Source organism: Lynx canadensis, chromosome C1 (assembly GCF_007474595.2).
Source record: "Lynx canadensis isolate LIC74 chromosome C1, mLynCan4.pri.v2, whole genome shotgun sequence".
Taxonomy (NCBI): Eukaryota; Metazoa; Chordata; class Mammalia; order Carnivora; family Felidae; genus Lynx; species Lynx canadensis.
In genome coordinates, this window is record NC_044310.1 from 77069618 (window position 1) to 77141706 (window position 72089).

Consider the following 72089-nt stretch of genomic DNA (forward strand, 5'->3'; position numbering starts at 1 on the left):
CAGGGGAGGGTCAGAAAGAAAGGGAGACACAGAATCTGAAGCAGGCTCCAGACTCTGAGCTGTCAGCACAGAGTCCAACATGGGGCTCGAACCCACAAACCGTGAAATAATGACCTGAGCCGAAGTCAGAGGCTTAACCAACTGAGCCACCCAGGCAACCCTAAAGTTTGGTACTTACAACAAAAAATTATTCTACATCTGAAAAATCACTAGCATTGAACCCCAATTAACATTACTGTATTAAATTATATCTTGATAAACAATCTTGAAAATAATGCACATTTACTCCTTTGAATTTTTTAAAATAAAAGTTGACTAATTAAAATCTTATCCTGGAATTTAAAGACACACAAGGATATTAAAAGTTCTATACAATACTGATATATCATTTTAAGGATTTACTCTCTAGTGTATTTCTTTTCCAGCAAAAGGGCATCAAGACAAAGGCCCTGAACTTGGAATTTCTAGGGATTTTTCAAAACCTTAAATCATCTTCTTTAAGATAACAAGGAATGGGAAGTCAAACCTTTACGACTTCACTGGGGTGAATATTCTTCCCATTAATGGCTAAACTGAAATTGTCAGACGCTTCAGAGTGGTACCAGATGCTACAGTGGTTCAGTGCCTGGAGATGAAACTTGACACATCCCAGGACCTGCTCCTTGACCCCCCAGCCATAGTAGTATTTTACTTAACATTGGAGCCCAGTAAATGGGAAAAAATATAATGAAATAAATAAATAAGACAAAATAAAAACGAAACTCAACTTTCATAAGTTTACATTTAAATTTTAAAAATATGAATTTGTTCCTATGGTTCTCTGAATTTTAGTGACAATGACAAGATTTATTCCAGAGTGTTTGAAATCTATATGTTTTAGGGGAAAAAATACGTTGTTTTCTTTGTATGCTGCAGTTACCTTCAAGTATAACATGATGTTATTTTATCCTATAAATATTTTTTCTTCTTTGTCAGATTTCCAGATATTTCTTACAAAGCTTCCTATTCTTCCTATTTTTAATTTTTAAACTGGGTTACAACTACCTACAGGTACCACAAAGATGGACAGATGAACAGACAGAGAAGACAACAAGATAGATTTTTATACTGAACAGCTTGGCTTCCTTTTTTCTTTCTTTTTTTTTTTTAACCTAATTCTAAGATAATTAAATCTCTTTAAACTATGTCACAAAATAATAAGACAAAAACCAGTATCTTCTTTTTAATAATAGAGCATGCAATTACTTGTACTTTCAAATTGAATTTAAAATTTAACTTAACCTGAGCCATTTATTTGCTAGCTATGTTGAATGAAATGTTTTTAAAAATATAGTTGATATCTACTGGAAAAACTGGGTATCCACATGCAAAAGAATGAAGTTGAACTTGTACCTAAAACTATATACAAAACTTAATTCAAATGGACCAAAGTCCTAAACAGAAGAGCTAAAACTATATATCTCTTAGAAGAAAACAAAGGGCAAAACTTCACAATATTAGATTTGGCAATGATTTCTTGGCTCTGACACCAAAGGGCACAGTCAACAAGAGAAAAAATAGACAAACTGGATTTTGTGAAAATGAAAAAATTTTGTGCACTAAAAGACACTATCAACAGAGTAAAAAGGCAACCCACAGAATAGGAGGAAATATTTGGAAATCATATAGCTGATAAGGGACTAATATCCAGAATATATACAGAACACCTAAAATTCAACAACAGCAAAATCTAGTTTAAAAATGGGCAAAGGACATGAATAGACATTTCTTTAAAGAGGATATACAATTGATCATACTTGATCATACAATTGATATACACTTGAAAAGATGCTCAACTTCACTAATCATTAGAGAAATGTAAACCAAACCACAGTGAGATACAACCTCACACTCATTAGGAAGCTTCTATTTAAAAAAGAAAATTCAGTGCCCAACTCATTGCCTATGACAGTGCTCATTAATGTTTCTTCTCTTTCTCTCATTATACCAATAATTCGAGCATACATCAAATGGGATTGAGAGGAAGTTCTTGGAGGTTTTCCCATAAAACACTGCTATTGGGCTTTCCTAATTTCTGTTCAGGATGCCTGAATGGGAGGAAAGTCCTATAGTTTGGTCACTATAATTATGTCCCCCAATGTCAGGAAATGCCCATTTCCCCACACTATTTTAATGCAGGACTAAGCTTGAATATTATCTACCTACCTCAACTACAACCAAACCCTGAGGAAAGGGGAACAGTTGGAATCATTTATCCCAATTCTCTCTCAACCATCCACCAGGTTCTTAAAAATAAGGATGCCTCTTTCTTAGAGGAGAAGCAGCCAATAAAGAAAGCCGTGCCGCCAGCTGCCAGACTCATGTGACCCCACACCTTATATACAGGGCGTATCTATCCTGAATGTTCATATTCTCTCACCATTGACTCTAGAGTAGCATATTCTCCTGTTTTGGGTGTTTTCTCAAAGAAGAGATATGTCTGGAGGCAAGTGCCATGTTAGTGACTTCTTGGACCAATGACTTTGACTGCTACTAGCTCTCCTCTTCAGGAGGAAGCCCAAAAGGTAGAATCAGTGCTCAATCCATCACCCAGATAAAGCAGGACACACATAGGAAGCGCCTTGTGTGTCCAGGGCTCACGTTGTCCCCTCCCTAACCCCTCCTTCCAAGAGGACCCACTGCTTACTAATCTACCTCCTGTAAAAATAGCTACATAAAAATAAGGTAAATAGTTTTCATTGGCTAATTTGTTCCTACATCCATACATTAGAATCACTGACCTAGTTAATATTGCTTCAACCGCTTTCTCTTGCAAAGGAAACCACACTGGCAATTCTAGAAACAACATTCTTTCAGTCAAGTCAGCAATAACGAGAACATGGTTGCTACTTTTCATTCTTGTACACCTTTTAATTCATAAACAATCGATAGTCTTGCTCTCCTTTCAACATCCCTCAAGGAGATATAAACACAATATAGAAATGACTTGTACACAGCATAAAGCCTTATGAAGAAGTAGACTCAAAAAATTGAAGCTTTTCCAAAAAGAGACGATTTCAGGTCATCTATTTCAAGTTCTCACTCTTGCTGACTCTAAACATTTATTGAATAGGTCATGCAGCTTGTAACCTCTTTCTCTTATAGTTTATTTTCTGTACTCTCCTCAAAGTGATGTTAACATAACTCAAGTTTATATTTCTCTTACCCTGATTTAACACCTTTATTGGGCGCCTGGGTGGCGCAGTCGGTTAAGCGTCCGACTTCAACCAGGTCACGATCTCGCGGTCCGTGAGTTCGAGCCCCGCGTCAGGCTCTGGGCTGATGGCTCGGAGCCTGGAGCCTGTTTCCGATTCTGTGTCTCCCTCTCTCTCTGCCCCTCCCCCGTTCATGCTCTGTCTCTCTCTGTCCCAAAAATAAATAAACGTTGAAAAAAAAATTAAAAAAAAAAACACCTTTATTAGCCCATTTTGAGGGCTAATTATTGCCCATTTTGAGAATAGCATACAAGAATGCTCATGATGAGGTCTGTGTCTACTCTCTGGCTCATCTCTCTCCAATCTTTTTCTATTTGTGTTGGAATAATACTAAATAACTTATAGTTCTGTGAACACATTTGTCTGTTTCAGTTCTTCTTCAATGGCTAAGAGAATGCCTCTTTCTTCCCCTACTACTAGGTGTAGTGGTAAACTCATATTAATTTTTCAAACCTCAGCTTGGACTTCAATTTCCCCAGAAAAAGTTCTCTGATTCAAGTTAATAACTCCCTCTTCTATGCATTTATTCCATTTTATTCATTCATTCATTGGACAAGATTCAGTAACATTTGACCAGTATTTCCTGACTTACTTAATATATGTCAAATATTGTGCTAGGGAATCTCATCACCACTGTTATCCTCCTGGCTAATACTCTCATAGAGTTCACCATGTGCCAGGCACTGTTCTAAACAATACACATTTATTAATTTATTCACCTAAGCACAACCTTGTGAAGTGGATACCATCACCATTGTATAAATGAAGCAACTGAATCCCCAAGAGGTTAAGTAAGTTGCCCATGGTCACCCTGGCAGTCCAGCTTCAGAATGCATGTTCCAGACCAGTCTCGTCCCCATCATAAGAGATAGCAAGTGTAATGACAAAGATCTACATTAACAAGTAATTATAACAAAATGTGACAAAAGAAAGAGTACAAGATGTTATGGAAGAATACACCTAGAGACCTAACCTGTTCAGTTGGTGAGGCTTTCTTGAGAAAGAGGTGCTTAAAGTCATATCATAAAGGATGAATATGAAAACTGTCTCCTTCAGCCCCCAGATAGACTTCATGCCACTTGAGAGAGGAGTCCTCGTCTTACTCATCTCCATATGACAGGATCTATTCTATTGCTAGGCATGAGTATGAGAAAGTGTTTGTTGAATGAATGAATTAATTAAAATGTATGACTACATTAAAAAAAATTTTTAATGTTTATTATTTTTGAGAGAGAGAGAGCAAGCAGGGAAGGGGCAGAGAGAGAGAGGGAGATACAGAATTGGAAGCAGGCTCCAGGCTCTGAGCTGTCAGCACAGAGCCCGATGTGGGGCTCAAACTCACAGACCACGAGATCATGACCTGAGCTGAAGTCAGCCGCTTAACTGACTGAGCCACCCAGGTGCCCCTGTATGACTACAGTTTAATGTAATGTATGATTAATCAATGTATGATTAATTAAAATCTATAAGCTCTACCAGAAACCTTAAATGTTTTCTTAATCTGTGTAACATTTCTGCAAGGCAGTTATTTTTTACCTCCTGCATTACTAGTTGAGAAACTGAACTTCTGTTCATTCATTTGTATATTTCAAAAATCCTTGCTATTCCACTGCAGTTTCAGAATTGAGTCATAGCTCTTTAACTTTTAAATAATTTATACTTTGGGGGCACCTGGGTGGCTCAATCAGTTGAGCATCTGACTATTGATTTCTGCTTAGGTCATGATCCGAGGGTCATGGGCTTGAGCCCCATGTTGGGCTCTGTGCTGAGCGTGGAGCCTGCTTAAGATTCTCTCTCTCTCTCTCTCTCTCTCTCTCTCTCTCTCTCTCTCTCTCCCCCCTCCCTCTCTCTCTCTCTCCCCCTCCCTCCCTCTCTCCCTCTGCCCCTCTCTCCTGAACTCTCCCATGCTCTCTCTCTATATATAAATAAATAAATATACACACACACATAAAATAATTTATGCTCTTATTTTTGAAAAGGCTTCTTCCCATGAAATGCTATGTTTCATGTATATTTTACAATGAATGTGTACAATTTTATTTTATAAGGTAGGGGTTTATTTCATTTACTTATTTTTGTTGTAGTCCATTCAGGCTGCTATAATAAAATACTGCAGATTTGGGGGCTTAAAAAACAAACATTTATTTCTCACATTTCTGGAGGCTGGCAAGCCCAAGATCAAGACCCAGACAGATGAGAACATATTCCAGGTCCACAGATAGCAGCCCTTCTGTAATGTCCTTACCGGGTGGAAGGGACCAGGGAGCTCCTTGGGGTGTCTTTATAAGGACGCCAATCCCAATCGAGTAGTCTGCTCTTAGTACATAATTACCTTGCAAAGGCACCACCTCTTTACACCTATCACAGTAGGGACTAGGTTTCAAAATCAACATGTGAATGGAGGGGGCACAGAAACATTGAATCTATAGCTATTGATTGCCCTAAGAGAAAATTTCTGTTCACATCCAAAAGCTACATATTTGCTTTATCTTTATCCTAGGTTATCTATCTTTGAGGATTTCCTGAGAGAGTGCCTCAGCTTAATAATGGAGGTAAAAAACAAACAAACAAAAAGTGGGGGAGGGGATAAGACTTCCAATAACTTTTCCTGTTACTAGTTGACTGCGTGGAGAGAAAGAAAGATGAACAGAATTCTTTGAACGTTACGCTGGGAACTTATTCTGAGTTGACTATACAACTGACAGGAACTCCCTGCTTTTCCTCGAGTGATAGACTGTAACCGATTCAAATTCCTCAAGACCCAAGGTCTCCACCTGCTGGGTACCTGCTTTTTGCAGATAAGTTGTCTATAATTACTTGGCGTCTAAACACAGATTGCCTGATGCCCAAGTAGTTTCAATCCCACTAATCAGATTGTCCCCGTGAGTTCCCTATAAAGAAAGAAGAACAGTAGGAGGGTAGGACAATCTTTGCCGAAGAACAGACTCCCAATCTCACTGGCAACAAGAGGTCCATGACTTCTCTTGCTCATCGTTAGCTAATAACTTTTCCCAGTAAAGTTTATTCCTTTACCCAAACTGTGTGCCTCCGATACTATAGAATTCATTCTTAGCCACCTTGGAGGGCAGCCCTAAATGATTCCTTATTTGTCAAATAAAAATTTCTGCTTTACTTAGCACTCAGGAGCAAAAGGTTTTGAGAGGGAGCTGTGTTAAAGGGTAGAGGGTGAGAGGAGGTGCGCTGACAGGGGAGAGATTTCTAACACAATAGGATAAACATAAGAGGACTTGGGGCCATATGGTACCCAGGCCCCAGACCAGGTAGACAATAGCTAATTGTCCCCCTAACTTGCTCACTCCTCTAATGGAAAATGAGCAGGTTTGGGGACATAAAGAGGAGAATCATAAAGCCTGACTCATTTACTGTTGCATGAACTTATTGATCAGGTTCAATTTCCAACTCAGCTGTTCAAAAAACTGCTGCAATTATTTATCTGAATCCACTTTCATTTACCTCCAAGACATCATTCTGCTGAGATGGTAGGAAATTCAATATCTGCATTCCCCTCTAATCCTGGCAGGAATTATGCAAAGATTCGGTGGTGGGAGTGGGGAGTCTCATGCAGCACCAAGGCACTGGGGAAACCACCTGTTAGTGATAAGGTACCCACTGTCCAGCCCGCTTGGTCCTTCCCTGCTCCTGTCAACAGGGATGAGCATCTTGCCAGGCCTGGGAAGCAGTCTTCCTCTAACTGCTGAGTCATTTCTCCATTCAAGATTTCCACCTCCCCCTCCAGTGGACAGGACCTACCAACCTGGTCACACACCTCTGAAGGATGCTTATCTCCTCCCCTATTTACTTTTTTTTTTCAATTTTTTAATGTTTTATTTATTTCTGAGACAGAGAGAGACAGAGCATGAGCAGGGGAGGGGCAGAGAGAGAGGGAGACACAGAATCCAAAGCAGGCTCCAGGCTCTGAGCTGTCAGCACAGAGCCCGATGCGGGGCTCGAACTCACAGACCCCGAGATCATGACCTGAGCCGAAGTCGGACGCTCAAGCTCAACCGACTGAGCCACCCAGGCGCCCCAATCCCCTATTTACCTTTTCCCTTCCATGCAGAACATCTAAAATAATAAGATTAAAGCCAGCACAGTGACCTATATTTTCATATGTTAATTCCCTTTTCTACTTCCACTTTCTCTTTCTTACTTCCCTTTCCCATTCCCTATCTCTTACTTTTGAAAATGAAGAAGTCAAAACAGTTATTTTACATAGTCATTGTCTTTTCTCTGACCCAGTTTAGAACCACAGAAGGACCTATGTAATAATAAGCCCTGTTCTGATATCAATTGTCGAAAATCATTGCAGAGCTTTCTCATGCCTTTGAAATAAGACTACCTCCTAGATCCTTAACTGTCTCCTGTGGAAGTGGAGGAAAGAGAAAACAACCTACTGGATAAACAAACTCCCTTCCTCAGAATATGAATTCATCTAAATAGGATAAAAAGACTCAGTACATATATTGTACACTTGAAACTAATATAACACTGTACATTAACTAACTGGAATTAAAGTAAAAGCTTAAGTGGGGGGGGGGTAGGGGAAAAGGGAAAATGGCTAAAGGGCATTGAGGAGGAGGGCACTTGTTCGATGAGCGTTGGGTGTTCTGTGTAAGCGATGAACCACAGGAATCTACCCCCAAAACCAAGAGCACACTTTACTAACACTGTGTGTTAGCCAACTTGACAACAAATCATATTTTAAAAAATAATAAATAAAAATTAGGAATAATTATTATAGAAAAAAATAAAAATAAAAAATAAAAACTTAAAAAACTCAGTACATGTTGATGCTGACTGCAAAAAGCATTAGTAAAACAACTACTCTGTGGCTAGCATGGAATTAAGTGCTATGAAGAATTAAAGAAATCCTTGGAAGACAAGGTCCTTCACAAGATTGCAGTCAAGTTGGAACATGAAACGCACAGAAGAGCAGTGTACCTCAGAGAACATGAAAGTATGTTTAATAAGGAACTAAAGTGTCCAATGCAGTTAATTAGAAAACAAAACAGCATGTGATAAGTTTACTTGTAGATGGTCCATAAAGAGTTAACCATGAGGAAAGGAACAAATCCTCAGCTGGGATATCTGAAGAAATGGAACCTTCACTAACTTTGGAGGATGCATAGGTACAAACAAAAGATAAAAAGAAGACACACACACACACGCACACACACACACAGGCCTGTGGAGTCTGAATAAACATGCTGTGAAGGAAAAATAGTGAAGGCACTGGTCTGACCCTAAAGAAAACTTTGTGTTACATAGTTACCAACATCCCTAAGTAACAACTATTAATTCAACCCACAAGTCAAAAATTACTAAATTTTTATTTAATAATTAAATGTCAAGTATATGCCCATTTATATTATTAAACTGAATTTTATAATCAAAATTCAACAATCAACCCACCTTCAATTTGCTCTTGGAGATATAAATGTAACCATTTAAAACCTAAACTCTAATTGTTCATTAATTCCACAGTTATTTATTGTGTCTCTACTATGTGGACAGCACTGAGGATAGGATATAGGGAAAGGGGGAAAAAAACCTACTGTAAATTAAATGAGCTAACATAGTCAGGCCTACTACGCTAAGCACCTTACATGTTTTATCTCACTTTATCTAACTCAATCCCTCACGCCAAACCAAGCAAGAACTGTGTCCATTTTACATTTTTGGAATAGAAACTGAGTGTCAGAGATACTGAGTAATTCATGCAGTCTACACAGCTAGTATAAAGCTTATAAATAATTTGAGACACAAGATACAGTCATTCAAAGAAGTAGTTACTGCACACTTAGTATAAAAGATACAAAGAAGAAGTTAAAGATTGTACAAGTATATAATTGAGGAGAAATAACTTTGTCAAGGATTATGATAACAGGCTTTACAGATTAATGTGACCAAATCTAAATTAGTGGTTTTCACTCTGTTGCACATTGTAGTCAAATGGGGGAGCTTTAAAAGAATCTGATGTTTGGGGGCACCTGGATGGCTCAGTTAGCTGAATGTCCAACTCTTGATTTCGGATCAGGTCACGATCCCAGGGCCACGTGTGAGGCTCCTCACTGAGTGTGGAGCCTGCTAAAGATTCTCTCTGCCCCTCTCCCCTCCTTGTGTGTTCTCTCTCTAAAAAATAAAATAAAATAAAGTAAAATAAAATAAAATAAAATAAAATAGTAAAGTATAAAGTAAAGCAGGGTAAAATAAAATAAAATAAAATAAAATAAAATAAAATAAAATAGGAGTCTGATGTTTGGATTCCACCCCCAGAAATTCTTTAAAAAAATTTTTTTTTTAATGTGTTTATTTATTTTTGAGACAGAGAGAGACAGAGGATGAGCAGGGGAGGGGCAGAGAGAGAGGGAGACACAGAATCTGAAGCAGGCTCCAGGCTCTGAGCTGTCAGCACAGAGCCTGATGTGGGGCTCGAACTCACAGACTCACAGATCATGACCCGAGATGAAGTCGGATGCCTAACCGACTGAGCCACCCAGATGCCCCTCCACCCCCAGAAATTCTGATGTAATTGATCTGAGGTGTAGTTTGGGCTTCAGAATTTTTAACAGTTTCTCAGGTGATTCTAACGTGCAGGCAAGGTTGAGAATCAGTGTTCTAGAACAGTGCTTCTGGGGCTCCAGAAATCATACAAATAACCGGGAGACCCTATTATACTGAAGATTCTGATTCAGTAGGTCTGTGGTGGGGCCCAGATTCTTCATTTCTTTCTTATACCTGTGTCCTAAAATGGCAGCATGCATAAAATGCTAATGGGACCCAAAGGAGGGGTATTACTGCCTGGGGAGAAAATGGATTAAGCAAAATAACTGATACCTCCCTGGCCTGAGCATGGGTTTTGGACTCAGGATAATACAATCTGTTCACACCAAAACAGATCTCCCCTCCCCCCGCCTCTCCCCCCACCCCTACCGCAAAGTTAACTACCCTCTCGAATGCTCTTATCTAAGAAAACCCAATTTTCATCACCCCATGCCCCATCTGCTAGCTCTATCCTTCTAACTCAACCATATACTTCAATTATATCAATTCTTACACTACAGAGAGAGTTCCAATCCATAGTTCCCAGCACTTTGTATTTTGTCTATGTATCGACCTATCTATATACCAGTATCTATCACCTTCCTATATAACTTTTCCTTCTTGCCTCCCAAAGATTCCATGGTGCATTATTCCAATCACTTCGTTGTAAACACCCTCACTTGCCCCTGTGATATTTATCCTTAGTTAAATCCAACCATTCTTTTCCATGTCTGCATACTCTTGACTGAAGGTTGAGAAAATCATACCAGTATGCCATCTGGACTGTATATATTTTTAAAGTTTATTTATTTTGAGAGAGAGAGAGAGAGAGAGAGAGCGAGCAGATGACAGAGAGAATCCCAGGCAGGCTCCCTGGCACTGTCAGTGCAAAGCCAAACTCAGGGCTCAAGTCCACAAACCGTGAGATCACGACCTGAACCGAAACCAAGAGTCAGACACATAACTGACTGAGCGAGCTACCCAGGTGCCCCCAGACTACTTTAAATTGAAAATGGGCACTCAACCGTGCTGGCAATAGCACAATCTTTCCACAGTTCACCTTCTTACTCTCAGAATATCTCTCTGGTCTTCTCACTCCTCCAACCTCTTATACCCCCTCTTGCCTCATTCTCAGCTGAAGACCTCATCTCATTTTATTAAGAAAATGTATGTGATCTGGTTGGAACTACTTTATCTCCCCACCCACACACAAACCACCTGCATCTGAATTCATCTTATGTTTTTCCCTTGTGTTAAAAGGATGGGAATCTGGGTTGTTCTCAAAGGCCCACTTATGCTTTGGACCCATTCCTTCATTCTCCCCTATAATTTCATTCCTGTAGGTATTCCCCTTTTCTCCAACATCAACAATTTCTTTCTGTACTACATCATTCCCACCATAATATAAGCATTTATCTGCCAGCACAACAACAGTAACAAAAAATTTCCTTTGCTCTACTTAACCCACCAGCCACCATCTTATTTCTCTAATCTTCATCCTCCTTCCCACCAAAAAAAACAACCAAAAAAACAAAACCTTAAGACTTGTCACTGATTGTTCATCTTTTGTTCTTCAACACACTTGTCTTTCTGTCTCACTACACCTTGAAATTATTCTTGCCAGAGATTCTAATGATTGCCATGTTGCCAACTCCACTGGTCATTTCTGTGTCCTCACTACTTCACTTCTGTGCAGTATTTACCATAGTTGATCACTTCCTTTCAATTGTAAAACTTCCTTCTCTTGAATTCTATGACATCACCTTCTTACCTCACAGGCCTCTCCTTCTTGGTCTCTTGCTGGCTCTTCTTTCTTCCTCCTCCGCCTAACTTTGAAATGTTGGAGGTTCTCATAGACCAGTTCTCTCTCTGAAATCTGCTTAGATAATCTCATCTAGCCCCAAGGTTTTAAGGTTCATATATAAACTCATAATTGCCAGTTTTATGTCTCCAACTGAGACTCCATTGCAGACCAATATATCCATCTGTTTACTTGACATTATTACTTGGGTACCTAACAGGCATCTCAGACTTGATTATTGTCAATGCCTACCAACCAAAGACCACTAGGAATAAAACTGTAGTTGAACAAGTTGGGTTTATTGTTTCAGTAAGTGAGAATACCCACCGTGGTGAACCGTGGGTATCTCAGTAAGAGTGTTAGAAGTTTGGAGTTGTTAGGTAATTTAGGGGAGGGTTCAAGGAAGAGGAACTTTATTCTGGATTGGAAGTTGTAGGGAGGCAGGAGTAATTTTATAGTTGGGTATTTTAATAAGGAGTATTATTTACTGGGCTGAGACTATAACTATAATAGGTAAAGAAGCAGCAGTCACTCATATTAGCCAGGATAGGAAAACATTTGCTCATTTTTGTGGTTTGGACAATGTTTTTGTTTTGCCTATGTTCAGATATGATTACAGATATAATTACAAAAATAATTTTTATTTTTGTCTTGATTTATCATGGTCAGAGTGACTTTGTCTGATGTTGATGTTCTGTGAATTTACAGTCACACACCTCGCCAATACACCAAGTTCATTTCTACCTTTGCACTTGCTCTATCCTTTGCCTGGCAGTCTCTCTTTCTTGGCTCCCATCATGGTGCCTCCTTCCTAGTCACTAACACATCCTTCTACTTTCTTTCAGAGCACAGATGAATATCTGAAAGAATGTTGTTCTTCATTTGTTCATTTGTTCCTTACTGAAATTTGTTCCTCCTTACTGGAATTTTACTTCACAAAGAGATGGTGGTTCTCTGTGGTGTTCACCTGTGGAACCTCAGCCTCCAGAAACCTGCCTCGCAGCCACAGGCTCAATAAATACACTGACTGAATCAGTGTTTGAATGTCTCTGGGCTCATTTCTGCGAATAAAGTCTTAAACAACCAACAGTTGCAGGTTTTGTTTGTTTTACTGAAGTAGGGCACTCAACAAAAGGAAGTGAAAAGCAGGGGGTCAACAAAAGGAAGTGAAAAGCAGGGGGTCGGGAAAGTAACCACCTTTTACTCAGAGTGTGCCCGGTTTCTTGTGTGGCCACGGGATGTCAGGATGTGTCAGTACTCCTAGAACCTGAGACTTTTCTATTTCTGAATTATCTTTCCTGGTAATTGGGCTGGATCCTTCACCTCACGGTTCACTATTCTTTAGCAAAGAATCATTCCCGGGCTTTATTTCTGTAACCGCTCTTTTAACCAACCATCGCCTAGGGGAGAAAACCCAACCCTATCGCGCAAGCGCTCAATGGCTGACGCCGCGGCACCGAGGCCTTTACAGTGCGCATGAGCAACTAGAAGCAGCTAGGCGGGAAGTGTTGCGCAGGCGCTTTTGGCAGAGTCGCTAGGTGGGGATCTCTTGGCAGCGGCGACCCAGGCAGCTGGGGAGCCACAGAAGTCGTATTCCCTTAAACTGTGAGTTTCCGACGGTTTGTTCCATGGCGCGGGATTCTGAGGGACTAGAAACGAATTCTGGATCGTGACTTCGGTCTTGTCGCAGCGCAGTAACCCATCCTCCCACCCCTGTTTGGATCCCGCTGACCCACGGCGGGAAAGTCATGCGCCTGCGCACTAAGCATCCCGTTGGGTCTCGGGTCTGAAGGAGGAAGGTCCTTCCCCGCTGAGCTCGCGGCCGGTGCTCCCAGAAGGATCCCATTCATTCCCTCTTTCTCTCCCCTCCGCTGATGGCCAGTATCGGATCAGTTCTCCATCAACTTGCATGGGGCCTTGAGCGAACCTCCTGTCCCTCCTTTTCAGTACTCATTCCTCCTTAATTTCCCTCAGGTCAAACCGCTCTCCCCATAAGGCCTACCGTACCCGCCCCTGCTCCCCTATTCTCCAGGTGGCTTGTGTCCCGTCGCGCTGCCGCCCCAGTTACCGCCACCACCCTTCGCTCCACCGCCGGCCGCCGAGGCGGCTCCCCTGACTAGAACTTTTTCCCCTCGCCCCCCCCCCCCCCGCCTGTGTTGCTGTAAGGTAAAAGGGAAGTAATTGTAATCCTTAGAAATGGCCCACAGTTTTACCCCCTTTGGGGATTTAGACGTACGGTGCGCTTTTAAATATCTGCCCCTGTGGGGACTGGCGTTTTTTTACTGCTTGGTTCAGTGATTGATTTAAACTTCTCATCTTCTCCAGTATTCTAATTTTCACAGCTGCTTTGCTCCCCCGGTGGACATGACCCCTTAGCTGGCATTTTGCATCCCAGTTGTTTTGTGATGGAGGCATCTTTGGGGATTCAGATGGATGAACCAATGGCTTTTACTCCCCAGCGTGACCAGGTTCAGGCGGATGGCTCGTTAAAAAAACATGAGCAGAATTTTAAACTACCAGGTATGTGTTTAATTCCAAGGATGTGCAGGCAACAATTCTGTGATTTCGGTTATTTTTTTTAAAAGGAACTTCCCGAATGGTAAAGTGAGTTGTATGTTTACATGGGAGTGTTTTACGTATCAGTAAAGCTTCCTGAGGTCTAGATTTAGGATTGGATTGCATTTTAGAAGGATTGTAATCCATCCATGTCATTTTACAGAAGTTGCTAGAGTCTAAACATTGGTGGTTATCCAAGAACAGTTTGTTGATACCCAAACTAGAATTTCTTCTCCCAGATCTATGTTCTTATCTGTCTTCATATTGCATTAAACTTGGATTTAGAAGTCGATGATGGAGGAATTTTCACTTGAAGTATTGAAAAGCAGAATTCACTGACAAATAAATAATGAAATATATGTAGCAGTACAAAAGCACTGTATCTCAGTGTACATCTCAGTGTTGTTTGACCTTAACCCAGACCCTGAAGTGAGGAGAGGGTCAAACAATACCTGATCTTATACACTAAAATGTGTGCACCTTCATTCCTGCTCTAGCAGTGCCTGGGACATAATAGGCATTTAATAAATATTTGTTAAATAGAGGAGTTCCAGGTGACCATTTCCTTTTTCCTAAAAGATAGCTAAATCTTCTTTTCCATCTTTGTTTTAAGCATGTTTTGCTTGTCCAGAAGATACTAATTTTGACCTTCTATCCACGAGATCTATTTATCCACTCTAGAAAAATGATATCACATGCTTCTGCTTTCTGACTGAAACTTAAACTCTTCGATTTGGTGTCAAAATGAGTACCCTTTCTAATGTCCCAGTTGTTCCAGTTGCCTGTGCTTAAAAACTCTAGAGTTGTCTTCGACTTAATGATTTATATTCGCTTCTCATAAGAAATTATCCAACTTTATCTTACTTCTTTTTTAATATGTATGGCATTGCTTCTTATTCCTACTTCCACCACAGTAATCTGTTCTCTTACACCATGCTCCTGATTACAATGAAGTTTCTTACCTAAACTGCCTGCTTTCACTTCTTTTCCATCCTCCAGTTCATTTGGTACACTGCTGCTAGAATAATCTTAAAATGCCACTTCATCCAGTTTCATGGTTGCTGTCCCTCTTCCATTTGTCCTGTTCTTCACAATTCAGCTTTCTCCTGTGTCATTGGACCATAATACAATAACAACAGTCATTGTGTTATCCTTCTTGTATCTTTTAGCACTCTGTATATCTTGTCTTTTCATTTATACTGTAAGCTCCTTGAAGGCAGTGTCTCATATAGCTCCTGGTGTATCTTGTGCTTTAGGCAGAGTGTATAAACAGATGAATCCGACATGGCTTTAGCATTATGTTCAGGTGAAAGCTACTATTCTAACATTCTGAAAATTTGGGAAGTAAAGACTAAAGTGAATTGTAGTCTAGATTTCTAAAGTTTTGTGACTTTTTTGTAACAGAACTTTGAACCTTATAAGCAGTACCTTTAATAACTCATAAAACATGCTGAAATTTTATTCATACTTATTTTTAATATGATGCTTAGTAAAAGCTAAGGTTATATAAAAAATAACTTCAGTAAGGAGTAAAGCTAATGATATCCAGGCCCATAACTGTCTCATGAGCTAATATGATTCACTTTCTCTTGATGGAATAACTTTTGAATGGTAGGACCTTTTTGTATATCTTTGTATTCCCAGAACCTAATAGTATCCAGCACAGAGTAGGTGCTTAAAAATACATGAATGAATGGTTTAAGGCAAGGATATAAAGTAAAATACTTAGTGTAATGGACGAATAACATGGCCCTTTGTTTTAGGATATGTCAGCTTTTGTAGCTCTTTTTTTTTTGATAAAAAGTGTATGTGATTATTGATGAAAATTTAAAAAGTGTAGAAAACTCAAATAAGGAAATAACGTCCAAATTTTATACATTATTATACAAATATTGCCCCATTGACCTTTTGTTACAGTCCTTTAGTCATCCTGTGCATAACGAGATACATTTCAAACAAACAAAACTAAATTAGGATCGTAACCAACTTATTTCTAGTCTTTATTTTTTACTTAGCAATATGTAACTTGAACATTTCTTATGTAAATTATCTACAGCTTGGTTTAAGTTGACTGGCTAATGTTTCATTGCATAGTATGCTACAATTTATTTAATTTACCCTTTTTAGTAAACCTTTAGATTGTTTTCCATTTTTTCCTATTAAGAAAAATGCCACAGTGAACAAAATACTGGGCATAATATTGTATCTAATGTTTACTTTCCTCTGTATTGTTGAACTATACTATAAGTTGCGCTTGTGATATGTTATATGGATGCTCTTAGTTCTTGCTACTAAAATGGGTTATAGTATGATTTGTGTGGGACAGATCCAGTTTATGCCTGTTGTCACACTGTAATTGTTATTAGTGTCCCCTTTCACTCAAGAGTGCCTAAGTTTGGGCTAAATTATATGATCTTCCTAGCTTAAGAGATGTAAGTCAGACAGTACACAAAGCTTCAGAATAAGCATCACATATATTCCTAGAGTGGCAGTTTTACTCCACTGTAAGTAATTGAAAACACTTTGTTTATATGATGAATATTAAATATTATGTGCAATTACTTTTCTAGGTGCTGGAATAAATCAGTGCATAAAACAGACAAAAATCAATGCCCTCAATCTACTGGAAAGATAGATGATAAAAGAAATAATATGTTCAAAGGTGGTTAGTATTGTGAAGAAAATATAGAAGGGAAGTGGAGATAGGAAGTGTTGGAGTAGGAGATTGTGATTTTTAAGAAGTGTAATTGGCCAGAGAAGACTTCAGTGTGGTAACATTTGAACTAAGACTTGAAGGTGGTAAAGTGATGAGCTACATAGATATATGGGGGAGAGCATGCCAGGCAGAGGAAACAGCAAGGGAGAAGGCCCTGAGATGGGAGTGTGCCTAGCATTTAGGAATAACAAGGCCTTGTCCAGGTCCTTGTCACTGGAGGCTGGAGGGTGATGGGAGTGATGGCAAAGAGAGGTATGAGGAGAGGAGGTAGTTCCTTCACCTTTATATGAAGCAAGCTGTGAAACTCTTACTAGGTTTGAGCAAAATAGTGACATGGTGACTTAGCTTTCTCAGGATCACTCTGGGTACTATGTTACAAATAGATGGTACAGGCCAGCAATGATGAAAGTTGAGAGCATAGTATTAAAGCCACTTGGATATATTATGTATCAGGAAAAATATTTTTCCTTAAAATTTCAAAATGGAAGCTTAGACCTTCATGTTTAAAGTATAGGCATTTAGGGGTGCCTGGGTGGTTCAGCTGGTTAAGCATCTGACTCTATTTTGGCTCTGACAGCACAGAGACCTGCTTGGGATTCTCTCTCACTCCCTCTCTGCCCCTCTCCCACTGGCACATACTCTCTCAAAATAAATAAACTTTAAAGAAGAAATAAAGTATAGGCATGTAAATGTTTTTGGCTTGTAGACTTTTCAGGATCTTTCCCCTGATGCTCAAAGTGTATATTCATTCTCGTCTCTGCCTTTAGTAGTGTTTTCTGTCATTTAACATTAATGTTCTCTTTTGCTATTTACTCTCATCTCCTTCAGAAATGAGGATTTTGCATTCAGTTTGGTTGTCAGAAAGTTTTACTGTTGTTTGAAAATGTCAGAGTTGTTCTGTAGTGATAGGAAACTAATATAAACATATTTTGAGTTTTGTAAAGATACGTAAGTGCCTAGCAAGTTAGTAGTGGCATGAAAACACCTTGAGCTTGCATAGTCCTTCACGTGGCTTGTGTATTACAGTAGTTCCTTATTACATGTATTTCCTCTCTGGTGATTTCTAATAGTTAACCAGTGTCTCTATTACTGACTGCCAGCTCATGCTAATACAAAGGGAAGTTCCAAAACATAGAACTCAAAGGAAAATTCATCTAATCTAACCCCTTTGATTTTCAGGTTAAGAAAATGAGTATTAATGTGGTTTAATGATAGGAGTTGAATCTGGGCTTTCTTCTATTTCAGCACCCAATAGTACCTTCTGTAATAATGGAAATGTTTCTATGTTGTCACCTATAGCTAATACGACAGGAAATTTTTAATTTTTTTAAATTTTAATTTATAAATTTAAGGGGCACCTGGGTGGCTCAGTCGGATAAGCATCCAGCTTCTGCTCAGGTCATGATCTCACAGTTCCTGAGTTTGAGCCCTGCATTGGACTCTCCATTCTCAGTGCAGAGCCTGCTTCAGATCCTTCCTCCCTCTCTTTCTGTCCCTCCCTGCTTGCGCATGTGCACTGTCTCTCTCAAAGATAAACATTTACTATAATAATAATAAAATCTTTAAAAAATAAATTTAGTTACATGAAACTAGAAGACAGCACAACTCTGTATCATATGACTACAGAGCTTTTAGTATTCTCATATATACACACACACAACAAAACATCCACACAAACACTTCAATACATTTTGTAGTAAAGAGACTACAAATAGGGTTCTTAACATTTCATTGTATATAAATACCATTGATTTAAAAAAAATTTTTTTTAAGTTAGTTTATTTATTTTGAGAGAGAGAGGGCACAAATAGGGGAGAAACAGAGGGAGGGAGAGAATCCCAAGCAGGCTCTGCACTGTCAGTGCAGAGCCTGATGCAGGGCTTGAACTCATGAATCGTGAGATCATGACCTGAACTGAAATCAAGAGTCAGATGCTTAACTGACTGAGCCACCGAGGTGCCCCTAAATACCATTGATTGTTAGATAACCCCACTTTATCTGCTGCTCAGAAATGCTCCAGTTATACTATGACACAGTGCTTTCTTATCACCTAGAATTTTTTATTTTATACTTTTTGAAAGAGTTCTTTTGGATGTAATTAGACAAATAATTGTATATCTCAGGTACATAATTAAAAAGGAAATTAAATATTTAACATCTTTCTTTTCTGAGTCACTTTGAGTATAGTCACACTCATTGACACCCCATTTCCCCCTCATAATGTTCTCTATACGTTAATGATGCAGAATTTCTTTGAAGAGTTCATTTTTTAATTACCATTTGTTAATGCACTCATAAGAGCCCAATTATGTGGAGCTGGCCTACATTTGATTCTGCTTCATCACCTTTACCACTTTTCCCTACAACTGTTTGCTCTTAAAGGGTTAAATGTGAATGCTCTTTTATGATTTCTTAGATTTTCGTCAAGTCACTGATACCTGTTCTGTAAGCATTGATACTGGCTGACAATAATTGTAAGTTGCATCCCAATTTCAGAGTTTTTAAAATTGTGTTTCAGAATCAAGGACATGTAATATAAAATTGAATATATCATTTTTATTACCCTTTCATGGTGCCTTTCCTGTGACACTGGAATTTGAAGCTGGTTGGAATTGACATCCATTAAGAAAGATTATAATTGACTATGGCAAGAATGACTGCTAGAGGCTGGCTTTTCCCCCCTGGCTTTGGTTTTGGTTTCTAGAGTGAAGTAGTGTGGTAGCGTATAGTGAGGTAGCTGCTACTGTCTTGACTTCTTCACTCTTTTGTAACGTCTAAACTTTTGCTTTTTTTCCCTTCAGCTATCTCTGAATGCCCATAATGATAGTAATAATTCATTCACTGAACAAGCATACCAGGCACTCTTCTAACTAGGAGCTGAGTGTGCTGTGGTGAATTATGCACACAGGGAACTGTACTGGTGGAGCTTATGTTCTAGTGGGAAGAGGCAGAGAGCAAACAAATAAACAGGAAGGTTTTATAGTGGACAAGCACTCCAAAGACAATAAACAGGGTAATGAGAGGAATGCTGTTTTAAATAGGATATCAGAGAAGAACTGACCTTTGAGCCAGCCACATGAAATAATAAGGGAAAAAGATTTCAAGTAAAGGGTAAAGCAAAAGTGCTAAAGAAATAATGTTAATAACTACAACCGTAAGAATTACCACTTTTATTTAATATTTGCTATGTGTCAGTCATTGTGTTAAAAACTTATGTGTATTATTTCATTTAATCCTCACAGTATCTCAGTGGCATGGGTACAGTTATTACCCCTTTTCTGTGGATGGGGAGACTAAGGCTCAATGTAATAAGCTGTGTGCTCAAGGAAAGTCGTACCTAGTCTGGTAAATAATGGAGCCAGGATTTTAATTTAGTCCTCTCATCTCCAAAACTGTTACTCATAATTACTGTTCTAGTATTGCCTCGTGTATTGAAACCCATGAAGCTTCTCCAGTTACCCATGAAGTAGATGGGAAAGTAAGTTCTTCCCATTTCCTTAGATGGATTGATACAGTGGAAAGAATACTAGATCTTCTTGGACTAGATCTTGGCTTGTTATTTAGTTTCCAGCTCTTAATGTTCTTCTTCCCCCTCAAATTCATCCTCTACTTGTCATCTTCCTGCTTAAAAGTTTTCCATGGCTTTCAATTGCATTCTTTCCTTCTCCCTTCTTCAGCCACATTGAATTTCATTACCTCCCTCACCGACCTCTCCCCTTGGATAAAATAATCCATGCCTTTTTCTTTTTCCATGCCTTTGTGTACATAGTTCCTTCTTCGTAAAATGCCTTCATCCACTTTTTCTACTTGGTGAGTGCTTCAAAACCCAGCTTAATTGTCACCTGGAGCTTGCTGTGTTCATTCCCCTCCCCTTCCTTATATCTAGTAACATATGCATTCTTGTATTATTATAGTTACTGTCTTGTATTCAGAGCTTTTAACACCTGACTTTTCCACTAGACTAAACTCTTAGAGAACAGGAGTTGCACCAAATTTGTTAATTTTTTTTTAACATTCCCATCGCTGAGCATTTTTAAAAAATTTATTTATTTTGAGAGAAAGAGTGGGGGAGGGGCAGAAAGAGAGGGAGAGAGAGAGAGTCCCAAGCAGGCTCCCCAGTGTCAGCATGGAGGCCAATTCGGGGCTCAATCCCATGAACTGCAAGACCATGACCTGAGCCGAAATTGAGAGTCAGACACCCTACCAACTGGACCACCCAGAGGACCCTGAGCACTTTTTAAAACACAGTGTTTGTTAAAAGGACACATAATTTCACTTTCCTAAATAGGGTTTTCTTATCTGAAAATCAGGATAATTCCTGTTTTGCCAGTATCCCAGTGCTGTTGTGAAGATCTGAAAAGATAATACATGTGAAAGTGGTTTGAAAATGTCTTAAACCGTTATATACATTATTTACATTATTATTATTATTATAACTTAAAAAGTAGCTGATGTTTGTCTTAGATACTGTAATAAAATCCGATAACTCTTAAGTATGTAGTTTTCTTTTATATCCAGTAGTTTATCACATTTGATATCCAGTAGTTATCACATTTGCCTTTCTTATTTTAACCATGTATATTTTTGTAAAGAGTTTATATGTATTTAAAAGTAGCAGTTTATCTTATCTCGTCTCAAGGATAAAGGATACTATTGGTAATTGGGATAGTTGTTTTTTAAAAAATATTTTTAACATTCCTGAGAGCTTTGGTAGAATTTCTCTCTGAGGGCACACTGTGAATACTCAATATATAAAACTTTCCCAAGCTTGTAAGATTTTGTATCTTTGGGGAAGAGAAATAGTTTTCAAGAAGATTACATTGTGTCCTTGTCATGCCATCTAGTGATCACAGCACAAATTGTTTAGTTATTTTTTAAATTAAGCTTCTTTATTGTGTTGTACTCTATGCAGTGACAGTGTATCTGTTAATATAATTCTGAGTAATAGAAATTTGATGTGTGTGATTCTGGGACTTAACAGTTTTATGTTTTTTCAAGAAGTGTGTTACAGCAACTTAACAGGGTTTTAAATATTTTTATCATGATTTTAAAGTTTATTATAGCTATTTTTTAACTTTTTAATTACATTTTAGAATTTATTTCATTGAGGTTTTTTAACTTAAAGTATAAAATATACTTTCATTAATTATAACTATAAATTCTTTTTCCTTGATAGGTGTTAAAAAAGATATTGAGAAGCTTTATGAAGCTGTACCACAGCTTGGTAATCTGTTTAAGATTAAGGACAAAATTGGAGAAGGTAACTTAGAGATCTACTTTAAGTTTTTTTCCCTTATGTTTTGCTTTGTATAATCTTGATTTTCATTACTATTTCCTTTTGAAAAGTATATACTTTTTAAAATAATAAGATCATGGTCATATTACTAATTATGACATCAGGTTTTCTTTTTCCCCTGGAAAGAATGAAAGAATAAATATTTACAGTAAAATGAATAGTCCTATTTTAATCTTTATGCTGTTATACCGTTAAAAGTGTTGATATACTAATGTATTGTTAAGGATAATTATTGAAAATGAAAAATTTAAGATTCATGTGGGGGAATTTGATCAAGGAAAGTCCTCCTTTTTCTTTCTCTGCTGTAGGTAGGTAGAACTGTATGTTGAAACAGAGAAATCTAAGGTGACAAAATGATGGAAATCAAATGGTAACAATATTTATAAGATGGTCAGTATCGACATAAATGTCATTGAGAGACTGGCAGTCCTGTTGATTAAATGAAGGGTGAATTTATCAGATGTGAAGTGAATGAGAAGGTAAAAGATAATAAAAGGTTTTGGTGGCTATGTTAGGAAATGCCTAAATAGTTAAAAACAAAAAAGCTTCCATTTACTTCATTGTTTGCTTTTCACAATGAAAAGTGTCAAACACAAAGAAGCCTAGGTCATTGGGCAAAAAAATTAGAAGGTGAGATGTTTTGGGATGTAAGAAGCAGATCTTTACATCTTTACCTTTTTTGAACACTGACTTAGTGTTCAAAAATTTTGTTCTGGAAAACACTGCTGTCCTCCTAACATTAATAGCTATTCCTGGAGAGGGGGAGGGGAGAAGGGTGTTCTAAGGCTAAATAAGTTTGGAAAATGTAGTATGTGTGGCTCCCTTTTGGTTATTTGTGATGTACTTAAACACACAAAGCACACAAAGCTCTAGCTTTGGAAATTTTTGTAGTAAAGAAATTTATCAATGTGTTTTAACTCAGTTTTCTCAAATTTAACTGACCACCAGCTCTTTTATTTTTTCTATTTAGTTTAATGCTAAATTTAAAAGCCCAGGTGGTTTTGTAGTTTTTTTCCCCCCAAGACTATTAACAAGTCTACTTCTAACAGACCTGTATCCAACTCTAAAGGAAGTAATTTCAAATGAGAATACTATAGAAAAATACTTGCTAGAATGGATCATGACCATGGAAATATTTTATGCTAACCCAGGCAGATTTACTGTAGAGCTTTGGTAAATTAATATATCCCCTAAAGAATTGAAGACAGTTAAGAATTTATTAAAAATTGAAAGTCCTATTTTTAGATGTTTTTGCTCTTCATGTATAATATCTTTAAATATATTAATGATAGATTAGGATAATTTCATGGGCTCCAGTTTTAGGATCTATTTTAACATTGTTTCGTTAACATTTTTAAAAACCAAATATTGAAAAATTGAATACATTGTTTTACAGGCACTTTTAGCTCTGTTTATTTGGCCACAGCACAGTTACAAGTAGGACCTGAAGAGAAAATAGCTCTGAAACATTTAATTCCAACAAGTCATCCTATAAGAATTGCAGCTGAACTTCAGTGCCTAACAGTGGCTGGGTATGCATTATCTTTAACTGAACTGCCTGTATATTTAAGATTTTTAAGCAGATATCTAACAGGGGTGGTTAGATTGTCCATGAATTCAATATATTTTTCAGTCAGGAGTCTGCAGTTTGGTAGCACTTTCCCCCTCTAATGTTGGGATGGTTAATTAAATTTATATTTTTAGAATGGATTATCCTTGAGGCTCAGCTTGACTTCCTGTTCTCTGACCACTTCTTTTCCTAATCTTCCTGCCAAGTCAAACCGTGGTCTAGATATTTTTTAAAATGTAGGGAACTCCTATTTCACATCTCCCCAGCTATTGACAGCCCCATCTCATATTTTATTTTGAACAGCAGAATCATCTGGCATGTCTTTCCCATTGGTCTTTCTCTTCTAGGTCATTCCTATCACCAAACATACATGATCTAGTATTTCTTATCCCCCTGTACTGCCATCCCTCTTCCAGCTGTTTCATCATTTCTTTGCTGCTCTTCCCAGCCAGACCTCTCAAAAATGATCTATACATACTATTTTCACTTCCATACCCTACCTTCACTATTCTCACCGTGTGTCTACTTTTCTCTATACTAAACTGAAACCACTTTATTTATTTTTTTTTTTTTTAATTTTTTTTTTTTTTTCAACGTTTATTTATTTTGGGACAGAGAGAGACAGAGCATGAACGGGGGAGGGGCAGAGAGAGGGAGACACAGAATCGGAAACAGGCTCCAGGCTCTGAGCCATCAGCCCAGAGCCTGACGCGGGGGTCGAACTCCCGGACCGCTAGATCGTGACCTGGCTGAAGTCGGACGCTTAACCGACTGCGCCACCCAGGCGCCCCAAACTGAAACCACTTTAGATAAGAGTCCACTGTGACTTCCATCTTGCCAGTTTCTTTTTCTGTTCACATGAACCCTAGGCAGAGTTTAACATAATTGATTTGAACCAATGTCTTTTGACTTCTATACTGTCACATACTTCTTGTTTTCTTCCTGCTTTATTTGGCCTTTCATTGTCAGTATCTTTTGCCAGTTCTTCCTCTTCTACGTGACATCTAAATGTTGGAGTTTCTTGGTGCCTTATCCTAGGCTCTCTTGCTCTGTACTCTTCCCTGGGTAGTATCATGTATTTCCATGTGGCTTTAAGTGTATGATAGTGATTCCCATAAGTGTATATCTTGCCTCAGACCTCTTACCTGCAGATTTGTATATACCCACCTACTGATTTGACATTTCTACTTGAGTACCTAATAATTATCTCAAACCTAATGTGCTGAAAATTAAATTTTAATACTCCTTTGCCTGCCAAAACCCCCACAAAAACGCCTACTACAACAGCCTGTTTTCATCTGCTCATCTCAGCCTCCATCATCAAGTCCTGGCTATTTTTGCCTCCAAAATATATCTAAAAACCCATTCATATCTATTTTCTCAACCACTACCTCAGACCAAACCTAGATTACTACAATAGCCTGCTTCTTCTCTTTCCCCCTGAATCCCATGGTCACAGAACAGCTAGAGTAATCTTTGAAATATAAAAATTTGTATGTATGTAATATAAATTGTATACTGTTATTTCCCCCTCTTAAAATCCTTCAGTGGTTTCCCAGTATTCTTTGAAAAAAAAAATCCAACCTTATATCATGCACTCTTCCCACCTCCCTCTCTGTGCTCTAGTCACTTTAGTTCCCTCAGATTTGTCTCGAGCTTTCTCATGTCAGGGTCACTACCCATTACGGTTCCCTGGTCACTAAGTCCTCTCCCAGTTTTTGCGGGCTGATCTTTCTGATCTGAGCAAGCTTCAAAGATGTCATCTGAATTAAATTAGATTCACCTGTTTGTTATTGTCACAGCTCCTTTTGATCTCTTTCAAAACCCTCATAATCTGTCCTTTGTTGTCTTGTTTATTATCTGTTACTGTTCATTAGATAGTAAACTCCATGAGGGCAGAAATCATGTTAAGTTTAATTCACCTTCCCATCCCTAATATCTAACATACTGTCTGCCAAATAACCATGCCCAGTAAATATTTATTGAGTGAATGGACAATCCTATTTCTTTGTTTTGCCCCTATGTTTATTAGAGAAGACAAAAGAATGAGATGGCCTCTGTAAGGCATAATTACATACATTCTACTCCCTTGAATAAAATTGTTCCTTTTTCCCTGTTTTAAATATTTTTCTCTACCACTTTTCTATTCCATGTACTTCAAAAAAAGTTCATGCTAAAAAAAAGTCTTTATCTGATCTTGCTTCCTTTCTAGCTCCCACACTGGTTTTTCTTCTTTTCTTTGCCAGATATTTTAGGCAAATTGTATGTTCTACTTCCAGTGTATCTTATTTTCCCTTCGTAAGTCCTGTTTGGCCTCTTCCTTTCCACTTAAATTATTCTCAGAAAAATTACCAGTTAATTCCTCTTTGCCAAACTAAAAGCCTTCCCTCAGTCCTTATTCTCTATGACCTTCATACTGATGACTACTTCTTTTAAAACTCCTCATCTGGGTGACATCCCTTTCTGGGCTCTCTGCCCCTTTTTCCTTATTTTGCCCTCCAACTTGGCAATTTTCCAAGGCTCATTTGCTCTTCTCTCTAATCATTTTCACAGCTTTAGGTATCACTTCTCCACAAGCACTGTCACTGACCTCTCACTTCTCACACAAGATTTAGTTCTGTATCTAGAACTTTTTATCAAAAAGAGGGAGGTCTTCGTTTTTGATGCTTCTTTTCCTGATCTCTCTACATTTTTAGGTGGTATCCATGTTGTTCTACTGACTCAAAACCATGTAAAGTTAATTTCTTCATCTTTTATGATGCAATATAGCATAGTAGTTAAGAGCATTAGACCTAGAGCAAGCTGTCTGGATTCAGATCCTGGCTCCATGACTTACTAGTTTAGTTAAGTTCCTTAACTTAACTTGGGGGGAAGTTCCTTAACCTCTCTGTGCCTTAATTTCCTTAATTGTAAAAAAAAAAAAGGGGGGGAGGAAATAATAGCACTTTCCTCATAGGGCTGTTGTGAGGATTAAGTGAATTAGTTAATAGATGTAAACTGCTTACTTAGATCAAAGCTTGGCAAATATAGTGAATGCTCAATAAATGTTAGCTATTATTTTTTAATTAACTTACTCATTACTATTGCCATTTTATCTGCTACAAAGGCTTATTAATTCATTATTGTTTTTCATCTTGTCCTTCTCATTCTGTTACTTCCCCAGTTAAAACTAATGATCTCATGTTTGAATTACTATACTAACCTCATAAATGGTGCTATTTTTGTACAAGTCAGTTAAACATGTATACTGTCATACAAGAGTGTAGTTTTAAGTAGTTTTCCAGCATTTTATGCATAGCTAAAGTTGCATTTTTAAAGAAACTTAGCATAAGGTTTCATTTCATTTGACCTTTCCTTTAAAGTTCATTATGCATTTTTCCACTAGGGGGCAAGACAATGTCATGGGAGTTAAATACTGCTTTAGGAAAAATGATCATGTGGTTATTGCTATGCCGTATCTGGAGCATGAGTCCTTTTTGGTAGGTTTTAATACTTACTGACTTTTTATTGGCTAAATATTTAATTGAAAGCAATTTTATGATCTTATTCATAACTTTATTTTAGGACATTTTGAATTCTCTTTCTTTTCAAGAAGTACGGGAATATATGTTTAATCTGTTCAGAGCTTTGAAACGCATTCATCAGTTTGGTATTGTTCACCGTGATGTTAAACCCAGCAATTTTTTATATAATAGGCGCCTAAAAAAGTAAGTATGAAAAGTTACTAGAAGATATTTACACTTGAATGAATTTGTGCTATGGGGTTCACCTGGGAGATAGAGAACATACTATAACAGCCATGCACAGATTTTTTTGTTTTAAATTTTCATTGTGGTTGGGGAATGGAAATACAGTGAAACAAAAGATAAAATTATATTAGTAAAGCAGTGTCCATTATTAGATACACCATGGTTCAGTGGAAATAGCACTTAGCTAAAATAAACTTAAAAACGGTATAGGCCTTTTTAACTTTCACATTTCTCTTATCTCTGGGCTTCATGAGGGAATTAGAGCACATGATAGCCAATTTCCTGTTTCAACACTGAAGTTCTGTTATTATGTAAGTTTGTATTATATATGTTTATATACATATATGTTTTTTATACTGATAGAGGTGTTGTAAAGCTGAAAACCTGGCTTAAATAATGTTTATTATATGATGGATCCTACTGAGAGTGGTAGGAGGTATAGGACTATAACTTCTTGGATTTTACGCTTCTGACTTTTCTCTTTAATTTTCTTTAATTGAATCAAGTTTTAAGCCTGTGGTTTTATTTTATTTTTTTCTCTTAAGTTTATTTTTTGAGAGAGAGAGCAAGAATGGTGGAGGGGCAGAGAGGAGAGGGAGAGAGAGAGAATCCCAAGCAGCAGGGAGCCCGATGTGCAGCTCAGACCCACAGATCATGAGATTATGACCTGAGGCAAAATCAAGAGGCAGGCGCTTAACCAACCCGAGCCACCCAGGCGCCCCTAAACCCATGATTTTAGTTAATTTTTCTTTTAAGCTTGTTAATTAAAAAGTATCTACTGTGATGCCATATTAACCATCATAAGAGAACAAAGAATTGGGCTTATATCCTGCAGTCCTTGTCTGTCTTGTCAGCACAGGCCATTGGAGAAAAGGGAGAAAGATTTTTGTGTGTGTATGGGATGTATCATTCCTTAATTTTCAAGCCTAGTTAGCTTTTATATCATTACCTTGGCTATAAACTCATTTTTCTTGTCTTTTTTCAAGAATGTTATAAATTGTTTTTTTTTAAACATTTATTTATGGAGAGAGAGAGAGTGGGGGGGGGAGGGGCAGAGAGAGAGCGGGAAAGAGAATCCCAAGTAGGCTCCCTGCGGGCAGCACTGAGCCTGATGCAGGGCTTAAACTCATGAACGGGGAGATCATGACCTGAGCTGAAATCAAGAGTTGGACACTCAATCGACTGAGCAGGTGCCCCAAGAATGTTATAAATTCTTTTTTTTTTTTTTTTTTTTTTTCTCAAATGCATCTTTTTTTTTTTTTTTTTTTTTTTTTTTTTTTTTTTTTTTTTTTTTTTTTTTTTATATGAAGTTTATTGACAAATTGGTTTCCATACAACACCCAGTGCTCATCCCAAAAGGTGCCCTCCTCAATACCCATCACCCACCCGCCCCTCCCTCCCACCCCCCATCAACCCTCAGTTTGTTCTCAGTTTTTAACAGTCTCTTATGCTTTGGCTCTCTCCCACTCTAACGTCCTTTTTTTTTTTTTTTTTTTTCCTTCCCCTCCCCCATGGGTTCCTGTTAAGTTTCTCAGGATCCACATAAGAGTGAAACCATATGGTATCTGTCTTTCTCTGTATGGCTTATTTCACTTAGCATCACACTCTCCAGTTCCATCCACGTTGCTACAAAAGGCCATATTTCATTTTTTCTCATTGCCACGTAGTATTCCATTGTGTATATAAACCACAATTTCTTTATCCATTCATCAGTTGATGGACATTTAGGCTCTTTCCATAATTTGGCTATTGTTGAGAGTGCTGCTATGAACATTGGGGTACAGGTGCCCCTATGCATCAGTACTCCTGTATCCCTTGGGTAGATTCCTAGCAGTGCTATTGCTGGGTCATAGGGTAGGTCTATTTTTAATTTTCTGAGGAACCTCCACACTGCTTTCCAGAGCGGCTGCACCAATTTGCATTCCCACCAACAGTGCAAGAGGGTTCCCGTTTCTCCACATCCTCTCCAGCATCTATAGTCTCCTGATTTGTTCATTTTGGCCACTCTGACTGGCGTGAGGTGATACCTGAGTGTGGTTTTGATTTGTATTTCCCTGATAAGGAGCGACGCTGAACATCTTTTCATGTGCCTGTTGGCCATCTGGATGTCTTCTTTAGAGAAGTGTCTATTCATGTTTTCTGCCCATTTCTTCACTGGGTTATTTGTTTTTCGGGTGTGGAGTTTGGTGAGCTCTTTATAGATTTTAGATACTAGCCCTTTGTCCGATATGTCATTTGCAAATATCTTTTCCCATTCCGTTGGTTGCCTTTTAGTTTTGTTGGTTGTTTCCTTTGCTGTGCAGAAGCTTTTTATCTTCATAAGGTCCCAGTAATTCACTTTTGCTTTTAATTCCCTTGCCTTTGGGGATGTGTCGAGTAAGAGATTGCTACGGCTGAGGTCAGAGAGGTCTTTTCCTGCTTTCTCCTCTAAGGTTCTGATGGTTTCCTGTCTCACATTTAGGTCCTTTATCCATTTTGAGTTTATTTTTGTAAATGGTGTGAGAAAGTGGTCTAGTTTCAACCTTCTGCATGTTGCTGTCCAGTTCTCCCAGCACCATTTGTTAAAGAGGCTGTCTTTTTTCCATTGGATGTTCTTTCCTGCTTTGTCAAAGATGAGTTGGCCATATGTTTGTGGGTCTAGTTCTGGGGTTTCTATTCTATTCCATTGGTCTGTGTGTCTGTTTTTGTGCCAATACCATGCTGTCTTGATGATGACAGCTTTGTAGTAGAGGCTAAAGTCTGGGATTGTGATGCCTCCTGCTTTGGTCTTCTTCTTCAAAATTCCTTTGGCTATTCGGGGCCTTTTGTGGTTCCATATGAATTTTAGGATTGCTTGTTCTAGTTTCGAGAAGAATGCTGGTGCAATTTTGATTGGGATTGCATTGAATGTGTAGATAGCTTTGGGTAGTATTGACATTTTGACAATATTTATTTTTCCAATCCATGAGCAGGGAATGTCTTTCCATTTCTTTAAATCTTCTTCAATTGCCTTCATAAGCTTTCTATAGTTTTCAGCATACAGATCCTTTACATCTTTGGTTAGATTTATTCCTAGGTATTTTATGCTTCTTGGTGCAATTGTAAATGGGATCAGTTTCTTTATTTGTCTTTCTGTTGCTTCATTGTTAGTGTATAAGAATGCAACTGATTTCTGGACATTGATTTTGTATCCTGCAACTTTGCTGAATTCATGTATCAGTTCTAGCAGACTTTTGGTGGAGTCTATCGGATTTTCCATGTATAATATCATGTCATCTGCAAAAAGCGAAAGCTTGACTTCATCTTTGCCAATTTTGATGCCTTTGATTTCCTTTTGTTGTCTGATTGCTGATGCTAGAACTTCCAGCACTATGTTAAACAACAACGGTGAGAGCGGGCATCCCTGTCGTGTTCCTGATCTCAGGGAAAAAGCTCTCAGTTTTTCCCCGTTGAGGATGATGTTAGCTGTGGGCTTTTCATAAATGGCTTTTATGATCTTTAAGTATGTTCCTTCTATCCCGACTTTCTCAAGGGTTTTTATTAAGAAAGGGTGCTGGATTTTGTCAAAGGCCTTTTCTGCATCGATTGACAGGATCATATGGTTCTTCTCTTTTTTTTTGTTAATGTGATGTATCACGTTGATTGATTTGCGAATGTTGAACCAGCCCTGCATCCCAGGAATGAATCCCACTTGATCATGGTGAATAATTCTTTTTATATGCTGTTGAATTCGATTTGCTAGTATCTTATTGAGAATTTTTGCATCCATATTCATCAGGGATATTGGCCTGTAGTTCTCTTTTTTTACTGGGTCTCTGTCTGGTTTAGGAATCAAAGTAATACTGGCTTCATAGAATGAGTCTGGAAGTTTTCCTTCCCTTTCTATTTCTTGGAATAGCTTGAGAAGGATAGGTATTATCTCTGCTTTAAACGTCTGGTAGAACTCCCCTGGGAAGCCATCTGGTCCTGGACTCTTATTTGTTGGGAGATTTTTGATAACCCATTCAATTTCTTCGCTGGTTATGGGTCTGTTCAAGCTTTCTATTTCCTCCTGATTGAGTTTTGGAAGAGTGTGGGTGTTTAGGAATTTGTCCATTTCTTCCAGGTTGTCCAATTTGTTGGCATATAATTTTTCATAGTATTCCCTGATAATTGTTTGTATCTCTGAGGGATTGGTTGTAATAATTCCATTTTCATTCATGATTTTATCTATTTGGGTCATCTCCCTTTTCTTTTTGAGAAGCCTGGCTAGAGGTTTGTCAATTTTGTTTATTTTTTCAAAAAACCAACTCTTGGTTTCGTTGATCTGCTCTACAGTTTTTTTAGATTCTATATTGTTTATTTCTGCTCTGATCTTTATTATTTCTCTTCTTCTGCTGGGTTTAGGCTGCCTTTGCTGTTCTGCTTCTATTTCCTTTAGGTGTGCTGTTAGATTTTGTATTTGGGATTTTTCTTGTTTCTTGAGATAGGCCTGGATTGCAATGTATTTTCCTCTCAGGACTGCCTTCGCTGCATCCCAAAGCGTTTGGATTGTTGTATTTTCATTTTCGTTTGTTTCCATATATTTTTTGATTTCTTCTCTAATTGCCTGGTTGACCCACTCATTCGTTAGTAGGGTGTTCTTTAACCTCCATGCTTTTGGAGGTTTTCCAGACTTTTTCCTGTGGTTGATTTCAAGCTTCATAGCATTGTGGTCTGAAAGTATGCATGGTATAATTTCAATTCTTGTAAACTTATGAAGGGCTGTTTTGTGACCCAGTATATGATCTATCTTGGAGAATGTTCCATGTGCACTCGAGAAGAAAGTATATTCTGTTGCTTTGGGATGCAGAGTTCTAAATATATCTGTCAAGTCCATCTGATCCAGTGTCTCATTCAGGGCCCTTGTTTCTTTATTGACTGTGTGTCTAGATGATCTATCCATTTCTGTAAGTGGGGTGTTAAAGTCCCCTGCAATTACCACATTCTTATCAATAAGGTTGCTTCTGTTTATGAGTAATTGTTTTATATATTTGGGGGCTCCGGTATTCGGCGCATAGACATTTATAATTGTTAGCTCTTCCTGATGGATAGACCCTGTAACTATTATATAATGTCCTTCTTCATCTCTTGTTACAGCCTTTAATTTAAAGTCTAGTTTGTCTGATATAAGTATGGCTACTCCAGCTTTCTTCTGGCTTCCAGTAGCATGATAAATAGTTCTCCATCCCCTCACTCTGAATCTAAAGGTGTCCTCAGGTCTAAAATGAGTCTCTTGTAGACAGCAAATAGATGGGTCTTGTTTTTTTATCCATTCTGATACCCTATGTCTTTTGGTTGGCGCATTTAATCCGTTTACATTCAGTGTTATTATAGAAAGATACGGGTTTAGAGTCATTGTGATGTCTGTATGTTTTATGCTTGTAGTGATGTCTCTGGTACTTTGTCTCACAGGGTCCCCCTTAGGATCTCTTGTAGGGCTGGTTTAGTGGTGACAAATTCCTTCAGTTTTTGTTTGTTTGGGAAGACCTTTATCTCTCCTTCTATTCTAAATGACAGACTTGCTGGATAAAGGATTCTCGGCTGCATATTTTTGCTATCTAGCACCCTGAAAATCTCGTGCCAATTCTTTCTGGCCTGCCAAGTTTCAAAAGAGAGATCAGTCACGAGTCTTATAGGTCTCCCTTTATATGTGAGGGCACGTTTACCCCTTGCTGCTTTCAGAATTTTCTCTTTATCCTTGTATTTTGCCAGTTTCACTATGATATGTCGTGCAGAAGATCGATTCAAGTTACGTCTGAAGGGAGTTCTCTGTGCCTCTTGGATTTCAATGCCTTTTTCCTTCCCCAGTTCAGGGAAGTTCTCAGCTATTATTTCTTCAAGTACCCCTTCAGCACCTTTCCCTCTCTCTTCCTCCTCTGGGATACCAATTATGCGTATATTATTTCTTTTTAGTGTATCACTTAGTTCTCTAATTTTCCCCTCATACTCCTGGATTTTTTTATCTCTCTTTTTCTCAGCTTCCTCTTTTTCCATAACTTTATCTTCTAGTTCACCTATTCTCTCCTCTGCCTCTTCCATCCGAGCCGTGGTGGTTTGCATTTTGTTTTCCATTTCCTTTAAAGCGTTTTTCAGCTCCTCATGACTGTTCCTTAGTCCCCTGATGTCTGTAGCAAGAGATTCTCTGCTGTCCTGTATGCTGTTTTCCAGCCCAGCGATTAATTTTATGACTATTATTCTAAATTCACTTTCTGTTATATTATTTAAATCCTTTTTGATCAGCTCATTAGCTGTTGTTATTTCCTGGAGATTCTTCTGAGGGGAATTCTTCCGCTTGGTCATTTTGGATAGTCCCTGGTGTGGTGAGGGCCTGCAGGGCACTTCCCCTGTGCTGTGGTGTATAACTGGAGTTGGTGGGCGGGGCCGCAGTCCGACCTGATGTCTGCCCCCAGCCCACCGCTGGGGCCACAGTCAGACTGGTGTGTGCCTTCTCTTCCCCTCTCCTAGGGGCGGGATTCACTGTGGGGTGGCGTGGCCCGTCTGGGCTACTTGCACACTGCCAGGCTTGTGATGCTGGGGATCTGGCGTATTAGCTGGGGTGGGAAGGCAAGGTGCACGGCGGGAGGGGGGGCAGGCTTAGCTCGCTTCTCCTTAGGTGATCCACTTCAGGAGGGGCCCTGTGGCAGCCGGAGGGAGTCAAATCGCTGCCGGAGGTTTGGCTCCGCAGAAGCACAGAGTTGGGTGTTCGCACGGAGCGAGCAATTTCCCTGGCCGGAGCCGGTTCCCTTTGGGATTTTGGCTGGGGGATGGGCGGGGGAGATGGCGCTGGCTAGCGCCTTTGTTCCCCGCCAAACTGAGCTCTGTCGTCCGGGGGCTCCGCAGCTCACCCTCCCTTTGTCCTCCAGCCTTCCCGCTTTCCGAGCAGAGCTGTTAACTTATGACCTCCCAGACGCTAAGTCGCGCTTGCTAAGTCGCGCTTGCTGTCTGAACACAGTCCGTCAGGCCCCTCCGCTTTTGCAAGCCGGACTCGGGGGCTCTGCTTGGCCGGCGAGCCGCCCCTCCGCCCCGGCTCCCTCCCGCCAGTCCGTGGAGCGCGCACCGCCTCGCCGCCCTTCCTACCCTCTTCCGTGGGCCTCTCGTCTGCACTTGGGTCCGGTGACTCTGTTCTGCTAATCCTCTGGCGGTTTTCTGGGTTATTTAGGCAGGTGTAGGTGGAATCTAAGTGATCAGCAGGACGCGCGGTGAGCCCAGCGTCCTCCTACGCCGCCATCTTCCCAGAATCCTCTATAAATTCTTAATCCCCTAAAGAATTATACTTTTTGTGTAAATATGATTAGAGCATATTATGATGTTACTATGCTTTAGTTGTTACAAAGAAGTAAAAATGCTTGCTTTTGTTTCTTAGGTATGCATTGGTAGACTTTGGTTTGGCCCAAGGAACCCATGATACCAAAATAGAGCTTCTCAAACTTGTCCATTCTGAAGCTCAACAGGAGAGTTGTTCACAAAATAAATCCCATATAATCACAGGAAACAAGATTTCCTTGAGTGGCCCAGCAGCACCTAAGGAGCTCGATCAGCAGCCTACCATGAAGACCGTGAAAAGGCCCTATACAAATGCACAAAGTCAGATTAAACAAGGAAAAGATGGAAAGGTTCTACCTCTTTTATTTAAGTATTAATACGGTTTTAGGAATGTACTTCTTTATCCAACAGAGGGAGATATAATACCAGGATAATACTTGCAATTAAAAAATTTGTTTTTACATTTGTTACATATTCAATTGATTAGATTCCACTAAGATTTATAATAGATCATTTCAAAACAAATTACTTGGTAGATTTATAATGTCTCTATAATGTTACATTATGTAACAAAAATGGAAAATAATTTTTCCCTGCATGTTATAAAGTTCAGATTAATTATCCTTTTTTAAAGAAAACATTAGTTATAGGGGAAAAATTCTGAAGTGTCTATCTCCATTTTAGCTGCACAGCAAAATGTAACATCCATGCAGGTGGTTTTTAAATTTTTTAGTTATATATATTTGTGGATTATGGTAACAGTTATATGGGTGTTAAGAGTTCTGTCTAGACTATTTTCTCCTTTCACAGAAGTGTTTTGGTGCCTGAGAATGACTTGGATGCAGCTGTTTTTGTTTCATGTCACTTAACTCTTTCAAAACTGGCAGAGTACAGCTGGCAGAAAGTGTTACAGATATAATCCTTATTTTCCTTGTTTTTGTTGGTATTGTAGGAGGGATCTGTAGGCCTTTCTGTCCAGCGCTCTGTTTTTGGAGAAAGAAATTTCAATATACACAGCTCCATTTCACATGAGAGCCCTGCAGTGAAAGTAAGTAATGTAGCTTAATAGTGCAATCATCAGTCAGTACACTGAAGAGAATTTAGGGATTGGTAGACTAGCATTTATTATTACTCCGTTTTTAAAAGTAGAGTTTTGCTGTGGCAGAAGGTATTACTGCTTTGAGCATCTTGTCAACACTTTTATTTTCTCCAGTTTTTTTCCTGAACTTTTCTGGTGGAATTTTTCATCATTTTTGGTTAGCTGACTGTTGTTGCTGTTTTCTAAAGGAACATTTAGAACATTAAGGCCTTTTCTCTCATTACTAGGATGTGAGCTCCTAATAACTAACACATTTCTGACACACAGTTGATGGTGTAAAGATGTTTATAAAGTTTACAAAATTGTCATCAATATTAAACGGTTTTAAATTGACTTACGATATCCTATAACAGCTAGATAGCATAAGCAACAAATTAAAACTGATTTTAGCCAATGTAATTGTGCAGTTTACAGTTCTGAAATGGAGTTAGACACTAGAACGTAACTGTTATACTTGTGTAACCTATCAGGAAAAATTCTAATAAAGTGTAAGTCACATATTTACCAATTGAGGACTGATTAGTAAATTTTAATACATTTATTCCACAGAAGAAAACTAAAAAGATTTTAAATACTTTAATAGACAACTGTTTACTTATAATCCAGCAGCACATTCAGCACTTTTAAAAGTTAGGTTTCTACTGTTACGTTTTGCCATGCTAGCATTTGAAGGCATTAGGTTAAATATCACAGAAATAGGAAATGCGACTTTTCTTTTACAGCTTATGAAGCAGTCAAAGACTGTGGATGTACTATCTAGAAAGTTAGCAACAAAAAAGAAGCCTATTTCTACAAAAGTTATGACTAGTGGTGTGATGAGGAAAACTGCCAGTTCTTGCCCAGCTAGCCTGACCTGTGACTGCTATGCAACAGATAAAGTTTGCAGCATTTGCCTTTCAAGGTAATGTGATTTAATGCTGCTACCAAATCATCAGCATGCTGCCAGACATGATTAGAAATTGCATTGATTTGGTGGGCAATTGATTTAGTGCAAGGAAGAGAACAACACGGTTCTGTGAACTACGCAGACACTAATGTGGAGAGGTATGATGATGAGCAAATGATAACTATTGTCATCTAGTGTTCATTTGACATGAATTGCTCATTGGAAAACACATTTGCTCTTGTATGCAAGTAATTTTGGTGGGGGCAGGGATGGTTTCTTTGGAACCTTGGATTTGCACATTTTACTTGCTGATTTCATCTTTTGTTACCTTATTCCCGCCTGTGTAGAATAATCAGAACCAAATAATAGGGTGTCTCTCTCACTCCCACCTCCTACTCTTAGTCTCATAAATTCCTCCCTTTCTTTCAAAACTTGCATGAGCTTTCTTGAGCCTTTCCTGATTAACTTAAGTATATAAGTCAATAAGTATGTCAAATTAATTTTCTAATATCACTCCAAACAGAAGTGATTTTTATGCCTCTGAATTCTATTGCATTCAATTCTGGTGTATTTTACTTTTCTCTTACGGTTCTTATAATCTGCTACCTCCTTTTACACCTGGAAGTTACCTTAAAATTTTTCTGGAATAAGGCCTGGTAACTTGAGGGGTGGGGAGTGGGGGAGGGACCAGTAGGAAGCAGAATCTAGGATTTTCATCACACTAGATTATGATTTGCTTTATAAATAACTTTTATTTATATAGATATCAAGGCAGAACTTATTGTGAAATAAACAGATAAATGTTACTTTTTGGTCTTAAATAATTAAACTTTAACATAACTAGAAAACTCTTATTTCGTCATCATAAGGCGACAACAGGTTGCCCCTAGGGCAGGTACACCAGGATTCAGAGCACCAGAGGTTTTGACAAAGTGCCCCAATCAAACCACAGGTATGTTGCACTAGAAATACAGAACCCAATTAGAATTGGTTATCCCAGGTATATTTTATTTTATGACCTTTATGTTTTACTAATATTAAGTTTTTCTGCTTTTAATAAGTTATGTAAGTAGTTCTAGCAGTGTGGCAGTCCCATTTTTGAGATAATGCTATTGAAAATTTCTACTCCTAGTGTTGGGTTTGTTTTGCTTTTTTTTTGTTTTTTTCCTGTACAATGCATCTTGCTTATCTATTTACAAGATGATTTTGCTACGAATTTTGTTAATGTCATATTTGTAGAGGAAAAATTGTGTTTAGTAGTCTTTGCTAACTTAAGACTTGCAGCGTTTTATCTGGTTGCCCAGTACCCCCCAAAAGTCTTCTGTGCTGCACTGCACATAAGATTGTGTATTTGATTAAAATTATTTTTTGTTATTGTGAAAATAATACAGTAGAATTAAAGAGTTAAAGAGTTTTGAAAAAGGAAAAAAATCTAGAATCTACCAAAGTTGTCATGAAGCCAGAACCCAGGAAAAATCTCATTGAGTAAATGAATCCTGCCATTCCCCTAGATAATGGACTTGAAAGAAATGCATTTGTCCATTGTGTGTATTCTGTACTTGCTAATGATACCAAAAAAAAAAAAATTATCTGCTTATACTCTCAAATAATTGTAACCTGTTGAGCATGATTGTAAATCTTTATATGAGGTATTTTAGGGATATTTATTCCTTTTTGAAGGGAATATGGAAGGAAGTTCATTGAAGAGAAAACCACTGAGAAGAGAACTTAAATTGGAGTAGGTGGTTGGCATTGATGCATGAGCAGAGAATCTGAAGAAACAGCATGGTCTAGTCTAGTCAATAGGAAACAAGTGTAGTGTTGCTAGAATGTAAGATGGAAGTGAAGGAATGGTGAAAAATAAACCTGATAATAGGTAGGCAAGTCAGATCACACATGTTAAACAGCTTGGACTGTATCCTATAGGTGTTGGGAAGTTATTCAAGGGAAAGAGATGGTAATAATTATGTTTTTTAAGTTTATTTATTTTTTAATGTTTATTTATTTTTGAGAGAGAGAGAGAGACAGAGCATGAGTGGGAGGAGGGGCATAGAGAGAGGAGACACAGAATCGGAAGCAGGCTCTAGACTCTGAGCTGTCAGCACAGAGCCCATTGTTGGGCTTGAACCCACAAACTGTGAGATCATGACTTGAGCCGGTGTCAGCCACCCAGGTGTCCCTTATTTACTTATTTTTGAGAGAGAGAGAGAGCACACGTGCACAAGAACAAGGGAGGGGCATAGAGGGGGAGAAGGAATCCCAAGCAGGCTCCATGCTGTCAGCTCGGAGCCTGACACAGGGCTTGATCCCACAAACTGCAAGATCATGACCTGAGCTGATATCAAGAGTCAGATGCTTAACCAGCTGAGCCACCCTGATGCCCTGATAATTATGTTTTAACTGCATTATTCTGGCAGGTATGCAGACAGCATAGGTTTTGGAGAGTTGGGGCCTGCTGTGGTCCAGGTGAGAGATGATGAAAGCCTGAATGAGGGCACTAGTAATAGGAATGAAAAGAAAGGTAAAGGAAAGGCAGAACTTATTGGATAACTGGATGTGAGATTTGGGTGTGGGGTGGTGAAGGAAAAGGCACCCAGGATGTTTATCAGATTTCTAGCTTGGGGGACTTGAATGGGTATCAGTAGCCAAGGGGGAGAATAAAGAAGTAACTGGTTTACAGGGAAAGATAAGGTGGATTGAGGCATAATTGGCTTGAGATATTGGTGGGGACACCAAGATAGAGATGTCCAACAGAGTAAAAGTCAAACTTAGGGAAGTTTAGGCTGGAAATACAGTTAAATGTCATCAGTATATAAAAGATGGTCGAAGCTGTGAAGTAGATGGGGTCAGTCCAGGGAAGAGGTTGGAACTGTGGGGAACCTCAGCCTTAAGGGGTGGGGAAAATGTTGAAGGAGCAGGCAGAGCTACAGAGGGAACAGAGAAAGGCAGGTGATACAATGGCCAAGGTAATGGAGAGCAAGTAACTTGGTGATACTGGGGGGTCAGCAGTTAGGAGAGATGTCCCTAAAAGAAAAAATTAGTTTAACATGAACCTGTGCTAGTCTTAATGTTAACTGTCAGAATTCTAGAGATGAAAGATTGTATAGCAGAAGTTAGGGTAAGCACCTGGCTGAAGAAAAGCTTCTAATATTCAATACTTTTCACTAAAATAAGCCACTTTCACTATGGTGCATAATTCTTGAGGAACATCCAGATTTTTCCACATAGCTATTTTTGGATTTCTTTTGATCTTACAAAGTACATATCTACTTAGTGTTTTATAATGATGAAATGTCCTTTTAAACTTACCAACATGTTGCTCAAGAAAGAAAATATTGTATTTTGTATTAAGGATGTTAGACTACGGTTTCTCAATCATGGTATTACACTCTAAGCATCTGAGGAACTTAAAAAATTCTGATGCCTGAGCCCTACTCCATAGTTAAGTCAGAATCTCTGAGGGATTGGGCCTGGACATCAGAATGTTTTTTAAGGCTCAAGATTTGCATAGCAAAGGTTGAGAACTATGGATGTAACAATGATGTAAATTGACTACTGATGGTAAAGTTATAGATATGGAATTTTTTTTAAAGTTTGTTTTCTGTTACAGCAATTGACATGTGGTCTGCAGGTGTCATATTCCTTTCTTTGCTTAGTGGGCGGTATCCATTTTATAAAGCAAGTGATGATTTAACTGCTTTGGCTCAAATTATGACAATTCGTGGATCCAGGGAAACTATCCAAGCAGCTAAAACTTTTGGTAAGCAGTTTTATATTATAAAACAAAAGAAATGCCTTTTTTAATTTCCTATAAATCAAATTATTAAGAAATTCTCTGATGTTATGTAGAAAATTTCTCTGTTGCTTGAAAACGAATAGCATTGTGTAAGAAAATAATTTATCCATTTTTCTTCTATATAATCATTTAATCTCAGCAAGCACAAAGTGCTATTTAAATATTTTAAAGTTCAACTTTATAATCTTAAAAGGATAAGGAATAAAATCTTAACTCCCTGTAGTTATGGTTTGACTTTATTACATAAATATTTCTAATAGTATATGTTTTAGTTTATTATATGTTTATTAAGCATCAGGTGTTCTTGGGCTTGCCTTAATTGATCTTAGTTTATACTAACAAGTAAACAGTTAATTATGAGACAGAATAATAAGGACTCAGTAGGGAAGATAATAAAATGTGGGTTGTTAGGTTCCTTAGGGTTAGGGGAGCAAGGAAGAGAAATGTGCAGAACACCTTTGCTGATGGAGTATTATTTTAAGCATATAAATAATATGTTGTGGGAAGTCATCTCCTTAGTTACACAAGTTCTTATACTTCTAAGACTTCATGGGGCACCTGTGAATTCTCTCAACATTGTTCTGGCCAATGACTTTAACTCACATGTTCACCTTGTTTTTATTCTCCATGCACAGTTATAGTTAATATTTTCCAAAGTGGGTGGCTGTGATTGTACCACACAATATAGAATACCCCTGTGGGACAAAATTTCAAACAACCCACTTCATAAGTAGCTGGGCTGCCCTTGTGCCCAGCTCCAGGATCAGTAGGTCTTAATCGGGTCCATATCAGAATTATCTAAAGAACTTAAATACATATGCCTATCTCACTCTACTCCTTCCTGGGAAATAAGATTCAGGAAAATATGATACATAGGAAGGGCCTAGGCTTGTTAGTTTGGAAAAACAAGTGATTTTAACCAAGAACTACTTCTAAGAACCACTGCAAAAATGATTGCCCCTTACTTAGACACCATTGCTATGGTCTAATCCATCAGAAAAGCTTGGTGGTGGTTATGAAGAAAGCTCCGTGATGGAGGCTTACCAAAAAGTGTTTCTTCAGCAAAGTCAATCCACAACTTCTCACTTTCTTGCACCTAGTATAAGAAAATGTTATCAAAGGATAATAGGTTGAAATAATACACATACACAAAGGGAAAATGACCATAAATGGAAAGCAAGATGGATTGATACCTTGGAAATTGTATTCTTACGTGAGTATGTTTACTCTCAACTGATTGAGAAAACTTTTCGTCTAGTGTTGAAAAACTTCATGAGAAGTTTATGAAGTTTATCAGAGAATGGACATCAAAACATTTTGTTGAAGAGCTTAACTCTCCCTTATCTGTAGTCAAAGTTATAATGAGGACCAACAATGGAAGCACAACAAGTGATGCAAAGCATTTAAGGGCAAGTGTCATGATAGCAGGCCTAGGCTTTAAAGATTTATCATCATAATGTTTGTTCTCAGAAACTAATAATGCCACGTAGTTTTTGTCTCGGTTTATTAGTATGACTTCTGCAGCTGTTTCAGTCAAATCTACTATAACTTTGGGCTGAATACAGAAGGACTCAAAACTTCAGTAGTCACCTTTGTGTTCTCCTTTATGACCCAAAGAAATGACTTGCTTGGGATTAGCAGTGAGAGTACTTGTACTTCTCTTGTGTATAACGTGCCTCACTGTCCTCAACACCTAGACTAGACCTGGCCCCACTGTGGATTGTCATCAAGGACTCGTTATATCAAATAAATTCAAATGAAGGGCGCCTGGGTGGCTCAGTCAGTTAAGCAACTGACTTTGGCTCAGGTCACTATCTCACAGTTCGTGGGTCGAGCCCCACATTGGGCTCTGTGCTGACAGCTCAGAGCCTGGAACCTGCTTCAGATTCTGTGTCTCCCTTTCTCTCTGTTCCTGCCCTGCTCATTCTCTGTCTCTTCTGTGTGTCTCAAAAATAAATAAACGTTAAAAATTTTAATAAAAAATTTAAAAGAAAAACCTTGAGCTAAAACAAATGCCTGACACTTGGTCTGTAACAAAATATTTTGATTGAATGTATTATTTTCCTTGAATGAGCCCTCCTTTGATCATGTGAAAAAATTTAAGCATGTTGTATAACTTAGGGAGATATTGTAATACATACTGTTAATTATTTCATAACTTCAGCATAGCCTATAAATTAATGAATAAAACTATATGACTATTCTCCTCTGCCTATAATTTTCTAGAGAGAATAAGAATGATAAAATAGATTTAGAGTAAAAAAGCATTGCCATGTTGTATCCTGAGCAGACTTAGTTTTTGGTCATTTGTTTTCCTTGGTCTCTTCCCTGCCTGCCACCTCCTCCTCCCTTCTTTCCCTGCCGTAGAACACCCAATCCAGTAGTTAGATCAGGACATGTAAAAGTACCTTTATAGCATCCAGAGCTAGATTGTTTTTTTAACAACCCATGTACCCCAGAAATCTGTATGCTGTGCTACTCCATTGTTTAGAGCCACATTTCTGTTTAATAAGGAAATATATAAGGCAAATACAATACACTTTTGCCTGTTTGTGTGCTTAGCTTATTTTTGCCCATATGTGAATAATTCTGTCAGGAAATTGTTTCAGAGACATTTATATTTTTAAAAACTAAGATCTGGCTTATTAACTCATTCAGAAACATTTATTGGGACTTTATGTGGCCCAGGTAGTATTGTTGAATCTGTTCTTACAGAACTTAAATTCTAGCCGGGGAGACAAATCTGTCAGACAAATGAGTAGTATTGAGAAAGATAAAAGGAGAAAGGGAGAGAAGAGGGCTCAGCTGTTTCAGATGGGTCGGTCAAGGACCCAAGTATCTGTCAGGATGTGATACTTGAACAATGACCTGAGAGACTGAATAAAGCTTTTTTATCCAGTCCAGCCACCATTAATTGAGGACCTAGTATGTACTAGACATTGTCTAGGCTTTGAGGATTCAAAAGTAAATAAAATAGACCCTGTCTTCAAAGAGCTCAGAGTCTAGTAGGGGAGACAGCTCTACAGTTACAATACAGGCTAACAAAAGTAATAGAAATTTTCACAGTTTGCGACACAAGTTTAGAATGTTCAATTCTGTCAGAGTGTCAGGCCTCACAGAGGCCTGAAGCTGAGTGAGGATATAAGTTGGAGTATCCCGAGCACATGGGGGAGCACAGGGGATCCTAGGCAAAGACAGGAACCATATAGCCAGAGGAATGTAAAAGCTAGGAAGGGGGAGAGGGAACAGGAGCTGCAGCTGAGGAAAGATTACAGAAGGATATGGTGAAGCTAAAGGAGTTGACAGTCAAGTGAGTCCCTTACATAGCTTAGTAAGTCACTGCTTTCTACTTACCACCGCCCACTTTATGATTTGACCTTCAACTATGTAGTACAAGACACAAATATTAGCATGTGGTACTCTAGCTCTTATGCAGGGCCAATATATCCCCAAAGCACACAATTGGGCATGGATGTTTCCCATTAGAGAGGCTTCTGGTATACTCAAATAATGTACATGTATTTATTCTTTTTTAGGCAAGTCGATATTGTGTAGCAAAGAAGTCCCAGCACAAGACTTGAGAAAACTTTGTGAGAAGCTCAGAGGTATAGATTCTAACACTCTGAAATTAACAAGCGATGTACAAGGGCCTGCTTCTTGTGACCCAACATTTTCAGGGAAGACTGACCATAAAGTTTCTCACCTTATACAAACACCGGAAGCACAGCTTTCGGGAAATTCATTGTATAAAGGAGACAGTAATGGCCGTGGGGGTGGTTTGGATACAGATACTACCAATTTAGCAGGCTGGAATGAGGTACCTGATGAAGCTTATGACCTGCTTGATAAACTTCTAGATCTAAATCCAGCTTCAAGAATAACAGCTGAAGAGGCTTTGTTGCACCCTTTTTTTAAAGATATGAGCTTGTGATTATCGTTCCTTATTTATAATGTTTGCTATTGTGTATTATGAGATGGGGTGAAAAAGAGTTTTTTGTAATAGCCATAAGTTCTTGATTAGAGACCAGGGCAGGATGAATAATTTATTTTAAAATTTTAGTATTTGCTGTCTGGCAAATGCTGAAATACGGACTACGATCAAAGATGCCTAGGATAGTTCTTAGGGCTAACTACATGATCTTTGAGTTAGATCTACCCAAGTAGAACTAGATCTTCAGCTTCCTTAATTACTTGTCACTGCCATATGCAGAGAAAGAAGCTATTTTAGCCTTAGTACATAGAGGTTTGAGGTACAAATCTTAAAATTAATGGATGTGATCTTAAAATTAATGGATGTAATGGGGACTAAATGAGTCAGAAGACTTACTTTATTGGTTTCTTTAAGCAATGAGCTATGTGTACTTTTAGAAAACTCAACCTGGTGTTGGTGCTCTAACCATTCTATAGGTAAAGGCGATCGTTTCCTCTTCTAGAGGCATATATTACACCTTTTATGAACACTAAAATAACTAATGAGAAAATGTTGGAGGTAATACCACTTAAAATTGAATTTATCCATTTTTTAATGTATTTTGTTAAAGTATTTTTTGTGTGAATTGCCACATTAATGGTTTCTCTCTTGATTTTCTTGCCTTCTCTACCCGCACCTAAATTCTCCCTGAAAATAACATGGTGCTTTCCACAAAGTTTCTGTGTGCTTTGTTAAATATTGCACATGTTTACAGTTGGGTACTTCATGCATACACGGATTGATTAAAGGAAAGCTGTAGGGCCAAGGTGAAGACTGATAGTCCAAAATGCTTTTATTTTTCTCACCATCCTAGGTGTAATTAGGTAGCTGCTAAAAGGAAAAGTGAATACAGCTTTGAGAATATTATTGGAGAGTCTTTCCTCTGAGTGGAGCCATCAGGATCTCTATATCCTATTATAAATAAGTTGCTCCTGCTCAAAGAAGATTGATTACTACAGTCTTGGGCAGATTGGGAAGAGAGATAATGAAGTGGGCAGAGTAGAAGAGGACCAGAGGTAGAGACTTATGAATTACTACATTCCAAAATGATATATATCAGTGACAGCATATCAAACTCTTTGTGGGAAATAAGTTTGGGTGTGTGGATCCACGGAGAAGTTTCCCATTTAGTAAGGATAGAATATAGAAACAGCTTATGGATACAGAACATTTTGTTATTTTGTACATTCAAGTCAGTGTGTCTACCTACTCTTGTAAGTATGGCATATGTTTGGCCATTACCACTGATGTACTCGCTCTTCTCATACTATAATCTTTAAAAAAAAAAAAACTTGAATGTTTTTGAATTTGTATGTTTAATAAAGTTATTCTTTTCTATTTCTTATGTCAAACTATTCATTTGAAAAATACCTCTTTTTAAAAACACATTTGTCACTGGAAATATTTTCCTCTTGAGACTAATGAATGCTGTCTCTCCAGCAAATAGTAGACAGATTAACAAAAATTGACCTGGCTCAACAAATATATGAAAAATGGAAGTAGATTGTTTTATAGAAAAGGTGCTCATTGACCTCATTTATAGGAAATTTGTCACAAAATAGTAAAACAATAAGTCATCTCAGTAACAGAAAGAAGTCTTAGCTAAAAAAAATTTTCTTGGTGTGATTCACAATCAAGTTAACATATTCTAAGAAAATTAACGAAGAAAAATTTAACTACCAAAAGTGCAGGGAAGGAGACATTCTCTAAGAGAATTTAATATCTAAGAAAGAACATTTCAGGGCGACTGGGTGGCTCACTTGGTTAAGCATCCGACTTCAGGTCATGATACATGGTTCGTGGGTTCAAGCCCCGCATCAGGCTCTGTGCTGACAGCTCGGAGCCTGGAGCCTGCTTCACATTCTGTGTCTCCCTCTCTCTGTCCCTCCCCTGCTCATACTCGGTCTCTCAAAAAATAAACATTAAAAGAAAAAAATTTTTTCCACTTTTTATCAATATCACTATTAGAATAGAACTTGGTTGATATGGAAGGGGAGGTGAGAGGTAAAAGGGAGCCAGTGCTATAAATCAGTTCTTGGGGGGTCTCAGTCCCACTAGAGAATCTTGCCTCCATCTGTGGTGCTGTATAGGCAGAAATTAATGAGCTTCCATACACGTTCTTCCAAGTTTTTCAGCCTTCTAAACACCATTTTATAATGGCGGATATCGCCCTACAAGATTTTAGTCAAAATAGTCATTTCTAGGGAAAGGTTAAGAAGGTAACTAGTTAATGCCATTTCCTATTATGATGGAAGTTCCCAGAATATTCAGCTATTTTTCATTGTCAGCTTTTTAAAATTCTTACTGCTCACACTATTGAGATAAAACTGTTAAGGGTGTTTTCATTTAATAAGGCTTAGACATTTAGAACTATTAATATAACAAACTACAAGTGTTGGTTTTTGAAACAGATTGCAGCTCTCTAGCATTTTTAATGAAACTTTTCCTTATATGGAGATGATTATGGTTGTCTTAATGACCTAAATAAAAATGTGGCTCAACAATGATTATTCCAAAGAATTAAACTTAGTTTGTTTCGAAATCTGAACAAAAGTCATCAAGTGATGTTAATCTCATGTTTCTGGCATTAGCATTTTAGGAACAAAATGGTGTTACAGATGTCAGAAAATTGATTGCATAAAATCTTGAAACCCACAAAACATGTAGGCTTAGGTCTTAGTAATTTCTGCTGTTTATGTAGTTTCAGCCCTACGCGTCACCGAGAAGTTATTTATCTTAAGAAACTGTGGCCAAATTTGGCGGGTAATGCTGTCTGCCAGTGTCTGCAGATGTATTGTTTCCGCCTACATTTGTGCGTGCCGTCTGTGGTCTTTAAAGAACACTATCTAACATTCGGCAGAAATGTCAACTCAACTGTTCAGATTTTTTTCTCTGTTCTAAGAACTGATGTTGCCATTTCCTAATTTTGTCAAATTCTGTTTGAACTGCCTGCCTTTCTTGAAAGGTGGGTATTATCACCCATGTGATAGATAAGTAATCAGAAGTAGTTAATGCTGTGTCAAATTACAGCAAGATTTTCAACAAAGTAACCACAAAGTTCAGTGCTAAGGCAAGTATTTACTAAATAATGACATTTTAGGTATCTAAAATGAAAAGACATTATTTTAGGAAAGCAGTTGCAAGTTGGATGAGAAGTTCAGAAAAGTGAAGGCAAAAGCTTAATGTGACCTAAATTTTTCTCAATAGAAGAAAATGCATTAGAAGAATAAATTGTCCTTGACAACTGTTTTAAGTGTTTTAAAAAATTAACAAAATAATGTATGGAAAAGAATTCAAAAGGATAAGTAAAAATCTCATGGGTGTGTGTGTGTGTGTACATAGCTTTTCTAAGGCAAGGAAGAGGACTAGAAAACAGTTGTAAGTGGTTTAGAATTCAGATTTAAGAATATACCATGTGCAAGTGCCATTTTAAGTTTAACACACCATCCCAGCCCTTAAAGTGGATTTCATCTTGGACCCTACTGAAGCAATTTGAGAAAAGTAGCAAGTTTAGCACTAGAAAATTTAATACTATCTTATGAAGGAAAACAGAATAAATAACTTCTAGATTCATCTCTAACTCTAGATTTAGAGAAGGCAAGTGTCACTCCCTCTAGTAGGAAACCCAAAATGAATCAAGGGATGGGCTTTTGACACCTGAAATCAACAGAAAAAGCACTGTCAGCTGGTGAATGAGTTGCAGAAATCAGAAAATGCAAGAGCCACCTTATAATTTCTTTCCAATCAGAATTTTTGTATATATTCCTTACCTACATTCTACTGATGTGTTTTTATAGGTGTATAATTATGTATTCATCTTTTGTATAAATTTCTTCTGTAACTTCTGTTAAGACTAGAAATGACTCCAGCTCGGACAAGACTATGACAGTAGATCAGAAGCAGACGTAGGGCTATGTAGCCTCACATTGTTTTTTTAGCTCCATCCATAAGCAAAAGGAGGGGAATCCAGCCACCTCCAGATTTCTCTAGATACTCACTTTAATGCTTTTTTGCCCATAAGTTTCTGTATTTCTTCTGGCATGTAGCTGGTCTTCCTACACTCAAATATTCTGATTAAAAACAAAACCAGCCCCACTGTGTGTGTGTGTGTGTGTGTGTGTGTGTGTGAGTAATCTTTAGACAAATATTAGCAATACTCCTTTACAGTTTTCCCCCAAGTTTTGTGAAATGAATGCCTGGTGTTTCTGTGAGTGTCCTGTCTTTTTAACTTCTTATTTTATTTTAATGTTTGTTTATTTTTGAGAGGGGGGAGGTGCAGAGAGAGGGAGACACACAATCTGATGCAGGCTCCACGCTGTGAGCTGTCAGCACAGAGCCCGACACGGGGCTCTAACTCACAAATCGCTAGATCATGACCTGAGCCAGAGTTGGACACTTAACTGAGCCACCCAGGGGTCCCTAATTTCTTAAAACTCCACAGATAAATGGCATATGAAATGTGTACACTCAAAAAATAGAAACTCATTATCACTTTTATGTGTAAAAATAAACAGCAGCATCTTATATCTCTATTGTGTGTTTTGAGGAAGCATCTTTCTTATTTGTCCCTATGCAGTATGAAGACTAGGCCTGGCATTTACTGAGCAAGTGTTCAATAAATATTTGTTAACTGAATACATTTAAGTTACATTTAATTAATTTGCTTTCCTGGCAAGATATTAAGCCAAAAACCTGTGTTAATAAGGATGCCTATTCTCTTAAGTTTGGTACAATTTACTTGATAGGGAGTGACATAAAAGTGAAATGCCTCATTCCTTTTTACGTAATCTCTTTTCAGTAGACTGTCTCTGCCCACGGCCATTACCTCCCCAAAATACGTAATTTAAATGAAAGCAGTATTTTGATTACAGGACTTAGGTTCAGAAGAGACCTAAAGGAGCCTTTGGACTTTTAGTTGCTGTTACTTACAACCCCTTTCCCTCCTGCGTATCCCAAATGTGTTCTTAGTAGGCTGTCAGACATCAGTCTTCCTCTAAAAAACCTGCCCTCATGACTCCAATCCAAATGATCATCTCCTTGATTTTCTATACCCAGATTATAAATTTCTGGAAGGTGGAGACTGTTTTATGTCCCCCGCTCCTCCATCCCACATTTCTTATCACATTAGAGAAGTACTCAGTCAAAACTTTGGGGCTGACTAGGAACCTGACACCAGGAGGTATTTCCAAACGCAACCAGAATAATCAGTTTAAGAACAGCCTCTTTTTTTTTTTTTTTTGAGAGAGAATGAACAGGGGAGGAGTAGAGAGAGAATCCCAAGCAGGTTCCCTACAGTCCACATAGAGCCTAACACAGGGCTCAAACTTCCAAACCATGAGATCATGACCTGAACCAAAATCAAAAGTCTGGACACTTAACCAACGAGCCACCCAGGTGCCCCACCCCTTTTATTCTTAAACATCCACAGGATTTAACATCTCCTGATTTCCTGACTCCCCATCCTAGCTGTATCAGTTCTAATTTCCCTCCACTCCATTTTACTGGTGTTCCATTCCCGTTGCTTTGACCTCAGTGGAGACAGAACAGCTGGTGGACATTCTGTCTGTAGTAGCTCTTCACATCCTTGTGAAAGAGGCTAGTGAGCAAAAATTTCATAATTATTACAGTTGTGTTTTTACCTCCCACAATGTACCAGGTACCATAACAATCAAATCCATTTAAGGACTTGTAAGTATGCATAAAGTACTATGGGAAAGCATTATACACACACTTGATTATGCTGTGCCAAAGTGATTCATTTTCATACATGTAGGACCCTGTTCATCTCAGATTTTCCTGAGACTGCTTCAGGTTAAAAAATGTCAGTCCTTGATGTGTTCTGTGGATTCCAACATTTCTGCATCCAAATTGCATTTTTAAGAATGTCAACTAGAAGTAGTATAAAATTGTTAGAAATGTGTTCTAGTTTTTTAGCTTTAAAAATATGTCTGCTGTATGGGGCACCTGGGTCCCTGGGTTGGTTGAGCATCCAACTCAGGTCATGATCCTAGGGTTGTGAGATCAGACCCATGTTGAGCTCCGAGCTGGGTGTGGAGCCTACTTGAGATTCTCTCTGCCCCTCCCCTCACTCTTGGGTGTGCTTGGTCTCTCTCTCTCTCTCTCTCTCTCTCTCTCTCTCTCTCAAAATAAACATTAAAAATATATATATAGGTTTGCTATAATGTGGCACTTGAGGCTCTCTTCTGCTGTGGGAACCAACTGATTTGAGTAAAATAGACAGTCTTCCAGTGTCTTTTAAACACCACATAGGGCCTTAAATATTTTCATTGAGGTTAAAAGCATAGATGTTAACAACTGGGAAACCAATGCCCCTGTACCTGTTACCGATTAAAAATAAACCATGTCTAGGAAACAATCAGAAAAACTAAAAGGCAACCGATGGAATGGGAGCAGATACTTGCAAACGACGTATCAGATAAAGAGTTAGTATCCAAAATCTATAAAGAACTTATCAAACTCCACACCCAAAAAACAAATAATCCAGTGAAGAAATGGGCAAAAGACATGAATAAATACTTCTCCAAAGAAGACATCCAGATGGCCAACCGAAACATGAAAAAATGCTCAACATCACTCATCATCAGGGAAATACAAATCAAGACCACAATGAGATACCACCTCACACCTGTCAGAATGGCTAACGTTAACAACTCAGGCAACAACAGATGTTGGAGAGGATGCGGAGAAAGAAGATCTCTTCAACTGCTGATGGGGATGCAAACTGGAAAACACTGCAGCCATTCTGAAGGGAACTACAGCCGCTTTTGAAAACAGTATGGAGGTTCCTCGAAAAATTAAAAATAGAACTAGTCTACATCCCAGCAATTGCACTACTAGGTATTTATCCAAAGGATATAGATATGCTGTTTCGAAGGGGCACATGCACCCCGATGTTTATAGCAGCACTATCAACAATAGCCAAAGAATGGAAAGAGCCCAATATCCATCGATGAATGAATGGATAAAGATGTGGTATATATATACAATGGCGTATTACTCGGCAAGCAAAAACAATGAAATCTTGCCATTTGCAACTACGTGGATGGAACTAGAGAGTATTATACTAAGCAAAATTAGTCAGAGAAAGACAAATATCATATGACTTCACTCATATGAGGACTTTAAGAGACAAAACAGATGAACGTAAGGGAAGGGAAGCAAAAATAATATAAAAACAGGGAGGGGTCAAAACATGAAACTTAAATATGGAGAACAAACAGAGGGTTACTGGAGGGCTTGTGGGAGGGGGGATGGGCTAAATGGGTAAGGGGCATTAAGGAATCTACTCCTGAAATCATTGTTGCACTCTATGCTAACTAACTTGGATGTAAATTTAATAAATAAATAAATAAATAAATAAATAAATAAATAAAATTCAAGCAAATGCCAAAAGAAAAAAATAAAATAAACCATGTCTAGAGGCAGCATAACAAAGGAGTCAGCCAAGTTTGGCTTTTCCCTGTACTGTGAGCCTTGGTTTGCTTAGCTGTAAAATGGGGTTTATATACCCACCTTAGCATTTGGAGGAATGCAAGAAGCATGCTCCCTCAGTATAATGTTGACACAGTACATAATTATTTTCCTTCCTTCCTTTCTTTCTTCCCCTTTCATTTCCCCCACTACAGGGGATCCTGGCCTAAGAATATTCTTACATATTTCTTCCTTAACTTTTTTTTTTGCAAGCTCCTATTAGGACTTTTTAAACCACTGAATCGAAGATTGCCATAATCTGGGATGCTGTGAGCCTGACACTAGTAGCTCATTTTCTATACCTGGAGGTGTTCTATCCACCAGATGGCAGGAGTTCCTCTGGCATGTTCTATCAGTTGTCCTGACATGTTTGGACTAGTGTATCAGTAAGGCTATTAAAACAAACAAACAAAACATACACAAAAATAATGGCCCTTACACAATTAAAACAATTTTGCCAGGCAAAGGGGAATGTGGGTGGGGTGGCTAGTGATCATATACCACACCCTCATCTTTTCCAGCCACAAACTTCTCATATGTTCTACTCTTTCTCCCCTGGGCTTTTTCATATCCTCCTTCCTTTGCCTGGAATACTTCGTTAAACGACGGCCTTGGTCACCTGAATAACTCCTGTTCATTCTTAGGGCTCAGCTCAGACATCACCACCTTTAGGAATCCTTCCTTGACCTCTCATTCTGAGTTTAGTGCCCCATGCCTTTCCTCCCTAACCCTCAGATCTTGCTCATCATTAGTATCCTGTTCGAATGTTGCCTCCTCAAACAGGTCTCCCGCTTATTTATCATCTCTTCCTCTAGAACCTAGAGCAGTGCTTTGGACAAGCGGACCATCAAGACCCTGTGGTAAGAAATGATGGTACTTCCACAGCACCCTGTAGCCTCCAGTCATTCCTATGTGGCATTCATGGCGTAAATCATCAGTCTCTTACCTGTATCGTTTACTAGATTGTAAAGTTCATGACAACGAGAATCATGCCTATTTCATGAACCACTGTATCTTCAATGCCTAGCATACAGTGAGGCCTCAGTAAATATTTGTTGAAAACTGAGCATACATAACACTAATATACACCTGTACACAGTGGGACTATAGTGAAGCAAATTGTGTTTTGAGGAGCTCAGCGAAGCAGAGGAAGAGACACAGTCGCAGGGCTACTATTTATGCTCGGCTTTTTCCCTGCTACAACAGCATCTGTGTGTGAGTGCTTATTGTGAGCCTCCAGACAAAAGCATTCTAAGCTCTTTGCCCCATGGGTGAAGACTGAACACCTGGCTAAAAGAAAGCCACGTTCTAGAGATGAAGCCTCTGTATGGTTTAAGGATGAGGAGATGCCTGATCCAAGTAAGTCTCCAAGTACAAATGCTGGAGGCTTCTCTGTTCCTAAGTTCCCAAGTGGAAGAAAATGCAGCAGGGCCTGACACGTAGTATGCCTGCAGAAATATTGAGTGGCTCATTTTCTCCCCCCGTGCTCCCTACTGCTGAAGTTAACACTGACTCTGTTTTGCCCACTCTCCCCCACCTCAGCAGTGAAAATGGGGCTGAGCAATTCTCCCTGCTCCCTCTTACCTCCTCCTGCCTCCGGCTCCCCACTCACCTGCTTCTTCAGCCTTCCCTTCCTGTGCATCCCCCCGCCCCGCCTCTTGCTGTAGCCACTGACGAAAGGCAAGCCAAGATTGGTAGTAAGTGAAAAGGCCATGGTATTTCCCACCCCAACATCAAATCCTAAACTGATTTTCCCTGACCCTGAGGAATCATGAGGTGCACCTGGTGCCCTCAATAAAGCCAAGTTGTTTTGATCACCCCAGTGGGACCAAGATGTTTACCTTCTTCTCTCTCTCACCACCACAACGTGAGATGGATCCAAATATGTTGCAACAGCGTGGCCTTGGGCCTGCGGCTCTTGAGTTATGAAATGTTGTGGCAAACTCTCCTCGTACAGCGATGTTATCAGCAAAGAACTCCGTCCTGAACCCTATCAGTTAGGATGCGAGAGGGCTTTCTTCTTGTCTGTGCTCGCAGATTTTCAAAATGCGTCTCCCTGATGGAACAAACACCTGAAATCCTTGTGGAAATAGAGGCAAGAATCCTCTGGCAATTCCCTTTTTCCTTCCCAGACACCATGTTTATACAGTCCATCTAAGCGGGGGCTTGGCAGTGGCACATGAGCCCCCTGAACCTGATGCTTCCCTAAGTGCACATTTAAGGGGTGACAGATGTTTGAATTGGCGGCTGGACCGCAGTAGGTGGAAATAAGAACACCGTGTTCCTTTCCATGTGGAATCATGGATAGTTTCTCCAGCATGCGATAAAGTCGCGGTGAGAAGGAAAATCTGAATTTTAGTTTTTTGGTTTTCCTCTGGATATAAATTTTAGGAAATCTCTCCATATTGCAAAATCTCATAGGACCTTCTCCCTCCTTTAGAGCCTTGCATTGTCCTGATTTATATGCCTAGTTTATCCTTGAGCCATGTCTCATTGGTGTTCACATTCCAAACTCATCCTTTTCCCCACCCAGTGTCTGACATAGGTTTTACACTGAATAGGCATTCAGTGACTCTGTGGGATAGTTCAAGTCGCTTTAGAGCTGTTTTCATCCAAGCCTTCCATTACCCAGTCTGATTTGGGGAATTCAGTATTTAAGATGCTAGAAAGACGACTGTAGGAGACTCAAGTTGGGGTACATGCTTAAGTCTCAACAGCTCCCTTTTTCTTTGGGGAACTCCCTAATACACAGGAGTGGTCCCCCAGTGATCATATCAGTGTTGTTACCCTGTCCTCTCCCGAACACACCCCACCAAAGCTGATTTATCCCAGGCTCACACCTGACCAGGCAGGTTTCCTTCAAATTTTTACTTCCAGATGTTCGAAACTTTGAGGGAGTGGGCTTGAGCTGGGTCCTATTAAAGACTGGTATCTTAACGGAAGATTCAGACTTTCATTCCCTTGTCTGTGCTGGTTCACGCTTCACCTGCGATCTGGCCTTCAGCTCCTTCAGTTATGTAAGCTGCCCTAGCATCCTTCCAGGAAATCCTTTTGTGCTCAGGTGGGCTAGGGTTAGTTTCTTCTGCACATACTCAAAGGATCTGAGCCAGTGCAGTGATGGAAAAGCACACAAAGAAAGCCTGCTGGGCTTTGAGACCTGACACTACCTTCCACTTGCTGTGTGTTATAATACAAGTCATACCCTACTCTGAACCTCACACATTCATCTTTACGTGAATGATCCAGACCAATGCTGGTGAGAATGCACTGAAGTTTGGATGCAATTGTAAGATGTAGAAATGGCAGAGGGAGTTCGTTCTGAGAATGAAAAATAGCATAGGCAAAGACATGTATGCAGGAAAGCAGGAACCTGTTTGGGAAGCAGAGAGCTCTTCTGGAGGATGAGACTCCTTGTTTTTATTTATTTATTTATTTATTTACTTACTTACTTATTTGAGACTCCTCGTTTTAAAGTATAAGTTGTATTATTACTTAGGTATGACAAGGCTGACAGGAGAAGACTGCCTTTGAAAAGAGTTATACTCACAATCCCAGGAGAAAGGTCATATATACCATTCCCCAGGGGGCCACAAGGGGAAGCATCACAGCTGGTCAGGAGCAGGGCAAAACATGGCCAAGAGCCTTCAGTGTGGTTTCCATGGGAAGAAATAGGCAAGATGGGATAAGCATGTTTAGTGCTCGGTTAGGTGGAGTAACAACCTAGGTTGGGGGGTTCAGGGGCCTAGGGGCTGGCCCTGGGGTGTTTCAGGCAGAAGAGGGTCGTCCTGAGGGTGAGAGACTGATAAAGGAGGCGGTTGGGGTGTGGGCTCTGGACTGGGTTTTTGTTTTGTTTTGTTTTGTTTTTAAGTAAACTCTATATCTGATGTGGGGGCTTGAACTCATGACCCCAAGATCAAGAGTCACATGCTCTACTGAGCCAGACAGGTGCCCTGATTTGTCTTTTTTTTTAATTTTTATTTATTTATTTATTTATTTATTTTGAGAGAGGGCATATGCACACACGTGTGTGCGTGTGTGCTCACACACACACACACACACACACACACACACACGGTTGTGGCTGAATACCACAACTGTAAGATCATGACCTGAGCCTAAATCAAGAGTCTGACACTTAACAGACTGAGCCACCTAGGCACCCTGGTTTGCCTTTTTTAAAGTAAACCCTACACCTAACGTGGGGCTCAAACTCACAACCTTGAGATCAAGAGTCTCACCATCAAATGAGGCAGCCAACTGCCCCTGGTTTGCCTTTCAAAGGTGAACTCTGGGGCTAGTTGTTTACTATCTCTAGGAATTAGCAGGCCCTAGGAGGGGCAGTCCCTCCAGGGTCAGCAAGGCCTAGATGTCGAAGAATCACAATACAAAAACAAACAACCAAAAAACAAAAAGCCATGGTTGATACCTCCCTGTAGGAAAGAAGAAGGACTTGAGAGAGGACATGGGAGTTGGGATTAGATCATTAGGCACCACAGACATTAAGCTAAGGGGTTTGGGTTTCATTTTATAAATTCTTCTGCAGCACCCTGAAGGACTTTAAGCAGGGGGATGATATAAGAGCTCTCTATTAGGAATGCTATTCTGGGGAACCTGGGTGGCTCAGTCGGTTAAACATCCAACTCCTGGTTTCGGCTCGGGTCATGATCTCCCAGTTCATGAGATTGAGCCCCACCTCGGGCTCCATGCTGACAGTGCAGAGCCTGCTTGGGATTCTCTCTTTCTCCTTCTCTCTGCACCCCCTCCCCACTCTCTCTCTCTCTCAAAATTAATAAATAAACTTTTAAAAAAAGGACTACTATTCTGGTGCCTTTGGACAGGATGAGGTAGAATTTAAGAATTAGATCAACAGGACCTAGTGACTAACTGGATTTGGGGAGGTGGGAGAAGAAAGGAGTAAAAACTAACTCCAATATTTCAAGCTTTTGTGATTAGAAGATAGTATTACTATCAATAGATAGGGGCATCTGAGGAGTAGGCACCCCCAACAGGAGACTTGGGAGGGAAGTGGGCAGAAATGATGGGATAGGTTTCACAGATGTCAGGAGGGAAATGGCACCAGCACATTGTGCTGTGTGATGGTGGTCAATAGGCAGTTCCCAAGTATTGTTGCTTTGTGTGATTATATGGCACTATGCGTATCTCAGCTCCCCAGCTATTTCAAAAGAACCCTAAAAGACTTGTGTCTTGCCGTCTTTGTCTTACCCCAACACACAGCACAGAGCCCCACTCCCTTTGTCCCTGCCCTTTGAAGGTTAACCTAGACTATTTGTCAGAAGGTACAGCCACCAGACTTATCCACAGAAAACGGAACCAGTCTCTGTCACTGCCTACCAAAGGTGTCAGAAAGTTACACACTCAGGATACTGATAACAGACTGCCTTACCTCTGCAAATGAAGGGGCTTTCTAGATGTTCTCTAAGATCTTTTCTCAGGCTAACAGGAATCATTTCTAACAAATTTATGAATTTTAAGACTTTGTGATGCTAGAAAGGTACCTAGTGGTACCAGACCTTGTTAGCCTTAGAAGCAGTCAATTGTAAAGGTGTAAGTGCTTTCCTATTCCCTTTCCCGTCCTCCTAACCTTGGCCTCCATTTATCCTTGGGTAAGCCCACGTGTTGGGGTGAGTGGCTTCCAATTTCTGCCTCAGACACAATAAGCAGAATCTCGTCAGGACTTCTCTGGAGTATCCTAATTCTACTGTAAGAACATGGCAAAGATCATTCAGTGGTGAAGGTATCAGGATGAAGAAGAAAGGAGAAAGAAAGGGAAAAGGAAGTCACATTAAGGTCCTTCCATATGTGGCCCTCTACTGGGTTCTTTGAATCCCCTTATTAACCACTCCTACAGTGCCTTGTACCATACAGAATAACATCATCAGACTTGTAAACCTAGGTTCACTGTCTCTCTTCCCATTAGAGTGTCCCTCCATGAAGACAGGGACTGTATTCTGACTTGTTCACGAAGTCCCTGTTCTCATTCCTCATAGAGTATCAAGAAAACGGTGGCTATGAGTAAATATTAAATGAATGAGTGAATAAATACATTTCATCCTAATAGTTCTACAAAGAAAGAGTATTTCCATTCTGCTGAAGAAGCTGAGGCTCCGATGGATTTAGTAGCTTGCCTGTGGTCATGCTCCTCGGGCACGTCCTTCCCTGCCAAGCTCCATGTTGGTTCTTGGAAATGGAAATGGACCACAGCTAACTTAAGCAAAACAGAACTTCTTGGGATGATATCAGGGGCTCACAAAATAGAAGAAGAGTTAAGAACCTGGGGCAGAAGCTGGTATAAGTAAAGGTTGAGTGAGGGCCTGGAGTCAGATCCTCTCCAATGGATTTGGTTCCATTCTTATGGATAACAGCTCAACTCGGAGTCCAAGAGGGAGAGTTTCCTTGGCCAGAGGAGGGCAGCCTACCTGTATGGATGGTCCCACCAAGAGTGTAGTAACGGGGAGAGGAAACTCCCCCCCAGAAAGAATCCACATGATCTCACCAGAAAAAAAGTAGGAGTGTGTCCTGGGCATCCCAAAATATAGCAGGTGTCCGCTACAAAGCATTCCATGGAGGACTGCCAGCATCCTGGGCCAGAAATGAGTTGTCCCCTCAAGCTGCTACTTTTCCATCTGCTCCTCCAGCAGGTGTTAATGGAGGAGGGCAGAGGGTGTGGAGGAATCTATCACGAAGCCATCTTTGAATGCCTGATGGGCTCCTCCTTAGAAGTTCCCAAAGCATTGAAGAAAGTGAGAACTCACGTGTCTCCCAACCCAACACCCCCCTGGCAGACCTGGCCTGGCTGCCTTTGTTTGTTGCCTCTGTTGTTATTCACACTTCCCGTGGGATCATTTCAAATCCCTGTTTCCTGATGGTCCAACATCCTTCTGCAATCAACTGGCAGGGGGTGAAGCCTGCCAAAACCTCAGGTAGCAGCCCTGCCCAGCACCATTTTCAGCAACATCCTGTGTTCACAGCTTCCCAGTTCAGCTCCAAATGCCAATTTTGGTTTGTGAAAATTTCCACGGCCTCCCGCTGGGCTGATGTTCACATATCCCAGCACATAGGCACAGTAACCTTGGCCAGACTGTGTTCCTCTCACACTGGACCCCAGCCCTGACTCTGTGCTCTGTGCTGTCATTCCCTTATACAGAACACTTTTAATGTTGGCAATAAGCTCTGACTTCCAGAACATCCTGGCAACCTGTTTGGTAAGTAGACATACCTCAGGAACCTAGAGAGCTTAAGAAACCCCCTTAGAGTCATATGGTGTGATGTGGTAGAACCAGTACTGGAAACCAAGCCTTTTGGACAATGGTCCCAGGCTTCTTCATTAATAAGGCTGCTAAATCAGGTCAGTGAGAGGCTTGTAATTCTGCTATGATACACCCAGAGAGCCCATAATTTTTTTTTTATTAAAATTTTTTTTTTCAACGTTTATTTATTTTTGGGACAGAGAGAGACAAAGCATGAACGGGGGAGGGGCAGAGAGAGAGGGAGACACAGAATCGGAAACAGGCTCCAGGCTCTGAGCCATCAGCCCAGAGCCCAACGCGGGGCTCGAACTCACGGACCGCGAGATCGTGACCTGGCTGAAGTCGGACGCTTAACCGACTGCGCCACCCAGGCACCCCTAGAGAGCCCATAATTTTATAGTTAAAACAAAGCCCTGAAATTTCTGTAGAAGTAATTGGTTTAGAAATTTCTCTCACTGAGTACCTATTATGTTGTCAGACCCTCAGCGAAGCACTTTACGTACATTGCCTTCAGTGCTCACAGCTAGCTTAGTATTTACTATTAGCACCACTTCGCGGAAGCTCAGAGGTTAAGTAATTTGTCTGAAGTCCTTACAGGTAGTAGTAAGTGGTAGATGCCAGATTCAGACCCAGCGGTCTGGCTCCAGAACCCCTGTGTTTTTCCACTGCACTTAAATTCATAACTACCTCCCGTGGGTGTTTTCTCTCTTCCTGTAACACACACACACACACACACACACACACACACACCAAAGACCTCTCTAGGAGCCTCCCTATCTTTCAAAGCTTTATTGAAGTGTAATTTACATACTATAAAATTCACTCATCATATGTGTACAGCCTGATTACATAAACTTATATTTTTTGAATTTTTACTATTACTTTTTTACTTTAGAGAGTGAGAGAGTGAGCAAGGGAGAGGGGCAGAGAGAGAGAGAGAGAGAGAGAGACAGAGGGAGAGAGAGACAGAGGGAATCTCAAGCAGGCTCCACACTCAACACGGAACTCAATGCAGGGCTCCATCTCACAACCCTGGGATCATGACCTGAGCCAAAATCAAGAGTCTGACACTTACCCAACAAAGCCACCAAGGTGCCCTTTGATTAAGTAAATGTAAACAGCGGTCCAATCACAATTATCATAATAATCCAGTTTTAGAATGCCTTAGTCCCACCAAAATGGTCCCTCTTGTTCTTAAGCAGTTCATTCCCACTTCTACCTCCACTCCTCTCATCTGCTTTCTGTCTCTATACCGTTGCCCTTCCTAAAAATTCCATATAAACAAAATCATACAAAAAATGTTGTCTTCTCAGTGACCTTTTCTGCTATGCACGTTTTTGAAGTTTATCTGGGTTGCTGCATAGATCAGCAGCTCATTCCTTTTTATTGGTGCATAGTTGTCCCTCCCCTTGTATGGATAAACCAGATTTGTTTATTTACACACTAGTTGATGGACATTTGATTATTTCCACTTTGGGGTGCAGGGAAGGAAAAACCATTTTCCCTCTACTTTTCTGACTACTTGGCCAAGACCCCTGTAATAAAAAACGAATGAACAAGAGACAAACAGAAGTTTATTAACATGTATACCTTGTGCATACATGGGAGACATCCAGGGAATAATGCGTAATACCCTGAGGTGGCCTAAACTTCCAGCTGAAATACCATTTTTGGCTAAAGAAAGAAGAAAGTCGTGTGTGGGGAAGGAGTGTAAGGATGGAGGCCAGTTAGTTATGGGAGGTTATTAGAAAAAACATGGTAAAACAGGGGAAGATTTGTTATGTAGCTTTAGGTCAGTGCCCTCTCTATTAATAAGATTCTCTTGTGATTTAGAAACATCCTTCTCTTCCTGGTACAGAAAGGGATACATCGTTACAAATGGAGATTTCTTTATAAATGTAAATTTCCCTTCCAAAGGGGTAATTTGCTATTTTCAGAACTTCTCCTGTGTCTGATGTTTCTTAAAATAATCCTTATACCAAAGAGGCATATTTTGGGGTGGCATATTCTGCTACCCTTCAGGGGCTGTTATGAATAATGTAGTTATGAAAATTTGCACTTAAGTGTTCGTGTGGATATGTCTTCATTACTTTTGGGTAGATACTTAGAAGTGGAATGGCTGGGTCATATAGGAAATATATATTTAACATCTTACTATTTTTATTTTTTGAGAGAGACAGTGTGTGTGCATGCATGGGGAAGGGGTACAGAGAGGGAGAGAGAGAATCCCAAGCAGTCTCTATGGCCAGAGCAGAGCCTGACCTGGGGCTCAGTCTCACAACCCTGAGATGATGACCTGAGTAAAAATCAAGAGTTGGACGCTTAACCAACTAGGCCACCCAGGTGCCCCTTAACATTTTAGAAACTGCCAAATTGTTATCCAAATTAATTGTACCATTTTGTTTCCAAAACCCAGGTAGGAAAGTTCCAATTTCTCCACATCCTGGTCAATACTTGATATTGTCAATGATATCATAGCCATCCTAGTGTAGGTAATATCATTTCATTTCAGTTTTAATTTGCATTTTCTTGTGACTATTGTTGAGCATCTTTTCATATGTTCTTTGATCATTTGTATATCTACTTTAGTGAGGTCCCTATTCAATCAAATCTTTTGCCCATTTTTTAAAAATCAATTTTCTTCTTATTGAGTTGTAAGAGTTATTTCTATATTCTGGACACAAGTTCTTTATAGGATATATGATTTGCAAATATTTTCCCCTGTTCTGTGGCTTGTCTTTTTATTTTTTCAATAGCATCTCCTGAAAAGCAAAAGTTTTTAATTTTGAGGAAGTCCAATTATCAATATTTTTCCTTTAAGGATTATGTTTTTTGGTGTCATATCTTTGCCTAATCCATGCTCTCAAAGCCTTTCTCCTATGCTTTCTTCTAGAAGTTTTTATAGTTCCAGCTCTTACATTTAGCTCTATGATTCATTTTGAGTTAATTTTTGCATATGGTGTGGGGCAAAGATATGTTTGTTTGTTTATTTATTTTGAGAGAGAGAGTGTGCAACTGAGGAGGGACAGAGAGAGGGAGAGTGAGATAGAGAATCTTAAGCAGGCTCCACACCTAGTATGGAGACCGACACAGGGCTCAATCTCATGACCATGAGATCAGGACCTGAGCCAAAATCAAGAGTTGGATGCTTAACCTACTGAGCCACTCAGGTGCTCCATTATAAGTTGGTTTCTTTTCTTTTTTTTTTTTTTTTTTTGCTATGGATATTCAATTGTTTCATTGCCATTTATTGAAAAGACTATTGAGTTGCTCTGACACCTTTATTATTTTTTTTTTTCAACGTTTATTTATTTTTGGGACAGAGAGAGACAGAGCATGAACGGGGGAGGGGCAGAGAGAGAGGGAGACACAGAATCGGAAACAGGCTCCAGGCTCCGAGCCATCAGCCCAGAGCCTGACGCGGGGCTCGAACTCACGGACCGCGAGATCGTGACCTGGCTGAAGTCGGACGCTTAACCGACTGCGCCACCCAGGCGCCCCTGACACCTTTATTTTTTTTAGGTTTATTTATTTATTTTGAGATAGAGTGTGCTTATGCGCATGAGTGGGGAAGGGGCAGAGAGAGAGAGAGAGAGAGAGAGAGAGAGAGAATACCAAGCAACCTCTGTGCTATCAGTGCAGAGCCCAATGTAGGGCTCCAGCCCACAAACTGTAAGATCATGACCTGAGCAGAGATCAAGAGTCAGATGCTTAACTGACTGAACCACCTAGGCACCCCAGCTTTGACACCTTTAGATCAAAGTCAATTGACTGTAAACTTAAAGGTTTATTTCTGGAGTCTATTCTGTCCCACTGATCTATATGCCTATCTTTAGGTCAATACCACACTATCTTGATTCCTATAACTTTATAATAGATCCTCCAAATTTGTTCTTCTTTTTCAAAAGTATTTTGATTTCTCTAGATCTTCTGCATTTTCATATAAATTTTAGGCAGCTTGTCAAAATCTACAGAAAAAAAAGCTGGTAGGATGATTTTCATATGGACGGTGTTGAAACTATAGATCAATTTGGGGACAATTCCTATCTTAACAGTATTGAATCTTTCAATTCATGGACACTTCATATCTCTATATTTGTCTAGATCTTCACTTTCTCTCAGGAATGTTTTGAGGTTTTAGGTGTACAGGTCTTATATTTCTTTTATTAGAGTTATTGCTAAATATTTTATCCTTTTTTGCTATTGTGAATGGAATTTTAAAAATTTCATTGTTTGGTCATTTGTTAATAATGATCCTGCAATTCTATTAAACTTGCTTTTTAGTTCTCTTTTTTAAAATGTTTTTATTTATTTTTGAGAGAAAGAGCACAAGCGAGAGAGGGGCAGAGACAGAAGGGAACAGAGGATCCAAAGCAGGCTCTGTGCTGACCACAGAGAGCCTGATGCAGGGCTTGAACTTGCAAACCACGAGATCATGACCTGAGCTGAAGTCAGATGCTTAACCAACTGAGACACGCAGATGCCCCTAAACTTGTTTATTAGCTCTAATAGACTTTTGTAGACTCTTTAGGCTTTTCTGCATATAAGAGCATGTCACCTAAAAAAAAGAACAGTTTGCTTCTTCTTCTCTAATCTGTATGTATAGTTTTTAATGTCTTTTTCTTGCTCAACCATATTGGCTAGGATCTCCTGTATAAAGTTGATTTGAAGTGGTGAGAACAAACATTCTTGCTATTTTTCTGTCCTGTCCTTTTGACAGATCTTGGATGATGTCTTTTCAAAGGCATTCCTGATGCCTCTTCCAGAAAAGGAGGAGGTATTGCAGATACCCAGGATCTCATTATAGCAACTTTCTACCAGTGGCTTGAGACTCTTGTCATCTCTCTTCTCTCCAAACCCTGCCCCCTATCTTAAAGCCCAGTTTCCTTCCACCACAGCCAGGTGACTCTCAACACCAGTTTTAGTATCTCAGTGGAGCACCTGCTGTTTTGGCTCCTTTCCATAGGGTTCAGTAAGGGGGAATTAAAAATCAACTGAGGTACTTGGAACTCTGATGAAAGATCTCCCAAAGCCCTAAAAGTTGCTCAGGATGAGTCTCATGAGAAGACCCTGACAGCTGAGACCCTCCCAGGCACTGTGAGGTCCTGCAATGAGCTCTTTGCCCAGTGCCTGTGCTTTCTTCTCTCCCATGCTCTTGAGAGCACCTGCTGAACCCAAACAGCCTAATCCCTCTAAAGCACCATAAACTCACCATGTTTATCTCATGGTCTTTGGTTATGCTGCCCCCTCCCTCCTGGAATGCCTTCCCACTTTCTTTTGCCTGTCCATAGCCTACCTATCCATCAGCACCTAACTCCAATTTCCTGATCACTCTGGGCCCTAGGGAGCTCTCCACCTCACCACAGTTGTACTCAACTGCCACCCAATTCACGCCAGGTTTGTGCTGTATAATTAGTACAGATTTTCCCAGACCACTTGGTTGTGAGAAATTTCACATTTATTTGTTCTAAACACAATCTCCAGCTTGGAAGTACCCAACAACACTGACGATTAATTCAATTTTGGCCACCAACCCCCTCTTTGGAGTTCTTGTAGTCGCTGTGGGGGCAAGTCTTCAGTATACTCCATCACTGCTAAGTTACTCACTATCTATGCCTCAAAGCCCATGAGTTAGTTAGGCAGTGGGAGCAGAGTGCAGTTGTCATGCTGAGCCCAGTAATGCCTTGTTGACCAACTGACAGATGGAGGGCACTGGATTCCCACCTCCTATCATCTGACCTGTTCTTGGTGCCTTCCCTCCCTACAGAGCAGCCTCATGGCTCCCCTTGACACCTTGCAGAACCCCGAAGTGGCCATCCCGGATTGGCTAACATTGACCCATGTCATCATAGAAGTGGGTGGTGCCAGCCCTTATGGCCCAGCAGGTGGTGCTGGGGGAGCTGTAGACCCTGGGGCCTACAGTGCCGACCAAGCCCCTCCCCTGGCAGTCCCTGCCTCCCTGAGGCTCCCCTGGTCCTTGAGGTTCCCATCCTTGACCCTGGGACCCGAAATTGTCTCATGGTTCATGCTCTTTCTGCCTGCAAATTACATGCCCATCTCCCTGCCTTGCCAGCATTTCCATAGCACGCAGAGGGCCGTGAATTACAAAAGTTACTTTTCTCCAGTCAATTCAAGCCAGCCTGGCACTCATCCCTCATTCTCTTTTGTCAATGAGGCAAAGACTCAATTGTTCACCCAGCTTTGTCTTGCAGCAAGGCAGCCCTTTCCTGTCCTTCCTCTCTCCCCAGAAGCCCTGATTGTGCCTTTTACTTGACCCTCCTCTGAGGAAAATCAACACGGGGCCTCTCTGGGGTAGGTGAGAATTGGGACAGGGAGGGAGGAAGGCGGTGGAAATATTTTGCAGTTGGCAACTCATTAGTTGGGTGTTATTTTGCTGCTGGGCAAGAATGATCAAAATAACACCCTTGGGGAGGTCTCCAAAACCCTGGGCACTGTGTGCTGCTGGACCATCATGATCTGGAGGAAAGGATGTGGGCTGGTCGCTGTCCCAGGGGCTCACCCTCAGAAGTAATAGAGTGCCCTGTGGGTCCTTGACAGACTGAGGTATTTCTTTCCGAATTGATGGCTCTCCAGGGAGGCTGCTCCTACAGCTTGTTCCTTCCTACCTCTGCACCTCCACCTTCCAGCCCCTCAACCCAGCAGCCTCCTTCATCCCTTTCACTAATCCCCCTGGATTATCTCCTGCAAAACCCTGTGTGCAATTCATTTCTACCTGTAAGTCTTTCTTTTCTAATGCCATCCAGTCCAGTTCCCTACGTGTTTGATTTCTTTTGCATGCATTTAGTCAGGGCTTTCAAAGGATCTGAAATCTTACCTCTTAGTTGAAAGACAGAGATCATTTCTTCCCCATCCTGCACAGTGCCTCATTCACTTCTTGGCCCAGAGTATACTGACCAACTTCCACAAAGCCTCCCATGTGCCTCACAACCAAACCCTAGGACATCTGAAGGAAAACTCCAGAGGATTCCTTGGACCTGGTAGAGCTACTACCCTCCCAAGACCCACCATCTCAGAACTGTCGGGTCACCTGATACTTCCTCCTGCATGTAGACCAAGGTATATTCATTAGGTTGAGAGTTAATTTTCTGTTTGTACTTCCTAATCCAAAGAAAGGGTTTGGTGGAAAAGGCAAGTAGAAACTCCTGAAGGGAAGCTATTTATTTCAGTGCAGGTCTATGGTTGCTAGAAGGAGTCAAAACGTGTTTGTGGGAACGAGGAGAACTGTTAACAGCCTATGGGGCTGGTGTGAGGAGGAGACCGCGGTATCTGCCACAACCCTTTATTCCATGACCACCACATACCCGCCACCTCCTGTGGAGGTCTCCCCCAGGAACCGGTTACAATGAATGTTCAGTTCCTACATCATGGTTCCATTTTTTTCTAGTTCTTGACATTGTGACTTTTTAATCCTGTTCTAGAACTTAGTTTGCTTCCCGGTCTCCAATCTGATTCTCTCATTAACCTTCAAAACTTCAACAGATAATTCTTTTAGTACCTTCTGTATAACCCTGGTAAGCAGTGAGGATTCAAAGTGAATCCGAGACCCAATCCCTATCTCTCAAAGGGCTTCCAGCATTGCGTGGATGCTCTTACTACTGTGCTAAATACTTCACTTAAACAATCTAACTTAATTTTCATAGTCGTAACTGTGAGGTTGTCCCTACTTTCTCACTGAAGGAGCTGAGCTCAAAGAGTCAAGTGATCCCCCCCCCCCAACAGCTAATTAGTGGCCCAGGCAGGATTTAAGCCCAAGCCTGATTGCTTCAAGTCTGTCTTAAAGTGGACTATAATAGACTGTCTTCTCATTGCTGTTTCTCCAGTGTTCAGGACAGTGCCTAGGCATGTGTCACACAATCAGCATTTGTGGAAAGAAGGAAAAATGTTGTTTTGAGTCATTGTTTGGGTTCCACCCTTCAACACAGAGCCCCATCAAGCTCAGCCATGAAAACCCTCAGCACCTCTTGGGCATCACAGTCTTCCTGACCCACAGACTTTCCCCCCAAAATCCCCATCTGGGGCCTCCCTGATTTACCTCTGCCTCTCAGGGACAGACAGCCAGACCAAGAATTCCCTTTCCATCTTGTCTGAGTATAATGTATATGGAGTTGATTTAAGACTTATATCAACCAGAAAATGACAAAGAAATACCATCCGGAGTCTTTATAATTTATATAGCAGATAATAAAAATGCTGAAGCAATTTAAGTAGATGGATATGGCACAACTCCTACTCTCCTGGTGCTCTAAGGGCTTCCACACATGCCAGCTGCCTCCCACCATGGCTGTGAGGTGAGAACCTGCTGTCCACCCCCTCTCCCAAGCTACCTCCTGATCCTCCTCGGCATAGATCATGAGACCTTCCCTTTTCCGTGCCTTTAAAGGGAAAAAGCACAGTACAGGCCACAAAGAATGATTTCTTGTAGTGTAGACGAGATTTTGATTGTATTGTGATTCTATTGTGACATGTCTTTTTTTCTGTGTACGTAGTGGATAGTGAAAAAAAAAAAAAAAAACCCTGGAGACTAAAATGGGTCGAAACTGTTTAGATAACCGAAATTAGAATCTTCCCCTTTGTTAGGCCTTTCAGAATGCTTCTCAGGACTGGGAAATATAGGAGACAAATTAGTCCCATCTTATAGACCAGGAAACTGAGACAGAGAGAAAGTGAGTGAGGACCTGAAGTCATACCAATGGTTAATACAGGAGTGAGGCAGGACACAGAGGCTTTGACATGCTTTCCTCTTTCCACTACACCAAATACTGTCTCCTGAGTTGCATTTTGATCCTTTTTATTATAAGAAGACTCAAATGAAATATATCTATATGTTTTCATAGCCCATGTTTGCTTGCTTGTTTTTTGTTTTTATTTTTGCCACTCCCAAAGTGTTCCATTTTCTTATGAAAATTACAATGTATGTTAAGATTGGAGAGTTGGAGAGGTTACGGGTAAAACCTTGAACCTGAGAGTCAGGAAAATCTGTCTGTACGTGGGCAAGTTAATTAACCTGTTTCATGCCCTATAGATAGAAATTACTAACCCCTCCCTCACTGGCACATGTCATGAGGAATTAAATGAGATGATGTATGTAAAGCACTTGACAGAGGGCTTGCCACACAGCGAGCACCCAGTAAATGTTAGTTGTTTTAACTGTTACTAAACCTATTACTATATAGACCTCTCTTTAGTGCTTGGTTAGCTTGGTTTGAAATGAGCCCACTCATGTGGCTTCCTGAGAAGCCCATCTTGTTTGGTGAACCAGCAAGGCTAGTCCTTGGAAGGCCCAGTTCATTGTGGTTTTTGTTTGGTTTTTTTTTTTTTTTTTTTTTTTTAAGAGTTCAGGTTTTATTGGGCTTTAGGAAGATACTGAGAAGTGTTGTTTTTTGTTTTTGTTTTTTTAAGTTTATTTATTTATTTTGAGAAAGAGAGATGCACAAGCTGGGAAGTAGCAGAGAAAGACGGAGAGAGAGAGATTCTCAAGCAGGCTCTGTGCCATTGGCACAGAGCCTGATGTGGGGCTCAGTCTCACCAACTGAGATCATGACCTGAGCCAAGATCAAGAGGTGGATGCTTAACCTACTGTGCTACCTAGGCGCCCCTGGGAATTTTTTCTTGACCTATTTTCTGGCTATAGCTTCTAGCTTCAGGATTGCAGCCACATCGTTTTAGTCTTTACATTACCAGACGTGACTTTCAAAACTGAGAATTTAGCTGATTGTCTGAAGACAATATTAGGTCATGTTCTTATGATTTCCTGATAATTCTAATCTGAAATGCCCATGCCTCAGGGTCCAGAGAAATTAAGTCAGATAGAAGAAGTCCAAGTTCAAGAATTCATGTCCCTTTTGAAAGACAGTTCTTGCTTCTTTTAGCGTCTACAGCAAAAAATTGCATCTTGGGCATTGAATTGTCTAAGACATGTTGCAAAAAAGAGGGTTAACATACATGAATAACATTAAATTCAAAACCATTTACATCTGTAGGACTTTGTCAAGAAGGAATTCTCCAGAAATGGACTTGTTCCTGTGTGTCTTTTGAGAAAATTTAATTTCAAAAGATAAGATATTGATGCCAATTGACATCGGTTTTTCTTTGATGCAAAATGATAAACATGGCCACTTCACTGTTCTCGTTTGGGACACATCCCAAGCTTGGCCATCTGTAAACAGATATTTACAAATCTGCTTTGAAATAAAACATTTGCTTTTTTACTCCTGTTTGGCCACATGCCATTCATTTATTTTGATAAACATGTATGGAGCTCCTACTATGTGCTAGCCACTGTTCACCATGCTGGAGATAATGTCAAACACTGTGCTGGAGATAACATTCTTTTCTCCATTCTAGTGTGAGGAGACAGCTGCTAATAAAACAAACAAAATTCATAAACAAGAGAACTATCAGAGAGTGAGGAGAACTGCAGAGAGAATTAGAACTGCAGAGAGACTAACTGGGAGACTGCTTTATATCAAGGTGTCAGAAAGCATTCTCTGAGAAAGCAAGTGAATAAGAAGAGCCTTCCTGGAAGGGGAAAGAAATCTAGGTGCCGGCTCTCGGATTTGAATGAACTTGGTATTCTCTTCCCGCTCTCTTCTATTCTACCTCATTAAATTGTAAACTCCAAATAGTCAAGGACTGGATGATCCATTACTGTGGTGAGAAAGTGATTCTTTCAATTAAACTATTACCTTCTTCAGTCATATTAAAACTTTCTAAAGGGTGAATTAGAATTTTTCAGGAAATCTCTACAGTATCTATTTTGGTGAATGCAACCACTATACCCAGTTGTTCAAATTGAAACCTGGGGTTCGTTCAAGACTTTGGTATTTGGTCAAAATACTTTGTGTGGTAAGTTGGCTCTTTTTAATATAGTTTTTTTTTCTAGCTACAAAAATATAATTAAAAGTGGCCACATTACCTGACTTAGCCAAGATAATTTATCCCTTAACACTAAGTTTAAACTTAGACATCCTTATGTTTAGAGGGTATGCATAAGTTAAGGAAGGTGAGGCTAGGTTATAACAAATAAATTCCACACCACAGTCCTTCCGTGGCTCTCCTCCAAGTGGTAACTCAGGGTTCCACATGCCTTGCATCTTATATTGATGCCATCTGGATTCGCCACAGAAGGGAACGTGAGACCCAGGACAATTGCACAAGGAATTTTATGGCCAGGCCTAAGAGTAACATACACCATTTCTGCTCCTTCCTAATAGGTAGAATCTAGTCACGTGGACCCAACCAAATAAAGAAGCTAAGTGTATCTGGGAAATGTAGTTTTCCTGTGTGTTGGGGGAAGAGGTGAATGGCAAGAGATTAGGTAAACTGTAAGCATTGGCTTTGCTAAAGGGAAGTCTCCCTTACTGTACCCAGCTCCTCTCCCCTTACTCTACCTCAGAGTTAGGTTGGGTTAGGCTCCCCTCTTTGAGGGTAGCACAAATTCTGACATGCAGCAGTAGGCACTAAATAAATATTATTGGTTGGATGCTAGGAGTGGTGGATAGATTGTAACCTAAGGTCTTACAGCTAGTAAAAGAGTGAACTACAATAAATATTTGTGGAGTTTATTAGCTAATTAATAGGAAATTAATTCACATTTTGCCCTAGAATTATAACAAGAAACCAAAACCACACTGTTCAAAAATAGACTAGAATTTCCCTAGGAAATTCTTTTTATTATTTCATATTATTTCAACATACAGCCTTGCTAGCCAAAGTCACTCCATCTCTCCTCCCCTCTGAATTACTCTGGCAATCACTCTGCAGTTATTTCAAAATTGGGAAATTATTCTGAAGACAGATGGCCTGTCAATGGCATTGACTTTGACCCCCCCTTGCCATCACTCCTAGTGTTACCATAAACCTGTTTTTAAGGCCCTGAAGTTGGCTGCTCTTGAAATGAAATGGGAAAACCTGAGTTTGTGGGCCAGCTTGGTCTCCAGCCCAGTTCCCCAGCCAAAGAGAGTGAACAATCCTACATTTGTGGCACCCTGAGCCTGCAGTGACCTTCCGGGCCAGCCAGGATGCCGGAGGGAACACACATTCTCTGAAATGACAGTAGAGGAAGAACCAACCCATTGCCCAAGGACTGATAAATGGGCCCCTCTTTTCCCCTGGGACAGCCTCAGCAAGGCTCCCCATGCAGGGCTTAACTCTTTCCTATCTTGAGCTGTATATATAGAATCTCATCTATCCTGTCTCTTAACTGAAAATAAATCAGCCTGGAAATAGACAATAATTAGTCCTCAGTGCTAACAACTGTTACTTGAGTGATTGATTAATGCATTTCTCCACCTTTGTTCCAGAGGGCAAGGACAATGTCTGCTTCATCATTTTATTTTCTAGTACATAGCACAGTGCATGGAGAAGAACAGATACTGTGAGGGCGCCTCCATGGCTCAGTCAGTGGAGAATTGACTCTTGATTTTGGCTCAGGTCATGATCTCACAGTTTGTGGGTTCAAACCCTGTACCAGCCTCTGCACTGACAGTGCAGGCCTGCTTGGGATTCTCTGTTTCCCTCTCTCTCTCTCTGCCCCTCCCCGCCATCTCTCAAAAACAAATAAACATTAAAAAAAGAATAGATACTATGGGAATATTTATTAAATGCAGAATGACTAGTGGCAAACCTGTCTTAATGCTTATGCTCTCATTTTGCTTTGTTTTAGCACCATCTTCCCCAGAGTGATTATTTTCCCTTCTCATTTTTTTTATTAAAAATTTTTTTAATGTTTATTTATTTTTGAGAGATTGGGAGAGAGACAGAGAGCTAGCAGTGAAGGGACAGAGAGAG

At 39.7% G+C, this 72089-nt stretch overlaps 1 protein-coding gene across 3 annotated transcripts; it reads left to right on the plus strand.

Annotated features, from left to right (window-relative positions):
• Positions 1 to 13126: 13126 nt before the first annotated feature.
• On the plus strand, positions 13127 to 45858 carry CDC7 (cell division cycle 7). Of its 3 annotated transcripts, none has more exons than XM_030326133.2 (12): positions 13127 to 13224; positions 13945 to 14139; positions 22068 to 22151; positions 23584 to 23719; positions 27143 to 27236; positions 27322 to 27464; positions 34870 to 35119; positions 35722 to 35817; positions 36591 to 36769; positions 37624 to 37706; positions 40365 to 40514; positions 44087 to 45858. In XM_030326133.2, exons 2-12 carry the CDS (start codon positions 14025 to 14027, stop codon positions 44479 to 44481), a joined length of 1725 nt encoding a protein of 574 aa, XP_030181993.1. In that variant the 5' UTR covers positions 13127 to 13224; positions 13945 to 14024; the 3' UTR covers positions 44482 to 45858. The 3 variants fall into 3 exon arrangements, with proteins under 3 accessions (XP_030181993.1, XP_030181994.1, XP_030181995.1); XM_030326134.1 differs by having other exon boundaries at positions 13962 to 14139; positions 44087 to 45192; XM_030326135.1 differs by lacking the exon at positions 35722 to 35817 and having other exon boundaries at positions 44087 to 45192.
• The last annotated feature ends 26231 nt before the right edge of the window (positions 45859 to 72089 follow it).

What these genes read in the sequence shown, in the direction of transcription:
- CDC7 (XM_030326133.2), top strand. Translation starts at nt 14,025, where the DNA reads ATGGAGGCATCTTTGGGGATTCAGATGGATGAACCAATGGCTTTTACT. An exon ending in CAGTGCCTAACAGTGGCTGG is followed by an intron (nt 23,720 to 27,142) that starts GTATGCATTATC and finishes TTTTTCCACTAG; the next exon opens with GGGGCAAGACAATGTCATGG. An exon ending in AACAAGGAAAAGATGGAAAG is followed by an intron (nt 35,120 to 35,721) that starts GTTCTACCTCTT and finishes TTGGTATTGTAG; the next exon opens with GAGGGATCTGTAGGCCTTTC.